This window comes from Alnus glutinosa, chromosome 3 (assembly GCF_958979055.1).
Source record: "Alnus glutinosa chromosome 3, dhAlnGlut1.1, whole genome shotgun sequence".
Taxonomy (NCBI): Eukaryota; Viridiplantae; Streptophyta; class Magnoliopsida; order Fagales; family Betulaceae; genus Alnus; species Alnus glutinosa.
In genome coordinates, this window is record NC_084888.1 from 13,807,892 (window position 1) to 13,879,980 (window position 72,089).

Below are 72,089 nucleotides of genomic sequence, written 5' to 3' on the forward strand. Positions count from 1 at the left end.
GTCACCGACAACGGCGAACAATTTGATTGTGGACCGTTCTGAAAATGGTGCGCAGAGCTCCACATCCAGAATTACTACTTAACTCCCACACATCCTCAGGCAAATGGGCAAGTAGAAGCAACCAACAAGACCTTACTAAGGACTTTGAAGAAAAAGCTCAACAACAAGAAAGGAGCTTGGGTAGACTTCATCTCAAAAGTGTTATGGTCCTACTGAACGAATACCAGAACCCTGACCGGGGAAACTCTTTTCTTCTTAACCTTTGGGACAAAAGCAGTAATCCCAGTAGAGGTGGGATCTCCCAATTTTAGGATATCCTACTACAACCTGGGACTCAACAATGAAGGAATCAGCTTGCACCTAGATTTGCTGCAAGAAAAAAGAGAAGAAGCATAGGTAACAACCGCAACCTATCAACAGAAAGCGACTCAATATTTTAAGAAGGTTAACCTGAGGAGCTTTAAACTTGGAGATTGGGTTCTCAAGAAAGTAAGTTTGGCCACCAGAGACCCAACAAAAGGAAAGCTGGTGCCAAAATGGGAAGGACCTTACTGTGTAGTCAAGTGTCATAGACAAGGAGCATACCATCTTAAAACAGCCAACGACAAGCCATTGCAGAGAGCATGGAATGCTGAGCATCTAAAGAAATACTATACATGATTTCCATGCATTCTAAATATTGAACCTTTTAACTTGTTTACATATAATCATTTTTTGAAGTATTTGTCTCAGTTATAAGGGGTAGCTGAGAACAAATACTCACTGCACGCAAATTGCTATGATAAGCACCTTTCCCTCGGAAATAATTAAGACAAAAATGAATATTTGTCTCAGTTATAGGGGGGTAGCTCGAAACACTCTAAGCATTCCTAAAAGTTAAAGTCTACAACTAGAATGCATGTTCCAAAGAAAAATCTGATTCCCTTGAAAATGAATTGTTCTGGGAAAAGGAAAAAGAGTGGAAATAACCGTGACCAAAACAAATTACGATCCCGGTTAGGAGGGATACATGTACATAAAAATAAAAATAAAAAAAATAAAATAAAAAAAAAGAAAAAAAAAAAGAAAAGAAAAGAAAGAAAGAAAAGAAGAAAGAAGTCCAGAATAAATTCATTCATTAGAAGCTTTACCAAATTGCAAGAAAGACAAAGTTTTACATTAAGCCGTATTATTCTCAGCAAGCCAATCGAAAATGGACTGTAATGCAGAAGGCAATGGAGGAAGGCCGATTTCCCAGGGATAACTAGCTGATGCAGTCCAGTTTGGGACATTCGAGAAATGCTCTACTCCCATTAGGACAATCTCATTGATTGCGGCATTCGAGATGTCCAAAAATGAGAATTAAAGGACTTCTAATTTTAACAAGTATGTGCAAAAGTGTACAACAAAATATCACAATGCGAAAAATAAAGAGACAGATATTTTGTTGACGAAGTGAAAACTCAATTAAGAGAAAAACCACTCTGGGGCAGCCAAACCCAAGATATCCACTATTGAAAAGACAAAGCTAGTTGCAAATCAGTAGCGCTCACATACCCTTATACAGTGGTCATACCTTGAACACTGACGTGTAACCCAACACGAACGCTTCCCAACCAAGTCTCATACTTGAAATGGTCTTCAATAGAATCCTTTACCTTAGGACCAACCCCTAAGATAGACTTTTGTTCAGCACATCAACAGCACTTCGCAACAGCTTGAGAGAGACTAACTCAACACAATAACTCTAAAATATAACTCTCTAAGCACTACAGAATTCAATACTGAATTCTTACAATTCTCAAGCCTAGGGGCCTCTATTTATAGGCTACACGTTCAAATCAGCGTCTGACTTGAAATACCTAGGCGTCGTCTGGACGGTAGACATAAAGCGTCCAAACGAACAACTATGCGATCGGCTTTTCAAATTTCGCTGAAATTCTTTCCTGAATTAAGCCGCGTCTGGACGGTCGTTCTTTAACTGCACGCAATTTCCATATCAAGGCTTGTTGCGTCCAGACCATAACATCTGTCGTCCAGACGATTGATTTGATGCACAAAATTTCCATATATGGAGCTTGAGCGTCCGGACCATGAAGACTAACGTTCAGATATCTGGATTTTGAGTGCACGGCTTGCCTTATGAATGAGTGCGTTGGGATGGGAACACACATTGTCTAGACGATTGCAGCTGTCTTCCCATATCTGTGTTTGGAAAGAAATCCCAGAGCTAAACAAACACTGGACGGCGTCTGAATGTGCTGTTGAGTAGTTCGGGCGGATGCAAGCTGGAGCAGTTCAAAGCTTCTCGACACAGGGGAAGGTCCTAACGAAAATTTCTCGTCGTCCGGACGGATGAAGCTTGGACAGGAGAGTCCAGACGAAATATCATGTCGTTCGGACAAATGCACTAGAATGCTAAAATCTTCTCGAACTCTAAATAGCGGCCGGACGATTTGCCATTACGTCCGGACGGATGCAACCTTGAATAGTTCAAATTTCTAGACACTAATGGGCGTCCTGACGGTATTGCCACCTCGTCCGGATGTAAGTTGCTGACTAATGAACGTCAGGACTCTTAGATTAGGTCGTCCGAAAGGAAACATGGGATCTGACTTCTCTGAGTTGGAATCTGTACAGAATCTTCCTTGAACACAGAAATAGCCTTCTTGAAGCTTGTGACACTTGTAGCTTGTCATAATAAGGCTCTTTCCACTTCAGAGAAATAAACTCTGAATATCTGAAGACTCTGAAATATACGGCATCCCTGTGAAAGCAACAACATTACATAATAGTGATTTTGTCAACAGAATGCAGCCAATCAAAAACTAACAAAAAAGGTAGAGCACACCGTTTTAGGACGAAAATTGAAATGACGAGGATTGAGAACCAAGGTCCTAAAATTATCAAATCCCCAGTTAAACCCACGGGTCCAACCCTGATATTAGATCCAAGGCACGAAAGAAAGCTGCTTCAAATACCTCTGTGCCTTAGTCTTATAGTGACGATACTTACGAAATTTATCACACCTACTCTCGGCACCTTTCAGCAGCTCGGTTATAGTTTTTTGATCCACCACATCTTTTTCCTTCTCAGTGTTGGTGATGTTTAGCTCTACTTCCAGCATGGCCCTAATAGCCTCGAATGAACTAAGTTCTGTGACTAAATTATTCGAGGCCTCCTCTGCTTCAGTTAGTTCTGCAAGCACATCATACAACTGAGTCTCAGTCTCAAAAACTCGAGCTTCCAAATCCTTTCGCTTTCGATGGCCCTCTAAAATGTCTTGGTCCCAAGCTTTCAACATATTTTATAGCCTTTCCACTTCAGGCTCCAACCCTTTCAACCGAGACACTTCATAGTCAAGGCTCCTGAGCTTTGCCCACAATTCACCCACTTCCTGAGGGTAGGTATTCATATGGCTTTGAAAATTCCAATACAAGGCAGCAAGCTTGACTACGACCTGAAACAGAAAAATCAATCATGAGATATATATATATATAATAAAAAAATAATAAAAAAAAAGGGACAAGGAAAAGAAGAAGAAGAAAGAAGAAAGAAAAAGAAAAAGAGAAAAGCACAAAAAAAGCAAGTGGTCATATCTAGGATTGGTGGTGGACTATGAGGTCCGCAAACCTTTCAGGGGAGTAGTCTACCCGGTATCCCGAACGAAGTCTTTGGGAACAAGCACAGTAATAGCCTCAAGAGGACATCCCAACAAGCCATCCTTAAGAAACCTTATATGGACCTTTAGACCATAAGGCTCTGCCCAGGGAATATCATTAGGATTAGAGTTGGAGGGTCCTACTGTTACGACCCAGGAAAAAGCGCTAGCCATATCTGCGCCATCACCCCAAAAGGACTAGTCAATTTGAAGTTTCCCTACAATTCATTATAAAGCCCAGTTTCACCTACTAACTAAGTAATGTGAGACTTAACACTCATGACTATCTCTTATAAACTACTCATTTTATGTAAACTATTTATCTCTTCCCCATATGGGACCAGGGTTTCACAAACACACCCTTTAAACCTTATGACGTCCTCGTTAGGGCAATGTCGTGCGGTGCTCCAGTACTACATGGCCTAGTGTTACTAAGTAGCTCTGATACCATTTGTTCCGACCTAGGGAAAAGCGTTAGCCACATCTATGCAATCACCCCAAAAGGACTAGTCAATTTGAAGCTTCCCTACAATCCCTTTTAAAGCCTAGTTTCACCTAGTAACTATGCAATGTGAGACTTAGCACTCATGACTATCTCATGTAGACCACTCACTCTATGTGAACTATTTATCTCTTCCCAATATGGACCGGGCTGTTACACTTGCCCTAGAGCAAGTGGAAGGGTCAAAAAATAATGCTGCCTGTAATTGGGCTGGAACAGCTGGAGGATGTCTGCCAATTAAATAGGAGCCAAGGAATTCGGAAGTGAGTCCGGCTAGATCATTGGCTCGGAGGGAGATGAAGGGGCCCTCAACCCTTGTTTACGTGAAGGCCGAGAGCCTCTTGACGCATCCTCTCCCGAAGCCACAATATGGTTAGAAGAGGCACGATGCCCATTTGAGTCACCAAGATGCGATACATCGACGCCAAAGCAATCGTGGTCCACCCCCTCACCTTCAGAATCATCCGAAACATCATGGCACTTGGTGGGCAAAGGAGTCCTTACAAATTCCCGAACTGGGGCAATTTTGCTTTATCGGAGGCTTTGCGCTTCTTCCCGGCACACGTCTTAACTCGACAAGGACCAGTGTCCCCGTGACTGACCCTGATGGCGTCCCCATCAATTTTCTAGGAAGGGATGAAGGATTTCCTACCTCTTCCAAGTCGTCATCTTCATCAACTAAGGGCCAACCGGGAATAGGCACCTCCCAATCAGAATTGATAGCTTCTCTTATTGGACTGACTGCCGGAGTAGGGATTCTTGTAGGCTCAAGAACAGATACCCTCTGCTCATAAGGCACCACTTCTCTCAACGACGCAACTGCTTTCTTTTTGTTCGGGCAGGAGCTACCAGTCTCAGCTTAGAGATAAAGGGGGTAGGTTTATTTGTTCCCGTGTGACCTCTCAGCGGAATGCTCCCAACCTTCCTCTGCTTAGACTTTGTGGATTTTCCTCTTTGGTTGAGAAAAACTTTATCCTCGGGTATGGTGCTCCCTCAAGCTGGTGTCGGTGACGATAGCATCAAAATATATCTTTTACACATTCATCGGGAGCCGCGAGAATATGATCATGGCCGCAACCTTGGCTACTTTAGCTTGGGTAATCTCTGGAGGCTCCTTCCCTACACAGTCAAACTAAATAGCTAAGGAGAGAGTTAACCACCCTAACACAAAAGAAGAGAACAAGTAGAATACTTATAGTCATATTCAAGATGCCTCCACTCCTGAAAGATCCTCTGATCGGCAGCAAGAGTCTCGGTAGTAGAAGATTCCCACTCCCCCGAGATATACAAAAATCCTTTACTCCAATACTTGTTATTGGAGTAATTGCCACAAAGCCAAATAAATATGGGGTTTTGGCGAACATGGAAAGCAACCATCCCATGACAATAGGTAGTAGGATGATAGATATTGAAGAGCTCCAGGACAGACATCGGTTGTCCCTCCAGAATGGTCGGCCATAGGATGTATGAAGCAAAAAGATGCCTCCACCCGTTCGGCAATATCTGGCTTGGTGCAACCTTCAAGAAGTTTTACAGTTCCCTAGCGATGTCGGAGAAGGGAAGGTGAAGTCCATCTAGGAACATCCTCTCAAAAAGGCAAACATCTCCACCGCTAAAGTTCCTGGTAACTAGGTCTTGAAAGTGAAGTGTGATGGAAGAGGGAATATCGAAATTGTTTAGAAGTATATGCTTATCCCTCAAGGTTAGCCTCACTTTGAAACATCCCTCGATAGGAACCGACAGGCTAGCCTTGAGAATCTGAGCAGCCCCCCCCCCCCCCCCCCCCAGCATTTTGAATTTCCTTGTCAACTCGAGGTTCAAAAGGACTGCCACTCTAAGGAGTGTTTTGGGATTCGCCAGAATGAGAAGTAGACATTTTCAAATGGCGAAGATTTGAGAAGAAAAAGATTTGAAACGGTTAAGGAAAAATGAGGAGTTCAAACCGTGAGATTAAGAAAATGAAATTTCAAGAAGAGTGTATAAAGGAGTAATCCCGGGAAATGAAGAGTCTTTATTAAGGCGCCAGCCTTGGAAGCGTATACCTGAGAAACGAAGAGTCGTCATCAATGCGCCGAACTTGGAGGTGTGAATCCCAGATACGATAAAAAATCATTATGGCTCCTAAAAAAGCACGTACAAATGCCCCAACACTTAGATATGGCTGCAAAAAATACGTTGGTATGGTAAAGACAGCTATGTCAGAACACGTGGCTCGATGAACCCCAGAAATCCGAAACTTGGCTGGGGTGGCTAAGGAAAATATCATCAAATCATGAGATACGGCCACAATGAATACATTGAAGCAGGTTCCAAGGAAAGAATCTAAAACGACTAAATTTTCTTAGACGAGATACTTCAAATAAGAGAATTGGGAGGTAACTGTTGGGAAAATTGTTCCCAATAGTCAAGCCCACTACTGGGTCCATAGGCATTGGTCGGCCCACTAGGGCCCCTAAAGAAATCATACTCCATCGAAAGCCGATGAAGATAAGATCAATCACAAATACATTTAAATTGGTCCTTAGGAGCCCCGAGCAGATAACATCTTAGGAGCATCGCAATGGGAAAGCATCGGCAATACAATATTCAACTAAGCATTCCTAGAGGTAGATATCTCTCGGTAGATAAGTCTCGGGACGTTGTCATCCCAAGACCACAAAAAGAACAATATGAAATGCCCATACCCAAATGATTCCGAAACCGGATTCCTCAGGATTACCACGAGGTGATTGGAAGAAAGGATGTGTGGAATTCTTGTTTAGATATCATAGGAGGGAGTTATGGGGCGAATCTATCCCATAACTACCGGAAAGGTGTTGCGATGTAACAATCCCAGATTCACCAGAATAGTCTCTTTTCCTACAAGATATGGGATAAGAGATCTGTTTGAAATTAGCCAAGGAGTAATCCTGGCGAAACAGGATTCCCGAAATAAGCTCTAATTCCACATCGTGTAAGATTCAAGTCCTAGTTGAACTCAAACAATACAGCATGTCTATAAATAGATCCACACCCCAGGTATTAAAAGGATCCTAATTTTTTGTGCTTTTTATACTCCCCATATTTTTGTCTACAGGAATTTAACTTAGACATTAGAATGAGACCTCGCCGATACACCCGGCAAGTTTCTTTGTTTAATCTTTGGGGTAGTTACCTTTTTCTCCTTTGAACTACCAACTTTTGCAGAAATCCCTCATGAACTACCAACTCGACTAAAATAGAGCATTCAACTACTAAAGTTACTCATTTTTCTCCCTTCCGTCAGTCAGAGGTGTTAAGTCCAACGGTCAACGAGTCATGTGCAGGTCACGTGCCCTCAGCCTCATTTGTTAAAGGATTCTGGAAAAAAAAAAAAAAACAAAAACAAAAAACAAAAAGAAAAAGAAAAGGAAATAAAAAAAAATAGGAGACAAAGAAGATAAGTCCATGTTTTTACCTCCTCCACCATCGGCTCCGACCCATAGAACACCAGCTAGACGGAGGGATTGTTCACCGGTGACCCACCAGTGCCCGAGTCCACTCACATGATCCCACCCAACCTGATTCTCATTCTTCACACACTCACGATTATCTCTCACTCGCTTGTTCTGTTTGTGAGGCAATGACGGACACCACATATGACATAGTAGAGGACTTCTAGTTCGTCCATTCCCGTCTAGTCTAATCTCATTTGAGGATTTCTAGTTCCTATCCATGTTCAACCTTACAGCGTGAAACGAATCTCCAACACTGGTCACCATAAGGCGCATTGCGAAAAAGTGCAGGAAGGCCAGTTCGAGTTTTGCCGATGAGGCTCAGATGATTCAATAGCCAATGTACAAAGTTGTAAAGGAGCAGATATTGATAGTTTTTGAAACTTCAACTAACGGGAAACAAAGAATTAAAGAAAATATGACATGAAAAATGGCTCTGTTTACGTTTGGTAAAACAGAGGAGAACAGGGCATGCTTTTGATCCCCGTAATATATATAGTTTCGTATTCATACATACAGGACTTGAAGTGATTACCCTTAGGGAATGTAATACATAGGATTTGGAAGCTTGAAAGAGCGAATGTAATGCATAGGATTTCATTACGGCATTTCAGTCCTTGACTTTTTATTCCTATGAGCTTTTTTCACGTAATATTACTGTGTATAATATATCTTTCATATATATACCCAGTGCTCATGTTTTTTTTCGATAACCAAAGCATGTAATTCACATTAAATGGGAATCACTAATAAAATCTTTAAATTCATTTATATCTACATAACTAGTTAATAAAAAAGTTCCACTGCCAGTAACCCGATTCCCACTAACCAATAAGCTGCTCTTAATGGTGAGACTCCAAGTAGATGAAACTCTGACGCCACATATAATGGTGAGACTCCAGCTACTAGCCATTGGAGACAACACAGCTGGCCTCATTCCCTCTTAATCCCATTTTTTTGGCTAATAAAGTTTCCATTCTCATTGGCCAAAGTGAGGTTTAAGTTAGTGCAAAGTGATCATTGTTAGCAATATCCCGTCAACTCTTTATTCAAGTATGATTTGGAAATTCATTTCATCTTGCAGGTGACTTTTCTTGCAGGTTAGAAGTTTAGAGAGCAATACCTTTTCTAAAGAAAGCCTATGGGGACAGCATGCGTAAAGTTTTGCATGTGGGCCCTTATACTTGTTCTGTGGTCTCCAAATTGTTTAAAGAAGAGGAAAGTTAAGCATGGGGTGTGGAACCATATGACATAGAGGACGCTGATGGAAACTGCAAGAATCTTGTGCGCAAAGGCATTGTGCGCGTGGCTAATATCAAGTTTCCTCTACCTTATAGAGCAAAATCTTTTTCTCTAATCATTGTGCCAGATGCTTTGGATTACCTGTCTCCAAAATACCTAAACAAGACTCTTCTAGAATTTGCAAGGGTGTCTGCTGATAGTCTTGTTATTTTTACAGGTATTCTTCTTCTTCTTCTTCTTCTTCTTCTTTTTTTTTTTTTTTTTTTTTTTTTGAGAAATTTATGTAACCTCGTGATATATTAATATTACAAAATATCCATACAATAATCAGCAGAAATAATTCCATTTATAGCATTAAAAGTATACTTACCTGTTGGGCATATGTACACCTTTGAATAATTTTTACATGTATTTTTTTTGGTTCTGTTATTCCTTTAAAATGCTGTCATAAAAATATTCTGTTGGCAGTCATGCTTAATCTCTAATTTTCCACTTTGTTCATCATTGTTATTTAGGTGAAATAGAAGTTGAACTTGATCTCTGTGTTGGTAATAATATCTTGAGTTTTCTTTGCTTTTCAATTTTATGTTTAGGTCACCTTGGTCAACAGAGAGCTAAAGTTGCTAAGTTTTCCAAATTTGGACGGGCGGTAAGTGTATCTAACATTTCTTACATGGTGTCTTTCAGCTCTTGGGTTGTTTTAGGCTCTGTCTTTGTGCTTTGTTTTGGGGGGTTTGAAACTGAGCCTGATTTTTTACAGGTTATTCTTGTTGTGTTTCAGCGCTATGCATATTGTTAAATGATAAAAAATGATAGCACCCGATGCTTTCGAATAGCTCCAATAGTTGCCGGGATGATACCTCTTAGCACCTCTAAGCGCATAGTCTTCTTCACTGAGATGTACAAGCGAGGAACAATTTGCGAGAGCCGAGGGCAGGGTACTGTACAACAGGTTTGAGTCCAGCCAAAGATACTGAAGCTCATGAGCGTCGTCAGGGACTTTCCCGGAGAGGAGGTTGTGAGCGATGTTGAGGACTTGGAGATACGTGAGGTTGAAAATGAAGGGTGGGACATTTTCAAAAATGTAGTAGTTGTAGAGATGAAGAAGATAAACGAGAAAGGGATAGGACTGAGGGACTGAGGGGAAAAAGTGGAAGAAAAATCATTAATATGGCACATGACCCCCACATGACCCGCATATTAACGCCTCTGACTAACGGAAGGGAGAAAATGAGTAACTTTGGTAGTTGAATGCTCTATTTTAATCAAGTTGGTAGTTCATAGAGAATTTCTGCAAAAGTTGGTAGTTCATTGAGGAAAAAGGTAATTACCCCTTAATCTTTTTGTCTTGCAGTTTGTGGAAAGAGTACCTTCAGTGAAGACACGTCATCAAACCGAAAACTATACCAACAACTCAGTTTCCTTTGAAATTTTCTAAAAACAAAACCAAAGTGTGCATTATTATTGTCGTATATATGGATTGTCCTATCATATTATTGATTTTTAATCATGCAGGCAAAGTATTTACACAAATTCAAAATAGGATTACTTGTAGAAATCTTTTGCAACCACGTGCAAAAGTTGTCTCACACACACACATATATAAAAGGTCTTTCAATTCACACCCTGCGCGAAATGTGTATTGGTAGAATGAAAGTGACGTGCGGTTATAATGCCGACAATCGTCACTCTCAAGAGACTATTGTTAATTATGCTCTGTTTGTTTCGGCGTAAAATGATTTCTGAAAAATGATTTTGGTATTTTCCGGTGTTTGGTAGGAGCGAAAATAATGGTCAACCAGAAAATGATTTCCGTTTGACAAAAAATGCTTAATAAATTTCAGAAAATGATTTACGCTTTTTAAAAATGTAAATCATTTTCCGTAGATGGTAGATGCAGTCGACTTTTTTTTAAACAACGCAGTCGACCTTTACATTCAAGCAGTTGAATATTGTTGGATTTCGACAAGCCAGATTCCGACTCCAGTCGGAATCCGACAAATTAGGTCGGAATCAGGAGAAATCTGGTAGACATCGCCGGGTTCTGGAGATACCGTGCCAGATTCCGGCCAGACTGGCTGGAATCTGGCCAAAGCAACTGGGTCTCCGGCAATATGGCCGGATCCCAGCCCGGATCGGGCCAGATAGCCGGATCACCGGCCATCTGGCCAGGATCCTGGACGAATCCAGCCGTCTGCCCGGGATACCGGCTGGATCCGGCCTGGATCTGGCCAGAACGGCCGGACCCCCGGCATCTGGCCGAATCTCCAGCCAGGACGGCCGGTTTCCGGTCAACTGGCCGAGATCTGGCCGTTTTCTGCCGGATTCCGGAAAAGGTCGCCGGAATTCGGCAAAAATGGCCAGATTCTGACAACTTTGCCAGAATTTGTATCTGCCAAATATTAAAAAAATATTTTTATATTAACATTTTTTATTTTGTGAATAAAATTTATTTTTTTTAATTAATATGATTAAATTAAAATATAAAAAATATTTGTAATTTTCTGTACGCGCCAAACACCGAAAAATGATTTCGACGGAAAATATTTTTCTGAAAAATGGCTTCCTTGAAACTATTTTACGACGGAAACCATTTTACATCGAAACAAACGGAGCATTAGTGTTTTTCATTTTCAAAAACGCCATCCATCCATCCCTACATTAATATCAAATGGTACAGATTTGTGACATCCATCCCGGCCGGGCATGATGAGATTGAATAATATTGTAACATGTGAAAGCGAATGGATCGATCACCTGAGTCAATTTGCCGTTTTGGCGTGCATGCCAAAAAGACCGAGCTTAATTGGTTGCTCCATTATGGCTGGGGCTACCATTTTATAACTAGAGAACAATGTTAGGCGACTTCCAATCGAGGAGGTTAATTAAGGTATATATATATATATATTCAAAGCATATGTATGCATGTATGTTTGGTTTGGTTTGAAACCAAAAACCAAGCTTCCTTTGACACGGAAATAATACTATAATGATTCATGAATAAATGTACCAGGACTTTGACTAGCTAGTAGGCTGCGGATGACGACTGATCATCACCTACTTCACCGAATTGATTAGGTGAGGTTAAGGTATATATATTAATTATAATCATGTACGTTAAAGTTCATTCTTCAGAAAGTAACCACTTTTTGAGTTACCTTCAACGGGTTAATTATTTCGTTGAAATAAATAAATAGTAGAAGCATTTTCTTCCACTTTGGCTTAGATATTTGTCCATTTTGCTTGACCATGCCATGCATCACGTCTAGAAGCATGTATGCATTATTTACTGTGAAATTTTATCCGATCCCGCCGCTAACAAAGTCCAACAAGAAAACACAACGACTGCATGTAATGATCTAATTAACAAAAGAAAACACAAATTAAAAAAGAAAAGAAAAAGATCTTACTAAAATTAAGAAATGATATAAAAAAAAAAAAAAAAAAAAAAAAAAAAAAAAAAAAAAAACTATTTTTCTCTTGTCAGTAATTTCGCAAATTAGTATGTTCAGTACCGCATAATCTAACATGCATATATGGAAACAAAATGGACGGATAATATAATTAATACTCAATCATAATCAATATTTGGAATCAATTAGGTCATACTTCCACATCTTCTCCATCATTTTTATTTGATTTAATTTTCACTTCTCGGGTGTCGGTTTGAATTGATTATTTGATTAGTTGTATCGTCATAGACTTTCCGGTTTAATAATATGGAATGTTTTGCATGGGTTTGAAAGAATTTGGACAAATGACTATAAGAGACAATTTATGAAACTCACTTAACCAAATAAGAAATTGAAACAGCCACCGTAAACAAGTGGGGGTGGTGGCCTTACGTGGTTCTGTCGTAACTATATATTGATGACTCTTAATTAATTAATACAGCTGATTGCTCTCACTCCGAGATTCTCCTCCCCCTACTCCATCTCCCGTCTCTCTGTGATGCATCCAAGGCAGTGGCTGCTCTCTCTGTGTCTCTTTGTCTCTGTCTCTGTCTCTATCTCTGTCTGTCTCCATCTCCCTCCCTAAACAAGCACTTTCATTTTTCTGTTGCCGTTGGATGGTACCAGCTTTATTACTTATGGTCAAAATGCTTTTACCATTTGACATTAAAACATATTCATTAGTTTTTATGAGAAGAAAAAAATAGCTTTACCGTTTTGACTGTCGGAGATTATCAAGTTTTTCTGGTATTTTATCATTAATCTTCTAACGTTAAGACCGTATCGTCGTAAGATTTCTTTTCAAAAATTAACCGACCAGCACTCGTGTATATATAATGAAGGGATAACTTTACCCAAGGTTATTGAATTATACGTCATTTTGAGATAATGATACTGAACTAACAAGCGTCTCAAACTGGAATATTCAAGTTTCCAAACGTCTCAGTTAATGGTACTCGTTAGGATTTAACAAAAATATTCCTATTTTTTTTAGAAAAATAAATAAATAAATAAATAAATATGCTAGGATCTAGTTGTTGGTCAGAATTTAACGGAATTTGCAAAAGTATTCATACCTGAATCTTTGAAAAAATTTATAAATTTTTTTTTTTTAAAAAAATAAACACAATGGTATTTTGGAAAATTTTGTAGGATTTAACAGCAAATCTTAACGGAGTACTCTTAAGTGAGATGTTTGGAAACTTGGATATCCTAGTTTGAAACATTTGCTAGTTCAGTACCCTTATCTCAAAACAGTGTATAATTCGATACACTTTTGTACAGTCATCCCTATAATGGATAAGAGAAATATTAAAGCTCATTCTAGTGTCTTTTTGAGGTCATTCTCTGCTGACATGGCATATTGTATTTTGCAATAAAAATAGGAGAGAGAAATTAAGCTGGAGTTTTTCTTTATTAAAAACAAGGTGTTATGTCAGCATAGAAGGACTTCATAGGGACATTATAAGGAATTTTAGCATTTCTCATCAAAAATCTCATTTTCATAATGTTATGAAAGTAGAATTTTACGTGGTGTTGATATATATTAAGGGATTTGATTCTTGTACAACACCAATACAACAACTGCAAAACAACCCCTCACATGAGGGTGGGTCCCAGTATGTGGGACCCACCCTCATGTGAGGGATTGTTGTACAGTTGTATTAGTGTTGTAAATCTAACATTTTCCATATATTAATATTAGAATATTTAATATGGTAGGATATTTTTCCTATGTTAAATATATATTATGATTTGATACTTATCTTGTAGGATAATTACTTTTTAAAAGATAGATTGTAATTGATAGTAACCAAATTAAATAATTTGATTACCATACTTATTTTTATTTCTACCTCTACAGATGTAATATTTTCTATTTAAGTATGATGAAATAATAAGAAGATATGTAGGAAATTAATCTCAAATCGTGTGTTTGAAAAGATTTAGGTTCCTTTAACAAATCTAAAGGATCTAAGTCAATCAAAACCTAACAAATTATCTCATTACGTATTTGTAAAGTCATCCACGTAACATTTTGCCTTCGTATTTGGAAGTGCATCTTTAATAAAGGTAAACACTATAATCTAATAGTGGAAAGTTGCGTTTCAAGAGACCTAATCGTACCGTATTGAATACTATGGGAGGCACGAAATTAATCTTTAAGAACAACTTTCTTGCATAATTTTATAGCATTATAATATCTTTTCATACTCTAATTTTATTCTCTTACATGTTATTTATTTTATTATCAATTCTTGAATTAAATATTATTTAGTATTCAACAAGAACTTTTGCGCCATCAAAATATTATTTCCAACATCTCTCTCTAGAAGCAGCAGCCTTTCATGTATCTCTCCAAGTGGTGGGCAATTTGTCTGCTGGTTTTGAGCCACGTGACTCCAAAATTTAAGGTATCTTTTTTGTTGTTTTTCAACAAACTAAAAAGGTCCAACAACTTTTTAGGGAAACGAGGAAGGCAATGATTCAAACTTAGATCACTAAACAATGGTTTATGTAAATATTTATTTAAAACGGTTAATCGAAATACAATTTTGCTAACTTAGCTAATCACCTTTTAAAGGCCTTACTTCAACAACTTATTTAAATTCCTTCTCTATTTTATTAAAATAATAAATTTTAGAATAATTTATTCATTTTAATTAAAAACCCATCTCTACCAAAAAAACACTAAATAAAACTTTCATCTCTAGCAACATAATCACTGCCTTATTGTCCATCATCACCGACACAATATCATCGAAAAACCATCACAAGAAACCAAATAACGATCATGCATCACAGGACTAAAAAAGCAGGGGTCATTTTTTAGGATTAAAGAAGCTATGAGCCAGATATCACTCTAAATTGAAAAACTATGCAAAAAAAAAGTTGTATTTTGCTTAATGAAATAAACCAGCAATATATTGGCTTTATATACATGAGATGAACCACTCTATTTTCCATTACAGTACATAGTATTTTTTTTACTGTCTTTTTTTTTTACCGTCTTTTTTTTATACAGACATTTTTCTAACGGTCATATTTTACAATGGTCGTTTCATTAAAACGGTCATTTTTCTAACGCAATAATTTATTTAATGGTCAATGAAATTGGAAAAAGCTATAAATGGCAATATGTGTTTTTTTTGTTTGTGAATAAGTAAAAAATAATTATTGATTAATAAAAAGCACAAGCAAACGTAAGGAAAAAAAAAAATGAGAGAATGAGAGAGGCCCTATATATATATATATATATATATATATATATATATATATATATATATATATATATATATATATATATATATATATAATAAAAAAGATGCATTTGTGAGTTACAGTATTCAAAAATTCAAGACAAATTTATTTTACATTTTTAGTAAATAATGGGATGTAAGGCATTTTTATGATTTTTCTTAGCTATTATAGCTAAAAGTGAGAGACCCATAATCTATTGGAAATCCTTACGTGTCTTCGCTCCCAAAACTTAGCATGAAATTGATTTCTTTTGTCTTTTGAGCTTGTAGGGCCAATGGGCCTGAAGTTAACCTGGGATAATAATTTGGACAAATTAATATAAGAAAAGGGTTTTCGGGCCCAATACTAATGTCAGCAATCAAACAAAAATAACTTATAGGTTCAATTGGTCTCCACAATATTCAACAAATAAAATGAAAAATGGAAGAAAAAGGGTTAAGCAAGTAACAATGCACAAATACTTTTTAGCCACAATGCCAAGTTTCCACAGCAACCTCTCCACCCACGTGCCCCTCTTCCATCATTTTCGGCCACCTCTCCTTCTACTGACGTCCTTCATTACAGTGCCTGTATGACACACATCACCATGGCAAGCATGGGCTACACGCGCCACCGTCCTTCTATGTTTCTCTGAGTATATCAAACGAATCTTTATTCCTACTCTTCTTGCTCTTTTCTAGTAGAGCATTTTGCTGCAAAGAAGGCTCAAGATCCAGATTTGGACCTCAAGATACACTTACTTTGTTGTCATTGGTCTTATAGTCTAAGATGGGAACTCATTGTCTACTTATAGACATATCTCTTAGCCTTCACAGCTCGTCTAAAGCTAAAAACCTTTCAGGTGCTATCCATGGTACTCACAAATTTTCACCATAGGCTGCTACAATCAGCACCGCTGACATCTTTCTCACATTCTCCTTAAAGATCCTCTTTGAAGCTTTGGAATAGATTGTTGTATGAATAGTGTTATTTTGTTGGTCTATGAATTTTTTTCTTTTTTCTTTTTGGTTGGTCTTTTATTTGATTTATGTAAGTTTCTTATTTTGTATTGTTTTGTTTTTGCAATTTTGTTACTCATCTAAAAAATAATAATAATTAAAAAAAATTATTTCTTATCCAAAAAACTTAAGCTGATAGGAAAATGTGAGTTTAATTATATAAATAATATTTTAACATGATTTGTTTGACAACAAAATATGATTCTAATTCTACTTTTTTCAAAAATAAATAATATTTTATTCAACTTTTTAAAAAACAAATCATATTTTATTCAACTTTTTTCAAAAACAAATCATATTTTATTCAATTTTTTCTAAACAAATCATATTTTATTCAACTTTTTTTAAAATTTCAAACCTCAAAATTCTCAAACAGAATAAGAATTCAATTCTCATTTCAAAAATTCATTATTTATCTTAAAAACTTAAAATAGAAAAAGAATAAATTTAATTATTTAATTAATATTCTAACAATGTGATTGTTGTCATAATCGACAAAGGGATCGGTAATGCAACTTACTCGTTCATCACTAAAATCTATATAACATCTACAATGATTGCCTTAGTTGGAGTTGCTTTAACAAAAGTAAATTTAGAGTAAATAAGGAGAGCTATTGAGGCAAGATTAGAGGCACTAAAAGCATAGAGTTCTCAATCATTTATTTTTTTTCAAAATATCCTTACTTACGTTTTGTTCGTACAAGCTCATAACCATTAGAGTTATTAACAATCAAGATAAAAGATGAAAGAGGATATGGATGATCTTATTCCTTTTGCTCCATCCAAGCCTTGAATTAAGCAATGATTTTGAACAACACACCCCAATAATTAAATCTTTATTTGCATTCGTCTAACCAAAACCCATTACATAGAATAACTATTTCCTAACCAATTCACATTGCAAGTCCAAAAATCAATCTGGAATTACAAAGGGAGTCCCAATTACCACATATGTATGTGTGTGTGTCTTTTTATTATAAATACTATAAGGCTCTCTTGAGTAACAACCATATATCCGATTACAAATGCTACCATTATTCGACATGACTTTCTTTTTCTTTTTTTTTTTTTTAATTCTAGGCAATATCATTCGAAATGGCCTAAAATTTAGAGGAGTTTACTGGAAGGAAAAAATGTTGTCATATCAAAATCACAACCAGCAGGATGCAGCATTCATATTAGTTAATTAATTAATCGTTCTGAATTCCCCACTCAAATGCAACCAAACGAGATAACGTCCAAGAATCTTAAAAGATTACCCTCGTTCTGAATTTCCCCCACTTAAGTGCTACCAAACGAGATAACGTTCAAGAATCCTAAAACATTACCCTCGTCCAAACGGCTCGTAAATATTTGTTGTACCACCACATTAGTGATTGTTACCAAGCACTTATAACTTAAGACTACAAGCATCACACTAAACCAAACAGCCTTAAAAGAAGAAAAAGGAAAGGTTAAACCACGTTCTCTTTGAGGGAGAAGAAACTAAAAACAGAAAGGAGAAGGTTAAAAGGGCAAGACCAAAATTGACATGAAATTTGGTCCTCTTTTATCTTCGTTGAAGGCAAAAGAAATAGCCAAAGAGGCAGATTTAGACAACCAACCGTCTGGGTATAGATAAATCTACACTTTCAAACTATTTAAACAATTATTATTTTCAATACAAGGCAAACTGCGAAAATAAAATTCAGAAGCAAAATACATCTCAGTTAAAAAAAAAATCGAGTAGAATATAAAGCCCACCCAACCTGCTTCTTATTATGCAGCTGGTAAACGGGCTTTGATGGAGGCACGAGCTCACCTTATGGGCCATGAATTATCACCCCGACTAAAAACGATCAGAAATCTAGAGATAAAACAATATAGAAAACGGTAAACTGCTGAGATCTCTTCCAGCTGACTTTCATGTCTTAGATAGTTGCTAAGTAATTACAGCTACTGCTTTTGGCAATCTGTATTCACATCCATCCTGTGATACAAAGAAGCAATTGAAAGGAGTAGTAGATTTAGCATGCTGGTGAAAAACAAGCAACCATCAAAACACAAATGGTCGTGCATATTAATCCGAATAAGTTTTAAACAGACCAAGTAACCACATTGCCCATATTCTTAAGACTTCTTGACCATGCATCATTTTAACAAATAACATAAAGCACACAAAAGATGGCATGCAACTTCAGGCAATAGGTTCATTACCCGAATGCGGAGAACACTTACCAAACGAGGTCCATTAGTTATACCCAATCAGCTTGAAGTAAACAAGAATCAAGAGTGCATATCCATTAAAACCTTGTCATCTGCTGCAGCATTTGGGGACCAGTTGATTGCGAAACCAACTGCTCTGAACTCAGGGAAGGTCGTGCCAGGTAGTTGGCACCAACTGGATTACTATGTCCCTGTCTTATCATCTCTTTGGAGTTACTAATATTTGTTTCAGAGTGTGGGGATTCCATTAATGTGCGAATCTGAACAAATTGTTAGCGTAAAATGACAAGGTATTAGTGCTAAGTAACAGAAGGATTTAGATGAAACATATGTACAGATACTAGGAACTTACTACATCAAGACGCTTCTTGTGGAGATCACTTGATAACTGCATGATTTTAACTTGAAGAATCAAAATATATTTTTCAATTGTTATTTCATTTGAAAATAGAATTACTAAATTTGCAAAAGCAAGTGTCAAACTTAGAATTTACTTATCAAGGGAAAATGTCAAATTTAGAATTTAAACTAAACACATACTGCAAATTCATCTTAAAATATCTCGTATTTTATCTTCAAATAGTTCTTTAATGCAAATACACCCAAAATGTTAGATCATGTCACGTATTAACAATCTGAAGAAACAAATGGAAGATGCTCACAGGTTTGCTCTGGTACTTCCGCTCTTCAGTCGAATATCCTGGAACGTTCAAATGCCAATTTTTCTCTGCAAAATATTTCCATGCATTAGAGTTATTGAGGTTCCATTTTGCTTCGCTTGAAATATTATAGAGAAAACAAGATCAACACCGTTTTAGTATTAACGCTTATCAACAATACATTTAGTCCTACATCGCAGTAATATTACTCTGTCCAAGCATATAGTTTTTTCCTGGAGTTTGCTCCTGGAAATAATACCAACATACCCCTGAGATCAATCCCACAAGCCTCTTAGATATTCTTGTTTAATCACAGCAGAGACCAAGTGAAAAAGAAACTGAAATAACATTAAATGTAAAAAAATTCTGTGCTGATAGCTACAATAGAGATTCCAGCAACAATGGGAGGACAGAGAAAGCCAGTACTTCAACAACATTTCTTCCAGTGCTAGATACCTTGTCGTGTAAGGTCAGTTTGAGGAAGTGAAGTCAATATCTTTATGTTGGGTCTCACTCTTGATATTTGGATCCCATAAGACAGACCACTCAGAAATTTTTAACAAATTATTGAGGCACCTGAAAAGACAGGGTATGCCATCATATTAAACTGTATGCCAAGAAAGAGTTACAGATCAGTTGAAGGATCTGTCTGGCTGGCAAAGTACCACATTCTAGGCACGGACCATTATTTCATCGCAAAATATGAGGAATAATTGATCCCAAAATGTGAAATGATATTTATATCTATACCAGTGTAACTTGGCATTTAAACTGGTATAGTTAAATGCTAGCCAGCCAGAAGGATCTGTCTGGCTGGCAAGGTACCACATTCTAGGCAAGGGCCATTATTTCATCACAAAATATGAGGAATAATTGATCCTGAACTGTGAAATGATATTTATATCTATACCATTGTAACTTAGTATTTAAACAAGTGGGCACTATAATTGTGTGTGTGGCTCAATAAGAAGCCAAGTCACTTATTATACTTTGTCCAATTCTTAAAGTTGCTGACAATATATTTTTCTCAACAAATACTAGTTTGACCTCTGTCTCTCTTGCCCCATTGTCTCGTGTAAGTCTAAAGCTTCCCCTGGCTTTGGCGCCAGTTTCTGAGTGTGTAGGGGGTTTCGAGACAGCTGCTATGGGGAGTTTGAGAAGGTTTTTTTTATTGAAGCTAAGATGTTCAAGTTTGAACTAGAGGAGGGGGCCTCTGTTGTGCGGATTTACGAAAGATGTAGAGGAGTTTATTTGATCAATTTTCTTGGGTAAAATCCATGCATCCTGGTTGTTGGACACTGGAGAACTTTCGCCTGCGAGCTGCGCAAAATCATTGTTTTCTTTTCTTTTCCACTCAGCCTATGGCGATTTGTACAGTGTTAGGACATCCAGAAAATCCCGAACTGGTGGCCGTTCGTCAGGCATAGGGCCTAGCCCAGATGGTGGCAAGCTTTCATATGCAGAGGCGCTTGTTGGGTCAGTGTTATTTTCGGTATCCAACACTTACCACAGGGGCACATCAGGTAATTTCGCTCCTGCTGGCTCAGAGGTGGAGTTACAGTGCGATGGAATCTTAAAGAATCCCAGTTTTGCCGCATGTTAGTTTGCAAGAGTGGCGCCAGGGACACGTCGAGTGATAACATTAAATGTCGCATGCTGAGAGACCTCTTGATCCAACTAAAGGAAATCGACCATTTATTGAATATGAATGCTATGGGCTTGGGCACTGCTGCTTTGATGCTCAAGCCCAATCCAGCAAGGAGGGCCATGCCCTGTTGGTGATGCGAACAGTTTAGCCCCTGTGAACTGGGAAGCTGTTGGGCCGAAGTCCATCTCGTTAGGGAGGGCAATTGGAGGTGCTCAAGGTCCGGCCAAGGGTAAGGACCCACTGGTTTTATATCGTGAGAGGCTTGCTGCAGGTGGGCTGAAATCCAATCCTATCTCTACAGTTGATGAGTGAGGCCCAGTCCCACATCCTCTGGCCCATAGAAAAGATGCATCCGGAAAAGGCCCCTTTGGCTGTGAGGGAGACTTGGATGCTGCTGTTGGGCAGAAGCCCAGTGTAAAAGGCTTAGCCAGTTTTAATGGAACCCACTCTTTTCGTCCGACCGGCCCAACCCTAAACCCACTTCACACAGGAAAAGACGTGCGAGAGTTGGGTCTTCCTCTGCGGGCCAAGATGCAAGTTCGGGCCCAAGTAGCCATCCTGTTCAAGTCGTGCTTCCTCTGGAAGATCCGTCGCAAGTATCAACCACCTGCAGTGGAGGAGATCAAGGAGGAAGGCAGACTGTTGTGTTGCAGTCAACGACCTCTCCCGATGTCAATTGCGGAAAAGGTGTCTCAAAAGGCAAGGCATCTATCAATAAGTGTGTAGGTTGGTATGTGGATTTGGTGTTGTCTTGTATGGGTGTGGGTACAGGTTCGCCAATCCTGTCCTCCAAGACCATGGAACCACTAGAAGCCATGACGCGTATCTTTGAGCTCTCGGTGAATCGTTCTGAAGTGTTTCGGGAGGGGAATTTGTTTGCTGCTATCTCAGTGAACCCACTGCCCGAAGGTCTTTTGCCAGAGGCACCACGTTCTGTTAGCCAGGAGTCGTTGCTTGAAATTTCAAAGTCAAACTCTATCTCTGGGCTTTCTATTCCCGATATGGGGATTGCTAGGTCCTTGGATATGGGGATTGCTAGGTCCTTGGGCAAGGGTCTGACACTGAGTAATAATGCTTATGTCTCATTAGGTGATGCTCGTGTCAGTGTTGGTGGTGTGGCCAAATCTGAGAAGTGGGCGATTGTTCTGAGGAAGGGGAGGAGGGCTGTAGTCCCTGATATAAACCCACGGACCTCATTTTCATCCCTTGTGTTTCGGAGAGGGGAGGGTTGTGGCGTGGATCAAGAGCAGGTGCGGGAGGGCTTGACCCAGCTGGAGGTTTATGATGCTAGGAAGGGCTCATGCCTTGGTGTATCTCATGCTGTAGCTCCCTCTTTGGCTGATCATGTAGTAGAGGCTAGTTGCTTGGGAAAGGAATTTGCTTCATGTTCCGACTCTGGGGGAGTGGAGGGTTATGGGGTAGAGTGTGAAAATGAGATGCTGGCTTTGGTTAACTCGACATGGAGTGAGCCAATCTTCTTCGAGCCGATTAATGTTTACCCTCCGGTAACATCGAAGGAGACCGGTTTTATGAGCAAGAGACCTCGGGGTGGGTAAAAAAGATCAAATGTTTTAATAAATTATGGGAATGCCTCGCGATGAATTTGAGAAGGAGATTGTGGCGCTTTCTACATCTATTGAAGCCACTCGCAAGAAAGATATTCTGAGCAGTGCTTCTCCTTCTAGCTCAAAGGTAGTAGGGAATTGAAGAGGTTAAATTGCTCCATAAATTATGTCTCAAAAGATTCTGTTTAGAAGTCTGGAGATAGATGAGGGAAGGTGTCTTATGTTCCTTTAAGAAGCCAAAAATTATTTCATGGAATGTGGGAGGGTTGCATGATATGAATAAACGTATGTGTATTAGAAATCTCCTCAAATCGTGGAAAGTTGATATAGTGGCTTTACAGGAGACTAAATTAGAGCAGATTTCTAGGAATATTGTGCAGAACTTTGTGGAGTGGTCAACATTTACATTGGTGTCAGTTTGATTCTAGGGGGCTTCTGGTGGTATTTGATTGATTTGGGATAGGAGAGTTATGGAAAAATTCAAAACCTCTGTGGGTAGCTTCTCGGTTGCATGTAAATTTAGAAGTGTTAATGACCAGTTTTAGTAGGCTTTCGCCAGTTTCTATGGCCCTAACTCAAACGTGGACCATTGGCTGTTATGGGAGGATTTGGCAGGTTTGATCAGCTGGTGTGATAGAACAAATATATTAGGCTGTAAAACCTTACTCTATAGCTGAGCATTCATTGAATATTTATAGGAGAATTACAAGAGTTCATAATAGACAGGACTCCTATACACGCTGATCATAATAGATTAAGACTCCTATACATACTGAAAGTAGGACTCTTTAACTCCCATCTATTTAGCATACAATTAGACTTAGGACTCTAGCTTAGAACCGGGAGTCTAGATGAGACCGGATGAGATAGACTTCTTATCAACCACTTTCGGATAGAATTGTGCCGCACAAGACTCATATTTGGAATGAGAGTCTTGTGTTGTAGTTGCATTAATATCCTCCCTCAAGATCAACGGGAGAGATCGCACGTTGAGCTTGTAACAAAAGTTTTGAAACTTGGCGGAAACAAGGGGCTTAGTAAGAACATCAGCAATCTGATCCGAACTTGGAACAAACTGAACCACTAAGGATTTATCAGCAACTCGGTCACGGACAGTGAAAATCGATATCCACATGTTTCGTACGTGCATGAAAGACTGGATTGACCGACATGTAGGTGGCTCCAATATTGTCACACCAAAGTATTGGTGGAGTAGACTGTCCAATCCTGAGTTCTTGAAGAAGTGCACGTATCCAAAGAAGTTCTGCTGTGGTATTTGCAACTGCTTTGTATTCGGCCTCAGTGGAGGATCTTGAAACTGTCGGTTGTTTACGTGAACTCCAGGAGATTAAATTAGAGCCAAGGTAGACACAATAGGCACCTGTAGAGCGGCGATCATCTGAACATCCGGCCCAATCAGCATCGAAGTATGCTTGTAAGGTATTGTGAGAGTTGCGATGAAGAAGAAGGCCATGAGAAATTGTATGCTTCAAGTACCGAAGGATTCGTTTGACAGCTTGCCAATGTGGCTTGAGTGGACGATGCATGAATTGACATACACGATTTACTGCATAGCTTAGGTCAGGCCGAGTGAGAGAGAGATACTGTAATGAGCCAACCGTACTTCGATAGAGAGATGGTTCGTCCATTGGATCACCTGTGAATGCCGAGAGAGTTGAGGAGGAAGCCATTGGAGAGGTGATTGGTTTTGCTTCATGCATATTAGTTTTCTTCAAAAGGTCCATGATATAACGTTTCTGAGAGAGCAGCAGACCCGAATCCATCTTTACGACTTCAACACAAAGAAAATAATGGAGATCACCTAGGTCTTTGACAGCAAAATCTGCACTTAGAAGTTGTAAAAGTTCGGTAATAGCAGCCGGATCTGAGGCTGTGATGATGATATCATCAACATAAATAAGAAGATACATGGTGATTGTCTCAGTGCGATAGAGAAAAAGAGAAGTATCCGCTTTTGATCCCACAAAGCCAAGTTGAATTAGCTTGTCACTGAGTCTTGAAAACCAGGCTCATGGGGCCTGTTTGAGGCCGTAGATGGCCTTTTTGAGTTTGCACACATGGTTAGGAAAACTAGGATGAACAAAACCTGGTGGTTGCACCATAAAAACATCTTCAGAAAGAAACCCATGGAGAAACGCGTTCTGGATATCAATTTGCTTCATGGGCCAGCCAACTGAGTAGGCTAGAGAGAGGACTGTCCGAACTGTTGCAGGCTTCACAACTGGGCTGTAAGTCTCTCCATAATCCACCCCAGCCTGTTGATGAAACCCTTTTGCTACAAGGCGAGCTTTGTGTCTTTCTATGGAACCATCAGCCTTTCTTTTAAGTTTAAAAACCCACTTGCATCCCACAATGTTATGAGAAGGATGAGGAGGAACAAGTGACCAAGTCTGATTTTGAAGAAGTGCATTGAACTCGGTTTGCATAGCATTTCGCCGTTCTGGAATAAGGGCAGCATTGGAGTAGCATGTGGGTTCACAACTGGCCAGAGAAGCTACTGTCACTAAAGCTTGAGGAGCTGGATATCTAACTCAACCATCTATTAGTTGCCGTGGCTGCACAATGTTGTTCATGGACCGAGTTCTCATAGAGTGTACTCGAGCAGGAGGCTGATCTGCAAAGGAAGTGGAACAAGGCATACTGGAAACTGCTGGAGAATGATTTGAAGAATCAGGGGTGGACAAGGAGTGAGAAGGAGAAGAAGATAAAATTGGAGGAGAGGCCGGAGGACATATAGTGGTAGAAGGAGGAGGAAACAATGAGGGAGGAAGCACAATAAGAAGAGGAACACTGGGAGACTCGGAAATAGGAGAGACCTTGGAAAAGGGAAACCGGTCTTCATGAAAGATGACATCTCTAGAGATGTACATCCGGTCAGATTCTAGATGGAGACATTTATAACCCTTGTGATTTTGGCTATACCCAAGAAAGACACATTCTTTTGAGCGAGGAGAAAATTTGTGAGAGTTATAGGGACGAAGATTTGGATAGCATGCACATCCGAAGATTTTTAGGAAATTGTTGTCGGGTGGTGTATGGAAAAGTTTTTCAAAGGGAGATTGATGATGTAACAAGGGAGTTGGCATGCGATTAATGAGGTAGCAGGATGTAAGACAAGCTTCATCCCAATATTTTTGGGGAAGATGGCTGTCAGTGAGCAATGCCAAAGTGGTGTCAATGAGATGTCTGTGTTTACGTTCTACACATCCTTCTTGTTGATGTGTATGAGGACAAGAGAGACGATGAGTAATACCCATAGATTGAAAGTATTGATGAAGATTACGATACTCACCACCCCAGTCAGATTGAACACTTATAATTTTATGATTAAGTAAACGTTCAACCATGATTTGAAATTGAAGAAAAGTGGGCATGACATCAGATTTTGCTTGAATAGGGAAAACCCATGTATATCGAGTGAAAACATCAATGAACTAAACATAATAACAATTTCCATTAATTGAAATAGTAGGAGATGGTCCCCATACATCAGAATGAATTAATTGTAAAGGTTTACAAACTTTAGAGATAGTTGGCTAAAAAGGCAATTGATGACCCTTTGCTTGAGCACATGCAGAGCAAAAAAGTTGGGCCTTATTGGAAATAACTGGAAGTTTAAACTGAGACAAGACACGCTGAACGGTGCGAAAAGCTGGATGACCTAAGCGCTTGTGCCAGGAGGCTGGAGTGGTGCGTTCACCAACAAGAGCTTGATTTATTGACGACGACGACGACGAACTAAATGGAGAAGGAAGCAATTGATAGAGGCCATCTTTAAGGTGCCCGTGATGAAGAAGCATCCCGGTTTGTTTGTCCTTGATCAAAAAATAAGAAGAATGAAATTCAAAGAAAACTGAATTGTCAAGGGCAAATTTTCTAACGGACAAAAGGTTTTTACAAATAGAGGGGACGTGCAGAAGTTGATTTAAGATGAACTTACGACGAGACAAAGGAAGAAGTGCAGTACCAGTATGAGAAATATTCAAACCTGTTCCATCACCTATGCGGATTTGGTCCTGGCCGTGGTACGCCTCTTGAGCCAAATTGAGATTCTGAAGGTGTCCGGTGAGATGGTGAGTTGCACCGGTGTCAGGACACCAGAGGTCCTCGGCTGGTAGTACAGGGGAGGAGTAATAACCCTGTGGATTGGATGGCTGGTATGACTCGTGCTGTTGGGATGCCTCGAGTTGTTCCTGACGGTAGTAACAACGAACTGCCGTGTGACCGGGCTTGGCACAAATCTGGCAGTAAGGCCGAGAAGAAGCTGCATCCGGGGAGAAGTAGGAACCGCGGCCTCTGTTGCTATTGAACGACCCACGGCTCCGGTTGTTATGACGACCGCCACGACCACGGAAGCCTCGCCCGCGAAAGGTGGAATTGCGGGTGGTGATGTGTGCAGCAGGTTGGGGAACATCAATGATTGGGATTTGTTGTTCGAGGCGCATCTCATAAGCAAGGAGGTGGCCATAAAGTTCATCAAAGGACAGTGGGTCGACTCGGGTTGTGACCGACGTCACAAAAGGATCATATTCGGAGCCGAGTCCTTTAAGGAGAAAGGATACGCTCTCAAAATCATTGAGAGGCTGTCCGGCGGCCGCAAGCGTATCACCGAGTGTCTTGATGGTCTGAAAGTACTCGGTGATCGAGCTACTGCCTTACTTGACCGTTGCGAGCTGAAAATAAATTTGCATGACTCGAGCACGGGCCTGAGAAGCGAACATGGTGAGCAGCGTGTTCCAAAGAGAAGAAGCCGAGGGAGAGCCGACTGCATGGACGACATAGGGCTCGGACAGTGTAGAAATTAAAATACTAAGGATCATCTGATCCTGTTGATTCCAAGCGAGGAAATCTGGGTTGACGACGGTGGCTGGTGCTCCGGCAATAGTGCTGGGATTGGGAATCGTCTGGGCAGGCGGTGGAGAAGAACCATCAAGAAAGCCATAAGCGTCTTGGCCTTTGATATACGCAAGAATCTGAGTTCGCCAGGCCATGAAGTTGCCTTTGGTAAGTTTAATACTGAGATTATGGTTCATATTTGGGACTGAAAAGATAACAGGGGGCTGAACGGGTGGTGGGGGATGCTGTGAAGCATGAGAAGCTGCCGATGTGGCAGAGGATTCGGAGTCGGAAGCCATGGATCACGACATTAGTCGATGATTTGGCTCTGATACCATGATAGAACAAATATATTAGGCTGTAAAACCTTACTCTATAGCTAAGCATTCATTGAATATTTATAGGAGAATTACAAGAGTTCATAATAGACTAGGACTCCTATACACGCTGATCATAATAGATTAAGACTCCTATACATACTGAAAGTAGGACTCTTTAACTCCCATCTATTAAGCATACAATTAGACTTAGGACTCTAGCTTAGAACCAGGAGTCTGGATGAGACCGGATGAGATAGACTTCTTATCAACCACTTTCGGATAGAATTGTGCCGCACAAGACTCATACTTGGAATGAGAGTCTTGTGTTGTAGTTGCATTAATATGGTGGGATTTCCCTTAGTGCATTGGGGCAATTTTAACATCACCCGCTTCCCTAGTGAGATTGGGTGAGGCCAATTTCTCTCTTGCTATGGAGGAGTTCTCAGATTTTATCTTTGAACAAGGTCTTATGGATATCCCTCTCCACGGTGGGAATATCACTTGGTCTATTGATCGGGAGGGTCCCTCTTGGTCTAGAATCGATCGTTTCTCATTTCTCCCGAGTGGGAGGCTCATTTTCTGGACGTTGTTTAGAGTAGACTACCTAGGGTTCTCTCAGATCACTTTCAAATTCTTTTTTATTGTGGTGACTTCCAAAGGGGCAGAAATTATTTAAATCTGAAAACAGATGGCTTCGTGGAGAAGGTGAGGCACTTGTGGAGCTCCTATTGTTTTGTTGGCTGTTCTAGTTATGTTTTGGCTCAGAAACTAAAAGCTCTGAAAGTCGATTTAAGAACGTTGAACGAAACAGAGTTTAGCAACGTGGAGAATAATAAAAGGGCTCTTCTTGATATATAAAAGGCTTGGATGTGCTAGAAGAACACGGACCTCTCTCAGATGAGAAGTTTAGGAAGGATATGGCTACAGTTGAATTGGAGAAGACTATGCTCTTAGAGGAGGTGAGCTGGAGACAAAAGTAAAGAGCGTTGTGGTTAAGAGAAGGTGACAAAAATACCAATTTCTTCCACGCAAATTCTAATAGAAGATGTAATACGAGAGAAGCTAGTTATCAATGATGATATCTCTTCGAAGACCATATTGTCTAATTTTTCTCTCAGGTCTTTACCGAGTATAAGTTGGTGACCAGATTTGAATGGTCACCCTTTTCACTCAATTAGTGAGGAGGACGCCACTTGGGTGAAGCGAGCCTTCGAGGAAAGGGAGGTTTGGGAGGTGGTGTAAGACATGAATGGGGATAAGGCTCCGAAACCAGAGGATTTTTCTATGGGCTTCTTCCAATCTTGTTGGGATGTTATCAAAGAAGATGTCATGAAGGTCTTCCTTGAGTTCCATGAGCGTGGTAAATTTAAAAGAGTTTGAATGCTACTTTCATTACTCTTATACCGAAGAAAGTGGGGGTTGTGGAGATTAAAGACTTCTAACCTATCAGTCTGGTGAGTGGAGGTCTTAGGAAACAAATTGAAAATTGTTTGGGAGAAGATCAACTAGAAGACTCGGAATGCTTTTATTAGAGGTCATCAAATCTTGGACTTGGTTCTAGTCACCAATAAATGCCTGGATAGTCAATTCAAATCTAGTGATCCGGGAGTTTTATGCAAATTGGACCTGGAAAAGGTTTATGACCATGTTAGCTGGGATTTCATATTATAAATACTTAGGAGAAGTGGCTTTGGGGAGAAACGACGCAAATAGATTGAGAATTGCATATCCATTGTGTGCTTCTCTATTCTGATTAACGGTACCCCTAGTGGTTTTTCTAAGAGCTCTCGTAGGCTGAGTGAGGAGGACCCTATGTCCCCCCAACTTTGATGTCAACCACCGTGAATGAGGGTTTTATCTCAGGTTTTCAGTGGGGGCTAGGAATGAAGATTCATTATTTGTCTCTCATCTCTTATTTGTTTATGATACCCTTATACTCTTATGTTCCTTTGTTTTGAAGCAAGGTCAAGGTTGAAAATTAATTTGGCTAAATCGAAATTGGCTCTTCTTGGCAATGTCGAATATGAATGGTCTGGCTCGTATTATGGGTTGTAGGGTATCGTCTTTGCCGATGAAATATTTGAGCTCCCTTTGGGTGCTCCATTCAAGGCTAAACCTATTTGGGAGACAATTATTGAGAAAATGGAGAGAAGATTAGTAGGGTGAAAAAGGCTCTACTTATCTAAGGGTGGGCGAATAACGTTGATTAAGAGCACACTTTTCAAACTTCCTACCTACTTCCTCTCTCTCTCTCTTCCCTATCCCAATTGGTGTTGCTAATTGTAGAGGGATTTCTTGTGAGGTGGTTTGGACAACGATTCTTAGTTACATCTTGTTAATTGGAAGCATGTTTGTACTCCCTTTATCTAGGAGGTTTTGGGATTAGGGCTCTGCTTACTTTCAATCAGGCTCTCCTAGAAAAGTGGTTATGGAGGTATGATGTGGCGACAGAAGGTAGATATAAAATATGGTATTTTAGCGAGTGGTTGGTGCACTAATGTTGTCACTAGGCCAAATGGGGTGAGCCTTTGGAAACATATTATGAGAGGTTAGGATGCTTTCTCTAATTTTGTTAGAGTTGAGGTGGGAAATGGCTCTCGAACTAGTTTTTGGTATGACATTTGGTGTGGAGACCACTCTCTAAAGGATTTTTTTTATGGGGCTGTTTTGCATCACAAGGGATAACTATGCTCTAGTGTCTACGTTGAGGTGCATTGAGACTTAAATTTTATCAAATTAATGCATGATTGGGAGGTGAAATTTGTTACTTCTTTCTTCCATACTCAGTATTCTTGTAGGATGGGTCGGGAAGGTGAAGATAAGTTATGTTGGATTCTTTTTTTTCTTTTTCTTTTTCTTTTTTTTTTTTATGACGAGGAACCCCTCCAAGGTAGGGCCACTTCGTATACCCACCATTGTCAAGCAAACTTCGGACCCATGTAAAGTGCCCCCTCCACATAAATCAGATAATACTCCGGCTTCGCCGGCGGGCTGGCCCCAAGAAAAAAGACGATTCTTTGAGGTTAAAACTTTTTATAAAATTCTAACTCGCCGTTCCCTTGGAAGAGCATATGGAGGTCTAAGACTCCTTTGAAAGTGACCTTCACTTGGACAACAGTTATAGGAAGAATCCTCACTCGGGATAATTTTCGCAAATGTCACATTATAGTGATGGTGTGGTATTGTATGTACAAAACAAGTGGTGAAAATCTCGATCATCTCTTTCTTCACCGTACTATCGCGAGAGACTTGGGGAACTTGGTTTTTCAGATGTTTGGACTAGAATGGGTTATGCCTAAACGGGTTGTGGATCTCTTGGCCAATTGGAAAGGAAGGGTCAGCCTGAGAGATCTTAAAATTATTTGGAATTTAATCCCTTCATGATTAATGTGGTGCTTTTTTAGAGAAGGGAATGCTCGAAGTTTCAAGGATTGCGAGAAAAAGAGTTCAGACCTACAACTTTGTTCTCTTAAATCCTTGTGTTAATCGATCTCTGCAAATGTCTTTCTCAATACCTCCAACTCTGTAGACTTTTATGCTTTCTTTTCTCGTTCTTGTCTTTGTTGGGTGTTTTTTCTTGTATACTCTTTCTGTACTTGGGTTCCGCCCCTTGCGTTCTTTTAATGAAGTGCTTTACTTTAAAAAATAAATAGAAAAAATTGTGTGTGCGTGTGTGTGAGAGAGAGAGAGAAGCACAAGGGAAAAGAAGGCACGAGTTGGTCAAAAAGAACAATGGTAGACACCAGACAAACAGCAAAGACCGACTACTAACCCAAGTAACCAGCCACAACTAAGGTTGCCTTTGTTTCAACATAAATCATTTTCTCATCAGAAACATTTACGGGAAAAATACTAATTTTCCATTGTTTAGCTGGCATCCTGAAATTGATTTTAGAGACTTTTTATTATTGAACTTCACTACAAATAGACACCGCCAACGAACAGACTCCCATTGCCCCCAAAATCATGGTCAAATACCGAATATCGATATAAGCCACACATCAAACCCATCACCAAGCACGAGCAACCATCATCACCTTACCCACCGCCCAAGTACTCAAAGTACCCTATGGCCCAAGGCCCCAAGATTACCAAAAATCAACAATCATACCCACACTTTACCATTCAATGCCGATCGTATAAAATCACCACAAAGTCCCCAACACAGCTGATCCAAAACCTGAAGCCCTTTCTTTTTTTCTTTTTCTTTTTTGATAAGTAAAACCTTAAGCCCTTAAACCAGCATAATCCACTTCAAGACAACACCAAAAACCTACATCTGCCAAGAAGCCGCTAATTAGCACAACCACATCTAAACACCTTAATGCCACTGCCTCACACCCTCTAACAAGTGTACTTACACTAAACACCCACCATCACCGAGGGCGACAACATCGACGACGCCATCTTTGGCCAGCTCTAGCTGCCACTACAACCCCTCTACCCCGAGCCAATCTCCCAATCCTAGTCCCAATCCCTCTACAGCACCACCAACTCCCAATACCAATCCCACTTCTTTTGGAAAACCATAACCCTAAATGTCGACGCCTAGAAAGCCACCCTTTACTCTTAACCCCCAATCAAGAAAGAGGATGAACAACAGTACTTCAATGACAGTGGAGGGGAGGTCAAGGGACATGCAGACCACCAAGGCCCTCAACAATGCAACCGAGAAAGTCAAGCTGCGGTCGAGGCTGGCCACACGGAAAATGGTTTGTGCTTTAAAAGTGAAAATAATTTTCTTCCTGCTATGCTTAGTTTTCCGTTGACTAGGGAAAATTGTTTTCAGTTGACCAAGGTTCTTTGCTACACCAAACACTGAAGAATGTCAAAAATAACTTTCAAAAAACATTCTACATCGAAACAAACACACGCCAAGTCCCTATGGCCCCTCTTCTATGTTGCACTCTCTGTCCACCCACCAAATATTGAAAGACAAGCAGCTAACCTTAAAAGCATAACTGAAACAGGTAAACTGACATTGCAAATGCACCCATGGCTGGAAACAGGTGGAGACAATCGTTGACCATCCATTTTTCTTTTCACTACATACAAGTGTTTCTAATAACAAGGTTCTGAAAACTTAGCAATTGTTCTCTGCTGTGCATTCAAGAAGGTATTTCTATATATCTTTTTTATAAAGAAAAGTACTGTATTCAGCGCAATAAAAATTTAAATCAGAACAACCCCGAATCAGAGTCAGTAGATGAAAAATGAAATTTAACGACAAACAGATATTTATGTGAAAGAACTAATACTTGTCATAGCACTTGAATTCACCCCAACAAATCAGCATGCAGAATCAGAAACTTATTCAAAAGCTACTCTTTTTCAAATCATATGAGATTTTATCACTTCTTAAACTTCAGCCAGTCAGGGTAACCAGAGAAATCAGTGATGAAGTTCTTGTGTTACATATAACCATTTTCTTACACATATCATGAGAAATTTGTTGATGAAATATGTTGTAATTTAGCACAAACCTAGGTGTAGCAACACATCCTTGGACTCTAAAGTTGAAGATTTCCGATGTTTTGCCAAACTGCATGCAAATGTGGTAACCTGCAAATAGATACAAATCCTTATCTGTAAGACCATCATGATCTCAGCTAAAACACAAAATTGTTAACCACAAATGTCATTGCAAAGTATAGGGGACAACAAGGTAGACAGACTATAGTGGCAAACTCCAGTTGTTATTGCAAACTAGAAACAATGTTCTAAAGCTGTAATACCAGCTCCAGATTATTTCCTTAAAGAAGAAAAGAAAATATACTCAAGTATCTTACAGGGACACTAGATAAAATTATATCTACCCAACATGATAAATTTCAAACTTTGAGATGCCAATGATGGAGCTATTGAAGTGCAGGGCTGCAATTCTTTCTGAAATTTTAGCTCATTACGCTATGTTGGACAAGTTTTTTAGTAATCATAATTTAATGCTAACTACATCCATGTTAACCCTGCATACAGAAACATGATGAATAACACTCAGGTTTATATAAGTTTGTAAGTACCAAAATTTTTAGTTTTCAGAAAATTAATATAAGATATTATAGTATTATTAATAAAACTAATGAAACTTACAGAGCAATCTAGCAGAAATTACAGACATGAATGTGCATCCTAAAATATAATAAAAGAAAAAAGTTTGCCACAGTAAAGAGCCGCACAGAATCGATGAAGTCATCGGCAATCTCTAATAGAAGATCCTCAACTTCTGGATCCAGCTTTCCCTGTGAATCTACCTGAGCACAATCACAGTGAAAAATATATCATCAGAGCAATGAAAAGCAATATAAAATCAACATCAAAAGGAAAAGAACAGAATTAACAGACTGGAAACAGCGGAAAGACCTGTGAAACCAAATCCTGTATCTTTCTCTTCCCAAGAAGTTGATTAGTCGCTTCTGTTCCTTGGCTCGAACTCCCCCCTGGTGTAGTTGTACCAGATGCAGTAGCATCTGGCTGTGATCCTGTCAAACTCATGGACTTCTGGCCTGTGGGTCCAGGCATCCTTGGAGAATACTGCTGCTGCTGATGCAAAGGTAATTGTTGTTGCAATTGTTGTTGTGCAGGTTGCTGTTGCTGCTGCTGCTGCTGCTGTTGCTGTTGCTGTTGCTGATGTAGCTGTGGATGCCCCATTGGTTGCTGCTGCTGTACCAGCTGGGATAGATGCTGTTGGTTCAGGGCCAAAGAATTCTGGTGCAACTGAGTAGATGAAGAAAGTTGCTGCTGCAAGAGGGCTTGCTGCCTCTGCTGTTGAAGACGGAATGAAGCTGAACCAGTACCAGAGATTGGTGGCATTGGTTTCAACCACTGTTGCTGTGATAAAGAGCTCTGCAACATAGCAGGCTGTCCATTCTGAGTCAACCCAGATAACTGAGAGTTCATATATGCCAGTGGTGACGTCCTTGGTAAGCTTTGAACCTGTAAGTTTGTAAATATAAGGGTGTAGGTCATAATCATGCATAAAAGTTTAAAATCTAAAAACATGCACAGTGAAGTCAGCAAAACAGCATTGCAAAAGATTGCGAAAGCTAATAAATCTTCTAATAGGTCTGTATCAATCAAGAATATCAAAAACATTAACGAGCTATTAATTCACAAAATCACCCATTAAAGCGCATCCATCACATAAAAAATTTGATTCATCTTCAGAAAGTAGACTCGTGAGATAGTATTAACAAATTTGATTTAAAAAATTAAAAAAAAAAAAAAAAAAAATGGTTGAAGAAAGTGGTTAAATTGTGGAAATGATCCTGCACATAGTATGGGATAGCAAATAGAGCTGATTTCAAAAGTTACATAGAACACAATGGAATGACTCGTATTCAAAGGACTTCAAGTATCCCCAAGGTATTATAACATGATTATGTAAAAGGGATTTTGTTAGTAAATGAGTTCCCAGTCCCACTTTTGGAAAAATCTCCAAATGTTGTTGAATTTGGGGAATCCAAGGAGAAAGTCAATCACAACATGACCACTTACGCCTACCATTGCAGAAAGCAGCTACTTACCAATTTTAAAAATTAGGTCAAAAGCATAAATTAAATCAAAGTTCTTCCAAAAAGAGTTCATGTATTTAATCTATTAGATATTTGGGGTTATAGGTAATGCAAACTTCAGAAGCAAGACTGACATATCTTAGTTTGAAAAGTCAACTGAAGTACACAAGCAAAGGAAAAAACAACTAAAGTATGTACCCTTCCTAATAGAACAAATAATGACGTCCATATACCCATAAGAAACTTAATTTTGTTCAATGAAGAAAAAATGTGAAACTACATATAACTACATAGAGATGACTGAGTAAAATGGCAAAAGCACAACCATCAGCATTTATGCAAATCCAGCAACAGGATACAGATAAGGCAACATTATACCTGTTGAGAGCCAAGAGGACTTTGCTGTTGCAATTGTTGCCTCAATTGGCCCTGGTTAATTCGCTGGGCATAAGTGAGGCCTCCATTTGCTCTTAGTTGCGAGCTCAAATTGAGTGACCCCATCATCCCCATTGCTTGCATTCCTTGTAAAGCTTGACCAGGCGAATTACCCGGATGGAATTGAGAGCCTTGGACCAACCCAGCTTTCTGCCTCGGCTACACCCACAATTTCACTTGTTTTACTAGACATAGATGATATTCAATTCAAAGACAAAAACAAATTGTAATGGGTTTCCGAATCAATTACCAAGTACTGCATAATTAAAATGAAGAAACTGGATATTTATCAAACCAATCATAAACAGGGAAAATGGCATAGTGATATGTATTTGGTCAATTTTGTTCATAATGTGATCGAGTTTACTTAAATATACGATTATATATTCTAGGATGTGATTGGTGTCAAAGGAATTCCAATTCATGGTCGATAATCATAAAACACTTCCAATAGTTCGTTGTTAAGCAAAAGAATGACATGGTTGTGCAGGAAGGCTTCCCCCCAAGAAGTGGCCATATCTTATAGAACAATCACAAAGGTACCATCTTTAAACAATTCCAAATCCCGTCCTTTTCCTGCTTCTAAAAACTAAAACCAACTCAAAATTTCACGTTCCAAAACAAGGAAAGGACACTATAAACGCTGATTAGACGAAATTAGAGTTCAATGATAATTCAATTTCTTACCGAGGCCAATAACTGGGACTGCAAATTGAACTGTGCGGCCGCCGCCGCGGCGGCTGCTCCTGACAACATGGGCAGCTGGCCGCTCTGCCCTATGAGCGCTGACCGCGACAAGTTCCCACCAGTACCCAATTGCTGCTGCTGCTGCTGCTGTTGGGCCTGCTGCTGAATCCCACCAGACCCACCAAAATTCACATTCGCATGCATCCCCTGCTGCTGTTGCTGCTGTTGCCTCAAGACCCCGAACTGCTGCTGCTGCTGCTGTTGCTGAATTTGGTTCAGCCGAGTCATGGACTGGGAGCGATGCATTTGCTGGATTTGGTAAGTCGAGATGGCGTTGACATTCGGGGCCAGAGTTTGTGGCTGCTGCTGGGATTGTTGTTGTTGGGGTTGTTGCTTTTGTTGCTGGTAATCTAATCCAATGGCTGCGGTGAGCTGCTGGGGTTGTTGTTGTTGTTGTTGTTGTTGTTGGGATGGGGGGAGAGGGATTTGGGGAGGGGAGGAGATGTGGTCAATGGAAGGTGAGTGGGAGTGGGAGAGGGGAGAAGGGGAGCGCATGGGCTGTGGGTTCGACGTAGAATTCGATGGGTTTTGAGAAATTGTGGTGTTTGAGGGTGTGGTTGTTGTTGTTGCCGTTGCCGTTGTTGGGTCGATGGGGTTCGAGGGTTGGAGGTGTTTTGGGGATGATACTGCACTTTCTGCCATTCCTTTGGAGAAATTGGGTTAACGGGTTACTGGGTTTTCTTCCTTGTGCTCAGCCTAATTCATCTTCCAATTTGACACAGAGAGAGAGAGGGGAAGAAGAGATCGCGAAGGGGGAAGAAGGCTGAGAGGGAAAGGACGGTGCAGGAGGAGGAGGTTCAATCTGGGCCGTACAAGTCGTCAAATGGGGGTGGCCAGATGGTGGGTCCACTCGAAATTGTGGAAAGTCAACAGTTTGTGCCAGGACTTTCGATGAGCAATGGTACGGTGAGATCGGCTTCATTGTGCATACCTTCACTTCTCCACGTTTATTTTTACATTTTTTTAAGGTGATTTTTAAAATTATTACTAACTTTGGTATAGATTTTTATTAAATTTTAATTTAATAGTAATTTTAAAAGTCACACAAAAAAAATATAAAAAAATAAAAGTATATGTAACATTACTCTTTTACTTCTCACGGTGTTTTCCATGAATAAAAATAAGATGAAAGTTTAGGGCTCGTTTGGATGTGTGATGTTTTTTGTATTGTATTCTATTATTTTTTTATTATATTTAAAATTACGAATACTGAAAAAATTTATTTTCTAAAATTATGTTTTGATGATTTAGAGAACTTAAAACAAAATTAGAAAAAGTTTGATAAAACTTGAATAGAATTTAAATTTCAAAAATTAACCCAAACATATTTTCCAAAAATAATAAAATATAATCAAAGAGTTTGTCAAACATGCCCGCTTCCAAAATTGTTATCTCATTTTCAAACACACCGTCAAATTTTAAATCTTTATAATTCATCTCCTAATTCAAACTCTCTGTTTTTTTTTTTTTTTGGAACCAAAAATAATTAATCTCCTATTGATGAGGATTTTGCACTTTGCATAATTCGAATGCAGCAACAAATAATCCAAAACACCATTTCTAAAATAAAATAATAATAATAATAATAATAATAATAATAATAAAAACTTGTTTTCCTTTCTCTTAGCAGTGCTTTTCCAATTATCCATTCATCAAGTAGTATTTTTTACTCTCAATTTTGCAATTTCACACAATCTTCAATAACAAGGCCGCTTTACTACAATAATTTTTCTGTTTCTCAAAAATTTTCAAATGTGTAATTAAATTTTTATGTGTATTTATTTTTAAATTTACTATCAGGTAATCAAATTGTATATATAAACTTTTAAACTTAGATTGCTCTTTTGAATCAATCGTTGATGAATTTGATTTATAACATATATAATTGTAGTTACTCAAGATTAAGAAAAACAGCATATATCAATTCTATTTTTTTAAAGGGGATGTGAGTCTTATATATAGAGCATTACTCTACTTGCATGACATTGTGCTCAAAATTGGAGTTTCGAAATTATACTCCCAAATCCCTCCAATCAACAATGAGATTTGGTCATACTAATTTTACAAAATACCACACGCCATTTTGATTATGATTAATGTTGTTTATAAGACTCTTATACAGCTGTCATACAACTGGAATGACGTGACAGTAAAAATCAAGCTTTAATTTTTTATTTTTTTTACAAGCATTCATCAAAGGACTAAATTTCACTACCACATTATCAAATTATATAGCAGTCGTTCAACAGTTTACAAAATTGTATTAATTTTTTTCTTTTTCTTTCTCTTTTTCTTTTTGTCAAAACTTGGTTTCAAATTCCCTAAAACTACTCCTAAGATGCCATCCACCCTAGAGAGAGTTCCTTAAAGTTCTTGCAAAGATTTTAAGAGGACAACAACCTTCATGGAAAACAATCTACTTAAATAATTTTTTTTATAGTATGAACGGGTAAATATGTTTTATTTTTATTTTTTTTCATATTTATTATTCACACTACAAAAAGCCTTTTGTCTAATACAGCAATGTTTAGAGCCCAACAACAGGGCTTCAAGGCCCTAAACACCATAGAATGATGCTACCCAGATCAGTTTGTTTCATGGACTACACAACACAAAGAAACAACTGGACCGATAAAGGTAGGGCATGTGCTTTTAGACCCAATTATTAATGGATTGGATCGAATATTTAGGAGTGGTTCTTAGATGGTGTCTAAAGAAGGAAAAACCAGATCTGGTCAACGAGTGAAAGTTTAGTACACGGTTAGATAATGGCAAGCTATTGAAGGCGTAATTTGAAACTTTGGGCTTGTTTGGATGTCCGTTTATTTTCAACTTTTTTTTTTTTTTTGGAATCTATGTTTGGCAACTTCTTACACCTTACTCAACTTTTTTCAACCCAACTCAAAAAAAAAATAAAAAAATAAAAATAAATAAAAATAAAAAAGACCAAGGGGTGGTCGAACCACCCCAACACCTGGGGTGGTGGTCGGACCACCCCAAGTGGCCACACCCAGCTATTGGCGGTGGCTCGGCCACCTCCTATAAGTTTCAGGAGTAGCTGGACTCGAAAACCACCCTGTCCTTTTTTCTTTTTTAAGTTTTTAGTTTTTAGTTTTACTTTTATTTTTTTTCCAATTTAGTTTTCCCAAACATGTATTTCCAATTTTATTTTTCATTCTTTAAATCATCCAAACATAATTTCAAATCTTTTTTCTTTGGTATTCACAATTTTTTTTTTTAAAAAAAAAAAAAAACTATACAAAAGAAAATCGCACACTTAAACAAGCCTTCGGGGCCAATAGGCAGAAACCTTTTGGCATATTCAACATAATTTTAAGGCAATTAAAGGACTGAAATGATTAATGTCAATGAGCCTTAATATTTTATGAGCTTGTTTGAAACCACGTTGGAAAATAGAGCTTTTGTCGATGAAAAGTTTCATTTTCAAGCTTTCCCAAAAACTCATGCATTTTTTAGAAGAAAAAAGTCAAAGAAGCCTTTTTTAAATTTTTTACCAAACGAGCTCATTTTTGTCCTGCAGAGTTTTTTATGTACTAAAAGTCTCCAAATTAATTCATTAAAATAATTAACTCGAAGTGTTACTCGTAGTGCCTCTATACTAATTAACTTGTAATTAACTGGATTTACTACCTTAAACACTAACTATTAGAGTAAAATATAGCAAAAAACAAAAAAGAAGATCTGAGCTACATCTAAATTATCGTCAATCAATATCATTCCCTATCATCAATGCAAACATAGAGCTTTCAAAGAAAAATAACTACAATAATCAACATCATCTCACTATGCTATGCAAACCTGAACCTACAAGTCATTCACATAGCAGAATGCTCTAACCGGACTGTCCAACAAACCTGTTAATCTGTAAAACTTCGATGTGTTTAACAAGTAAAAAAGTAGTTGTGTAAGTCCATGAATTTTAGTAATTGAGAATGTCATGGGCTTTGCAAAATTGACAAGTGTTATCAAGGAACTTGTTATATGATAAGCCTTAAGTATCAAAATGTATTCCTTAAATTTTGGTAATTGAAAATCTCATGGGTTTTGCAAAATTGACAAGTGTTACATCCATTATTATGCCAATAAGGAAAATGAGTTTATTTTGAAATAAAGTATGGGTGCGTTTGGGATTACGATTTCGTAGAGAAAAAAGTGCAATTTTAAATCAAATTGCAGAAAATGAACCGTTTGAAAACTGCGTTTTTAAAAAATTGCAATTTGAAAACGCAAAAAAGTGCTTATTCAAATTGCAGGCAATGTGGTGATTTTTTGAAAACGCAGTATTTTAAAAGGCTAACCTGCAATTTTAAAGGTCAAACTGCGATTTTGCCAAACGCTTAATTGCGCTTTTAAAAATCATTTTTTTAAATCACACATTTTAAAATCTTTATTTTTAAATCGCACTTTTTGAAATCGCAAACCCAAACGGACCCTAAGTATAATTCTAGGAACAATTCACATATTATTTAATGCAGAAATGATGTTAGCGGAAATACTATACATAATCTATAATTTTCAACCATTTGGTCTATTCGAGCCCTTGATTCCTTCTCAATAGGGTTTGTGCTATCCCGAAAGACCTGTAATACGGCACGGGTGCCTCGGTGAACCACGCATACTGTCATCGCTAGTGGTCTAACCGGATTTAAGCCTTAGGCGATACACAGCATTAACAATGTCGTCATTGTGACTGCCACTCAAGTGCGGTTGCGCTAATCACATATAAAATCATTGGATCCAAGGATAAATATCAAACATAAATCTCTCAACCATAAGATCAAGCCCTTATAACCGTATGCCCGTTATATGTACATGACAATCCATACTGTATTTGCAATTATCACGATTAAATAACGAGTAAGGGAAAAATATTAAAAAACCTCCTGAACAAACAATTGATTTTAAACTAACCCCTAAATTTTCAAGTGTGCTAAAGTGATCCACCAAACTACCAAAATGAGCTAGAAATGCCATTTTTTTAGTATATTCCTATAATACATTTGCCACATGTCATATATTTCATTAAAAAAATTTTTTAAAAAATATAATAATTTAAAAATCAAGGAAAGATTAAAAATTTTAATTTTTTTTTTTTAAAAGAAAAAAACTGAAGGGGTGGCTTAGATGCCCCCATTGGCCCAAATGGGGTGGCAACTCGAGCCACCAGTTCAAATTTTGTATGTTTTTTCCACGATTTTTTAATTTAATGTTTTATTATTTTTTAATGAGATATATGGCACGTGGCAATGGTAATATAGGGAATATTATAAAAAAAATAGCATTTTTTACACACTTTGGTAATTTGATGGGTCACTTTAGCACACTTTGAAATTCAAATGGCTATTTAAAATCGGTTGTTAGATCAGAAGGCTTTTTTACATTTTTTTTTTTTCCAATGAGTGATTATTCTTTCCAGTGCACTTATAAACATCTATTGGAAACCTTAGGCTCATAACATATTTATTTAAGAAGCATGTATTTAAAGAATATATTGTTTAAATTACATATGGCATAATAAAACATCCAATTGTGTCGTAAGCATTTACTTATCTCGAACACTCATCCTCGATTCCAGACATCTTTACTTCACATCACTGCAAATTATACTCTAATATTAAATGTAATCCACAAGGTGGACCCTTATCTTACACGTGAAACCCTAATCATGCTTAAAACCTTAATCATACGATTAAAAAACCCTAATTAACATCTTCTGCCGGCATCGATCATTTGATCCTCGAGGATCGATCGTTCGACGCTCTGTTATTTTGTTAAATGCTAAACATCTACCGCTAAAACCTTAATTTCATGCATAAGCAAGGCTCCTATTCATCTTAGAAGCCCTAATATACCACATCTACCATACACACGCGTTTTAATCAAGCATAACTCCATACACTGCTTTAAAAAAGATAGCTTCTGTTTTCAAAATCAAAACTCATTATTAGTTAGTCATGTAAGAGTGTTTGAAATAATGCAATATGGGTATCTAGCTACTATTTGACTATTTTTTTAAAAAATAAATAAATAAATAAATTTTTTTAAAATAAATAAATAAAAAAATCCATGTTAAAGCTCATGTTTCTCATGCAATAATCAAACTTTCTTGATATAAAATATCTTAACCCATAATATTGAAAAAATAGCTAACCACGTTTAGGTACGAGATTCAACGGTAAAAGAATGTACGAAAACATAAGGATGAGAAATTTGGTAAAGCTTATTACCCCAAGGTAGAAGCGCTCCAAGCTATGAAGAGCAAAACGTTCAAGAAAACCTTCTCTCTCTCTCTCTCTCTCTCTCTCTCTCTCTCTCTCTCTCTCTCTCTCTCTCTCTCTCTCTCTCTCTCTCTCTCTCTCTCTCTCTCTCTCTCTCAGGTTTGAGTATCTGAAGGGCAGAAAATAGGACATAGGTATTATCCTTGGTTCCTAAATAAGGTTTTTCGCTTCACGATCCTAGATTTATTTTTATTTTTTTAAAAAAAAAAAAAAAATTGCACGAAAGCATTGATCATTCGATCCTTAAATCGATCATTTGATGGTCACTGAACCCTAAATTTTTTTTTAAACAAAATTAACATCTTTTTGTGGCACACTTGTACATGGGTGTTTTAATATATATATATATATATATATATATATATTAAGAGGAAACCCTCCTACATGTCACCCTAAAGATATCAAGAGATGAAAAAATTTCTAAGATGAAGTGACGACCTTTTTTTTTTTTTTTTTTTTTTTTTTTTTTTTTTGTTTTTTGTACAAAACATTTATAAAATATAAAACGAGTCATCACAGTGGCACCACTATATGTCGATCAGCCAAAATAACGTACACGCTCCACATCATGTACCTGATATTTAGAGTAATATTGATACGTGTCTCAACGACACGATACGTGGATTTTAAATTTATAAGTTTGAACTACTCGCAATAGTACGTATCGATTGTACTATAGTAAAGGTGATCGGTCCACATAGATTATGGGTTGTTTTGCGTAATAGGATATCTAAAGGAACGTATCTAACTTAACTTAAGAGTAAAATAAAAGCAAAGGTTGTAGAATTGAAGCTACAACAATAAAGTGAAGAAATGAAAGCGGAAATTGAAAGCAAACTTAGAAGAAACTTAGGGTGTTGATCTTGTCCAATCCTCAGCCAATGAAATGCTTAAAGTCTATATGGATCTTCCTAACATGCATGATATGAGTGCGTAATGGGCGTCAATCATTACGAAGACCTCGACACGAAAACACTTTTGTTAAGATGAAATCCTAGAGCACCTAGTTTCACATTAAATAACTCCACGTAAAGATTAGTTTATAATTGAAAAACATTTACTCTACCAAAGGTATGGAGTGACTAATGCTCCCTAGCTTACTACTCTAGAACACATCCTAATAAGCATACATAATATATGAAAACCCTAATTAGGCCACAATGATAAGATATCTAGTTTTGCACTGGTCTATTCCATGTAAAGATTAAACTACAATGGAAAGACATTCTACACTATCAAAGGTATGAAATGACCGGTGCTCCCTAGCATACCCTATAAGGTAACTCTAATAAGTAAACACATATCATGTCAAAAAGAACCATTGCAAAAGACATCGTTCTCTTTCAAGAACGTTGATTTTACTCAAGAAATCTAAGAAAACTCATAGATAAGTTTGACTCTTTTTCATGAATAAATAGATTGGAATCTTGAAAACAAAACCTTTTAGCATAGGTTTTCAGATCCTCTAGCCCTTCACAATCATCAAACACATCTAGAAAATCCTAAGAACCTTAAGAACACTTCATGGTTTTTGGAGAGGATTTTGATCAAACCCTAAGAACTAATTTAGTTAGACATAATTGAATCTAATCTAAGCATTAAAATTAATCAAAAACAGTAAAGGAAACAAGATTAGAATGAACTAAAAACAACTATATTAAAATCATAAAATTCGGATTACAAAAAGGAAATAAAACCTAAGCTAGAACATGAAGAACAAAGAAAAAAAAGAAAGGAGACAAGCTCTCTGGAACTAAGCCCAGAAAACATACATTAAAGGAAATGAAAAACACTAGAATTTAAGTGATACACCTGAGCAAATCCGAAATCCCCAAAAGATGCATGTCTAAACCTAAATCCCTCATCTCATATATATAGAGAATTGGATTTATAAAAGACCATCAAGAATTAATTCTAGCCAAGTATTCAGAGCTGGTCGGCGTCCATTTATGTCCACAAAATTCAACTTATGATTTGAATTGCATAAAGAATTCAAAAGATCTTGAAATATCTAATTTTCTAGAAGAAGGAGAAATCGATCGATTATAAAGTCGATCGATCGCATTTCGCTCGATCACAATCTGGCTTGTTCTGGTTCGATCGATCGAGTTTCGCTCGATCAACTTTTCTTCGACTGATGAACTTCGATCGATCGATTACAAAGTCGATCGATCGAATTTCCTTGGTCAATTCTTCAACTAACAGGAACAATCTCGAACTCTGGAAATGACTAAAATACCCTTGATGTATTTTCAGGTTTAATTCAAGTGTTTTGAATTAGATTTCAACTAAGACCTGAAAATAAGATATAAAACAAAACTACAACAAAACTTTATATATACAATAAGAACTAGGTCTAACAAATGTAAATTAAGGGGTCTTGAATCGAATAATTCAGGACTTATCAAATATCTAGCAGTGGAATAATTATAATGCTAAAAATCATAATGGAAAGCACATCTAAAAATAACATGTGGTCCATATAAAAGAGCTATATATCTGTCTAACTGCTTATGGCTTACAATTACCCATTAATACAAAAGAATGGCTACACAAAAGAATATGTGACACCCACGTCACTAGCCATATACAAAATACCCCAAAAGAGTGAACTTCATAGTCCAACTCAATACAACTGTCGCAGAGTGCTTCAATTGTAGTATCCCAAATACACAACTACGAGGTCCTCCTCTAAGTCAGGTGTACCTGCAGTCAAAGGGACATCATCTACTTTGACTAACATAAGTGCTATTTCTTCCTTGTGATCCTGAACTACTGCTTGTAGCTTGCTTCTTGATCAGTGGTGTAGAGGAAGTCCCAGTAGGCATTGACCGCTTCCGGCTAAAATATTTTGCAGCTGCTGTCTTGATCCATTTTTCTGTCATGGTGGCAACATGCATCATCTCTAAATAATCAGCCACTTTTACAAAGATGATTCGCTCAAGAAGTCATGGCACTAAGCCACCCCGGAACTTCTCAACCTTGGTCTTTTCATCTGGAATGAGATATGGAGCATACCTTGATAGCCTCATAAATTCTGCCAAATATTGCTCCACGGACATGGATCCCTGTTTGAGCTCTAGGAAGTCCCTTACACACTGTTGCTTTTAAGCAAGTGAGAAGAAACGATCATTAAACTCTTGCTTGAAATGCCCCCACAGAATGGGAACTCACTGTCCAAATTCTATCACAAGGTGCAGTCTCTTGGATTTCCACCACTGTTGTGCTTCACTACGGAATACAAGACTTGCGTACTCAACTTTTTGCTTGTCGGTACACTTAGCCGTTTCAGCTAATCCCTCATCAGAAGTAAGCCAATCATCTGTAGCAATGGCTCCCTTGTTTCCTTGAAACTGAGGAGGATGAAGCCTAAGAAATTGGGTTAGTGTACAACCCTCAACTGGAGCTCGCTCAGCTGCCCTAGGAGCAGCAGCCATAAGAGCTTCCTGAAATAGCCTAAAGTTAGGCATCTTGAGTGGAGGAGGCGAAGGAGGAGGTAGGGGTGGAGGTGGAGGTGTTTAACCGCCACTCCCATGTGTAGATCCCTCTTCCTTAACTCGCTGTACAATTCTACGTCGTCTTGGCGGCATTCTCTTGATTGCACCAAGAAACGCCACGTAAACAATATTGCACACAAGTTAAATGCATCACCATATACATGCAATGCACACAAAGATTTCAATAAAGTTTCCTCTTATCTGTATTAAAGCTTTAGAATCCTAAGGCTCTTTCGTATTCTTAGACTCTAAGGCAAACCCTAAGTTTCAGCCTTCCGCTTTTTCCTAACCAACCTTAGAGCTAACTGTTCTGATACCATTAGCTGTGACGACCCTTTTTTTTTTTGTACAAAACATTTATAAAATATAAAACGAGTCATCACAGTGGCATGACTACATGTCGTTCAGCCAACATAACGTAGATGCTCCATATCATGTACCTGATATTCAAAGTAATATCTAGCAGCGGAATAATTATAATACTAAATATCATAACGGAAAGCACATCTAAAAATAACATGCGGTCCATACAAAAGAGCCATATATCTGTCTAACTGCTTATGGCTTACAATTACCCATTAATACAGAAAAATGACTACACAAAAGAATATGTGACACCCACATCACTAGCCATATACAAAATACCCCAAACGAGTGAACTTCAAAGTCCAACTCAATACGACTGTCGCGGAGTGCTTCAATCGTAGTATCCCAAATACGCAGCTACGGAGTCCTCCTCTAAGTCAGGTGTACATGCAGTCAAAGGTATATCATCTATACAGCTGTGAGGGTTTGCCACATCCGTATAGGTGAAATGATGAGTTCACTGTTTCAGTACATAATACTGAAACCTCAGTGATATTAAACTAACTAAGTTTTCGCAATGAACCAACTTTTCCTTTTTAGTCTCGTGTACACTATAACAGCTACCAATTTATAAACTTTTGTTTGAAAACCCCATAGCTGATATAGAGAACACCGACTATTAGAAAACATTTAAAACATACTATGTAGTTGGACCCATACGTAGAAGTTCCAATGGCTTGGAAGCAACTACGTACACACACATCTACAATAATACTTTTATGTTGGTAGCTCAAATGCACAAAGATCTAACGTTACCAACTGTGATATCACTGTGCTTCAGGGCATTACAACTTCATGTCTATGGCACATAGTTGTCTATGCGGTTACTAGAGTGAAACTCTGATATCCAAGCACTTCTTACTGATGTACCAACGACAATCCATTTACCTACTCCCAAAACACACTGATATCCTAACCAATAACGTCACATCCAAGTATACTAAGCTTAAAACATGCCATTTCGCTCTTTAGTACGAGCATACTATCATCCTCCGAATATGGTTAACACCGAATCCTAGGGCATTACAACTTCATGTCTATGACAATCTATCTTCCTACTCCCAGGACACGGTATTACTCATTCCCGAGCAATGAAAATACCTTCGTACATCCAAGTACAATGTTCTTAAATCATGCAACCAGACGATAGAAGTATACAAAAACTCTTTGCCATTAAAACTCTTAGGCATACTAATACATCTAGCATAAAAACTACAATATTCTATCTCATGAAAACATCACACAATTTAAACAGTGATATGCATGCTCATGATTGTCTTTTCATTCATTGTGAGGCTTACCCTCTCTTTCATTATTATGAGATTTACTCTCTCTTTCATTATTATGAGGCTTACCATCTCTTTCATTATTATGAGGCTTACCCATTCTTTCATTATTATGATGCTTACCCTCTCTTTCATTATAATGTTCACGCTTTATGCTTTACAATTCAAACTATATACTCATATTCTTTACAAATCATGCTTTCTTCAAATACAATAAACCAATCAACATATAATTTTCTCATTCTACTTTACATAATTTAAATCACAACTGTAGCACACATTCAAACACTTTAAATCAATTAAACACCTTTCATTCATGCATCATTTCATAACATCATTGATATTATTTGAACACAATTGAAACTACTCAAATTAATCAAAACAGATATATTCAACATACAATTAGTTCGAATTTATAAAACATATATATTTTGCAATTCTATAATATATAAAAATAGTAATTTCTCAGTGAGTAGAATACTCACCTTGACTACTTGCACACCAACACTAACAAGACCTAGGCTCAATCCACAAAGTGCCGCTTAACACAACATATTGATCCATTTAATTTCTATACAATAATTACACTAATTATCACTTTGAATCGCTCAAGGACTATTTTACCCATCAATTGCCTAAACTCATACTTAACAATATTCCTAGGCTTATAAATAAAACCCTCAATTTTATACAAATTACTAACATTAAAACCTAACCCCATAAATATTTATTTTTACAAAACCCATAATTAATTTGGGATTAATCATCACTATAACCACAATTAACCTACAAATTAACAATCTAGGTTTTAAACATTTAAAAACCCCAAATTAATATAACCCATCAAATTAGGGTTTCCCAAAACTTAACCATAATCACAATATTACTAACCCAATAACATTTACTAAGGGTTAATCTCAAAAAATACCACAAAAATCAAATACCCAAAAGTTAAGGCTCGAGGAAAAGCTTACCCAAATTCACCAAACTTCAACACAAAGTTTGGATAGCCTCAAATAACCTCCAATAAGTCCAAATACCTAAAAAATGTAGATGATTAAACTCATATTTAGGATTTTACCCAAAAATCACAAAGTCATGAGTTTAGAGTTTTACCTTAAACAATCGGTAAAAACGTATATCCGAGTGCAAGGATCACGTTTTCGAAGACGGATTGAAGATCCAACCATTGGATCTTCGTAGAGCAAAGTTTTTCTTCTTGAAAACTATGAGGAGCCCTTACTTTTTCTTTTTTTCTTCCCTCTTCTCTTTTTTTGGGTCTGGACCGAAAATAGGCAATTCTTCCTCTTTTCTTTCTCCTGAGGGGCACACAGACGTGCGCCACCTCATTTTTTTTTTTTTTTTTTTGAACTGAAGGGCCAGATGGCCCTTCATTTTGAAATGGCCATTCGGCCATTTGTTTCGACAAAGGCCGTTCGGCCTTCGTGTTTTATTGGCCGTACGACCTTTCATTTGAAAGGCCGTGTGCCCCCCCCCCCCGGCCCCGCCCACCTTTTTTTTTAATTTTATTCCATTTCTTTTCTTTTCTTTTTTAATTTATTTTCAAATTCTTTTCTTTTTCTATTATTCCATTTTGGACCTAAAAATATTTCCTAGCATTTTTAAGGGCACTAAATTAATTTTAATAATTTATTTACTCAGATTTTATGCTTTAATAATTAAATAATGTCTCAGATATTACAGATGAGGGCACATGCGGAGGAGATATTTTTTGCCCAAAAGAATTAAAAGAAAACGCGGCTCGGTATTAATGCTGGAATGGATGTGCAACCACTGAAGGAGGCTTTGCTAGAAGGCGGTATTCTATCACTTTTTGTCATACTTAATGCACCAAGTAAGTTAAATCGGCTAGCCAAAGGGCACGTCTGTGGCCACTTGCGTTGCCATGGTCGCAAGGACCGCACAACCCTAGCACACAGGGGTAATAGTGTACATGACACTATTATGAGAATGTTAGTTATAAATAAATATGTTTATGTGTTCCGAGGAAGATGAATGGTTTTATCGTAGCTTTATTGGAAATTGTTCATTTTGAAATTAATTTGTGTATTCATTTAAATATAGATATGTGTTAAATATGCTTTGAAGTGGTTTTCAAAGAAGAAAATGGTTTTTAACGAATACAGTTTTATCTTCGCCTAAATAGAGTTAGGTGATAAATATGCTTTGAAGTGTTACATGAAATATAAATCGTTTTAAGTGAAAGGTTTTAAGGAAAATGAATTTATCCCAACTATTTTATGGTTGGGGATTTACTTACTAGCCTTTCAGCTTATTCAATTTACTTTTTATTTTTAGGTGATCAGCAGTTTGAGCTAGGAGGCCGAAATGGGGGAGGGGTTACTTATTGAGTCCATCCAAGTTGCATATTATTTTGTTTTAAATAAGTGCATTGGCATAATTTCAAGGTTATGACATTTAATAAAGAATGTTATTTATATATCTTTGAACAAACGTTTTTGCATTTGATGAAGTTTTAAATTTTATGTCTGTATTCTATCATGCATTTAGTATCGTATGTAGTTGGTGTTTTGAGAAAGTAAATTGACAATCCTATCCCTAGTGGGTTGGGGGAGTTACAGACAAGGTTAGGTTTCAAATGGAGTTAGTGTTTTGGCTTGATGTTGTGTGGATTGAAGAGGATGAAGAATGAGTCATGGACGACGTGTGTCTAAAGGGCCCTGGTACAATATAAAGTGAAATGAACACAAGGTGTTTGAAATAATGTTTCTCTCGTGTGTTTTCCGACAGCTTGCCTTTTCATTTATAATATTTTGATATTTGTTACAACTGAATTACAAATCCAAGATATCATTTTATGACGTCACACATTGCCTAGGTATAAGAATGGGTATATGCTTCCCACATCGCTTGGGTATGGGAATGGGTATGTGCTTATATGTATATTCGCAACATTCTTGACACAACTCGTTTTAAAGCTGTGATGGCCATGAACCTATCAGAACTCCACAGTTTAGCATGCTTCTGCGAGAGTAGTACTAGGATGGGTGACCTCTTGGGAAGTCTTATTTGGGGGAGCCAAAAATGGACAATATTGTATCATTGGGGCTGGGTCGTTACAAATGGTATTAGAGCTACTTAGTAACACTAGGTCATGTGGTATTGTGATAAGTCTTGAATTATTCGATTCAATACTCCTTAATTTGCATTTGTTAGATCTAGTTCTTGTTGTATATATAACGTGTTGTTATAGTTTTTGTGTTTTGTCTTATTTTCAGGTCTTAGTTGAAATCTAGTTCAAAACACTTAAATTAGACCTGAAAATACATCAAGGGTATTTTAGTCATTTCCAGAGTTCGAGATTGTTCCTGCGAGTTGAAGAATTGGCTAAGGCAATTAGATTGATCGACTTTAAATGAGATCGACCGAAATAAAATTAGATCAATCGAAAGTTAGATCGATCAAAATAAAATTCGATTGATCGAAGTTCATTAGTCGAAGAAAAATTGATCCTGCGAAATGCGATCGATCGAACCAAGACAAGCCCGACTGCGATCGAGCGAAATGCGATCGATCTACTTTATAATCGATCGATCGAATTTTTCGTCTTTCAGAAGATCAGATATTTCAAGATCTTTTGAATTCTTTATGCAATTCAAATCATAAGTTGGATTTTGTGGACAGAAATGGACGTCGACCAGCTTTGAATACTTGGCTAGAATTAATTCTTGATGGTCTTTTGTAAATCCAATTCTCTATATATATGAGATGAGAGATTTAGGTTTAGACATGCATCTTTTGGGAATTTCGGATTTGCTCAGGTGTATCAACTTAATTTTCTTGCTTTTAAGTTTCTTTGATGCAACTCTCTGGACCTAAATCCAGAGAGCTTGTTCCCTTTTTATTTTCTTCCTTGTTCTTCAATTTTCTAGCTTAGTTTGCTTTTCTTTTTCTTTATTTTCTTGTAATCCGAATTGTAGAAGTTAAATATAGTTGTTGTTCTTCATTTCTTTCTTATTTCTTTACTGTTTTCCTTTAATTTTATGCTTAGATTAACTTAATTCATGTCTAGCTAAATTCTATCTTAGGGTTTGATCAAAATCCCTAAAAAACCATGTAGTGTTCTTGAAGTTCTTAGGATTTTCTAGATATGTTTGATGATTGTTAAAGGCTAGAGGATCTCAAAACCCATGCTAAAAGGTTTTGTTTTCAAGATTCCAATCTAATTATTCATGAAAAAGAGTTAAACTTGTCGATGAGTTTTCTTAGATTTCTTGAGTAAAACCAACGTTCTTGGAAACAAGAACGATGTCTTTTGCAATGGTTCTATTTGACATGATGTGTGCTTACCTATTAGAGTCACCTTATAGGGTATGCTAGGGAGCACCGGTCATTTCATACCTTTAGTAGTGTAAAATGTCTTTCCATTGAAGTTTAATCTTTACATTGAATAGACCGGTGCAAAACTAGATACCTTATCATTGTGGCCTAATTAGGGTTTTCATGTATTGTGTATGCTTATTAGGATGTTTTATAGAGTAGTAAGCTAGGGAGCATTAATCACTTCACACCTTTGGTAGAGTAAACGTTTTTCAATTGTAGTTTAAATCTTTATGTGGAGTTGTTTAATGTAAAACTAGGTGCTTTATGATTACGTCTTAACGAAAGTGTTTTCGTGTCGAGGTCGTCGTAATGATTGACGCCCATTACGCGCTCATATCATGCATGTTAGGAAGATCCATATAGACTTTAAGCATTTCATTGGTTGAGGATTGGACAAGATCAATACCCTAAGTTTCTTTTAAGTTTGTTTTAAGTTTGTTTTCATTTTTCGCTTTCATTTCTTCACCTTATCGTTGTAGCTTCAATTCTACAACATTTACTCTTAAGTTAAATTAGATACGTTCCTTTAGATATCCTATTACGCAAAACAACCAATAATCTTTGTGGTTCAATCATCCTTACTATAGTACAATTGATTTGTACTATTGCGAAGTGGTAAAACATATAAATTTAAAATCCATGTAGTCGATTAGCGCACTACCATATTGGAGCATCGCTTGACGTAGCTCTGACGAGGACCTCAAGGGTTTAAGGGGGGAGCTTATAACACTCTTGTCCCACATTGGGAATGTGATGAGTAGCCCACATAGAGTGTGTGGTTTGTAAAGATAATAATGAGTGCTAAGTCTCACATTGCTACATTAGTAGATGAAACTGGGCTTTATAAAGGATTCTAAAGAATTTCAAAATTGACTAGTCATTTTGGGGTGATAGCGTAGATGTGGCTAGCGCTTTTCCCTGGGTCATTAGAAAATTTGTAACAACCCACCCTAATGACACAATATTGTCCGCTTTTTGGCTCCCTCGAACCAGACTTCCTATGAGGTCACCCATCCCGATACTACTCTCGCAAAAGCACGCTCAATTGTGAAACTCTAATAGGTTCATGGCCATCACAGTTTTAAAAAGCGTTGTGTCAAGAAGGGTACAAATATACATATAAGCACATACCTGTTCTTATACCCAAGCGATGTGGGACATCACAATCACCCCCTCTTGGGACCCAGTGTCTCTGCTGGCGACCCTCATGGGATCAACTTATTCTTGGCGTCCCAGCAAGTGCCCGCAAGCCACTCTCATGAGATTGTGCATGCTCCCCCCATCTTAGACTTGGCAACGGCTCTTTTACCATTTTTAACAACCCAGGGAAAAGCGCTAGCCACATCTGCGTTCTCACCTGAAAATGGCTAGTCAATTTTGAGATTCCCTAAAATTCCTTATAAAACCCAGTTTCACCTAGTAATGAAGTAATGTGAGACTTAACACTCATGGCTATCATTAGAAACCACACACTCTATGTGGGCTACTTATCATCTTCCCAATGTGGGACATGGGTGTTACAAGCTCCCCCCCTTAAACCATTAAGGTCTTCATCAGAGCTATGTCATGCAGTGCTCCAGTACCACATGACCTAGCATTACTAGGTGGCTCTGATGCTATTTATAACGACCCACCTCTAATGACACAATATTATCCGCCTTCGGCTCCCCTAAATAAGGCTTCTCAGGAGGTCACTCATCCTGGTACTACTCTTGTAAAAGCACGCTTAACTGCAGAGTTTTGACAGGTTAATGGCCATCAAGTTGTTACAAATGGTATCAGAGTCATTACCCAGCCTGAGATGGGGGGAGCGTACACAAGCCCATGAGGGTCGCCAGTGGGCACTCGCTGGGATGCCAAGAATAGGGTGATCCCATGAGGGTTGCTAGCGGAGATGCTGGGTCCCAATAGGGGGTGATTATGACATCTCAAATCTCCTAGGTATGAAAATGAGTATGTGCTTATATGTATATTCGCACCCTTCTTGACACAACGCGTTTTAAAGTTGTGATGGCCATGAACCTATCAGAACTGCGCAGTTAAGCATGCTTCTGCGAGAGTAGTACCAAAATGAGTGAGCTCCTGTAATTCTTGTTTGGAGGAGCCAAATATAACACCCTAGAAAAAGTTTAGAATCTTTTTACAATATTAAGTATAGTTAAAAGAGATTTAAAAAAAAATAAAACAAACGTGGTGGAAGAAGGAGGCTCTAGAAGTCTTCCCTAAGTCCTCTTCCTCCTCAACGTTTAACCTTTCCCTGTTGATTGCTACACGTTGCAGCTCACCCTCCTCCCTTTGCCACTTCGCTACTTCTCTTCTACACGATGAAGGCATGCACAATGTTTCAAAAGAATTCAGACACACACAGCCTTTGTTGTCTCCCTAATGTTTGCGTTCATTCTTTTAAATCAAGCTTCCTTCTTCCTCACCAAAGCTAACTTGTACGGAATCAAAAAACTTAGCAGAGTTAACCCTCTACACAACAAAATCCATTAGGTAATTTCCCTCTTTCTCTTTTAAAGTTTAGGTGCTTTGCTTTTAATTGTTGTTATGCTTGAGGCTTTTTTTTTAAAAAAAAAAAAAATCACGCATGCCCTTCCTTTTTCTTTTCTTCTTTCTCTTTTCTTTTTCTTTTCTTCCTTCTCCCCTGTCCTCTTTCTTTTTGTTCTTTTCTTTTCTTCCACCGAGAGACCGAGAGAGGGAGATCAGAGAGGGAGACCGAGAGAACCTGAGAGAGACATGCGGTGGGCTAGCCACCATTGGGGTTAGACGAGGGTGTTGGAGGCCGGAGGGTCACAGCCCGATGCCGGTAAAGCCAAGGGACGTCTTTTTTCGGCTTTTTCTCAGTACCCAAACATGGGGAAGTTCATTTTTGGGTAAGCAGGGCTTTGATTTCCATTTTCTTGTTTGTTTTGGGAAGATTTTCAGTAGAAAAACCATGGGTATTGTGAATTGAAGGGAAATTTTTGGGTTATTTTGGTGAAAAACCGAATGGGCATTGGGAAAGAATTTCTAGATTTTGTGATTGTTGGGTTGATTTGTTTTTTGTTTTTTGTTTTTTTTTTTTTTTTTGTGAAATTTTGGGTTTGTTTGAAGATAAAACCCGAATGAGTAGATGATTTTTGTTTTGAGTTTTCTTCTCTCTGTTATGGCCGAATAGGTATGAAATATGTTGTGATTTTTGGAGTCTAATTCTTCCCCTGTTTTCGGCTGGCACTGGCTAAGTATAATTGAATAATTAATTTTTGTTTTTCACTTAGTTATTAAGTTGTTGGTTCAATTTTCTAATTATGATATCTTGTTGGATTGTTTTTAGAATATTGAGTTTCTGCTTAAAAGCTTGAAGATTTACCTTGTTTTAGACAAATTTGATGAGAACTGAGTTCTCTATTAATGGTCGGTTGGTGTTTATGTTTGGGGTAGGATTTTGTTTGAGAGAGGTTGTACTCTAAAGTATTGTTTTGGAAATTTTCGGTTGGGTATCAGTGTTCGGGATTTTTTATTTCTTTTGGTTGAGTTGGGAACAAATTATGGGTTGAGGAGAGCTTTCTGTAGATAGGCCGAATGAGTTTTATTTCCACTTGGTGTTAAAGTTCTGAGTGTTGATGATTTAGTCTATTAAAGTAGTGGTGTTGATTTTATGAATACAAATATTGAATATATATGCAGTAATTTTAAATAATTATGGTTACATGTTATATATTTAGGGTACCTTAGTTTAAAATTTTAAATCTGAAAATTTCAAAATACTCCTCTAAGTTTATTCTTGCAATTTATTTAATAAGTAGAAGGTCAACCAACGTTTTTGCCAAATCCAGGTAAGAGGACACAATACCAAAAACCCTAACAAATTTTATTATAAATCTTTTGAAAAAGTGTTGGGAAACTTTATAAATCGTTTATTTATATGATTTTTAAATTGTTTTTAATACCAAGTTTTAATTATTCATATATAATTATTTAAGAACTTTACATGTTATAATTATCTCACTTTTATGATTTATGCATGATTACAATTATGAATGAAACGAGCTCTCAAAGTTTCATAGTATATTATGCAAGTATAGAAGAGCTTACAAGATTAAATAAAATGTATATGTGCATTAAATGTTTGACCTCGAGGCACTATTATAGTCACGAATAGTACCGGATCGTATGTGTAGTATGGCAAACACAACGAAGGACGGTTACGAGAAGGTGTGTACTACCGGCTGGGTAGCATTCATCTAGGGAAGTTCCCAAACCGGTAGCTCTTTCCTGTGACGACATGATGAGCTTATAGGTCCTTCGGGACAAGCCAACGTGCGCCGCTCATGGTAAAATTGAGGAGTCGAGTTAAAGGGTGAAACTATTATTATTTGTTTTTTTTTTTAAAAAAAAAAAAGAATTAGAAGAAATTTATTCATTTTATATTTATTTATTATTTTTAACTTAATGGTTAATTATGTTACCTTGCATAAATTATCATTGTGAATGACTAGGATTATGGTATGAAAATTGTATAGCATGTTTTATTACCTCTGGTGTTGAGGTTCCTTACTGAGTTGTTGAACTCTTCACTTCTCCTTACAATCTTTTCAGATGGCGTTATTTATAATAGTCTTGAGGACGGGAGTACCGGTGGACCTTTTGGTCACTAAGGACCCGTACATTTGGCCTTATGAATGGGACACTTGGACCCATTGTTTTGTGGATTAGCAGAGGCCGTATCAGTAGATATAGTAGTAGCAGTAATAATACTTGGGACACCATCATAGACAGGATCGCTTGAAAAGAAAGTCCAACTTGTTCAGCTTTTGTTTTTGAAAACTTTACATCTTTTGTTATTTTGTATACTATACTGTCCTATGTATAGGAAGACTATGACAACTATAGTATCAAGGACATGCATAACTTCCCTATAATTGTTTTCTTTTGTTTATACCTCCTCGAAGGAAATGTAATGAATTATGGATTCCCAATTTATATGCTATGGATGATTTTCTAAGTTGCCTTTTTCACCTTCCCTTAGGCTTCCTTGTGTTTGTTTAATTATCATAAATAGTAATAAAATTTATTACCAAATAATTAAGTTCGTGCTTCCCCTATTCACCTTAAAATGGGAGCGTGACACCAAAAGCAATAATATTGCGTCATTGGGGATGAATCGTTACAAATAGGAAAGCTCCAAATTGACTAGTCCTTTTAGAATGATAGTGCAAATGTGGCTAGCGTTTTTCCCTAAGTCATTACACAATTAAAGTCTGTTTGGGTTTGCGATTTAAAAATGTGCGAATTGAAAACGTGATTTTTGAAAACGTAGTTGAGTGTTTGGGAAAATCGCAGTTTGACCTTTAAAATTGCAGTTTAGCCTTTAAAATTTTTAAGTTTCCAAAAAGCACACAATCACACGTTCTTCATCAGCAGCTTCTGTATAAGGAAAGTAGGCTGAGCAAAGCAAAAGCGAAGGGCTTTGAACAAAGCAAAAGGAAAGGACTTTGAGCTGAGTTGAAATGAAGAAGCTGCGTGAAGATAAGATACGTGGCATTAGGAGAATAAAGCTTATCAAACGGTGCGAAATAGCTGGAGGCAACTGGAGCTGATTTTGCGTACAACTAAAGGCAATTTAAGAGGAAGAAAATGTGCGTTTGAAGGAAGGAAACGATGCATTTGAAGGAAGACTACGAGAATAAAATAGAGAGGTTATTGTGTCGTTTAACGTTTAGTAGGGTACATTTTGTTTACTTCGGGTCCAAGTCTTGTGCATGGCTAATTGTATGAGCAACTATATAATGCCCAGCCTATAGAATACGGTAGCTTTTGAATTGTATATGAAAATAAGTATTGACTTCTAAAAGAACCAAGTGTGTGTTTTTGTGCAACAAAATATCTTAAATGCAAAATTACAAGAAGACAAAATATTTGTTGACGAAGTGGAAACTCTGTGAAGAGAAAAACCACTCCGGGGTAGCCAAATTCAAGAACTCCACTATCCAAAAACAAAGCAATTTACAAAGCACTCGTACTCACAAAACCTATTGCAGTAGTCATACATTTAACTATAACACGAAGCCCATCGTGAATGCTTCCCAACCAAGTCTCCTACTTGAAGGGGACTTTAATGGATTCATTTACCTTAGGGCCGACCCCTAAGATAGACTTCACACGAACAAGGAGCACACATCGGCAACAGCTAGAGAGCTAGCGGATCTTCGATTCTCCCTAAACACCCTCTCTAAGCACTATGAAATTCGTTACAGAATTCATACAATTTACAAGCCTAGAGCCCTCTATTTATAGGCTTACAGAAAACCTAAATCTGCTTAAATTCAAACTCTGGCTATCGAGCGTCCGGATGGAAGTTAGCCTCGTCCGGACGGTCTTCTGCGACCGCCTTCTAGAATAGCGCAAATCTTTCCATAACAGGTATACGTCCGAATGGCTTGTGATGAGTGCCAAATATTGTGTATTTGGACCCCTTGATTTGCGTTAGTTAGACCTTTGGCCTTGTTGTTTTCTGATGTTTTGGTTAGTTTTTTGCGTTTTTGTGTTTTGTAGGTCAATAAGAGAGGAATGGCAAATTTCATGAGGAAATGCTTGGAAATTCGGAAGTCCTGGAAAGTCAATCGATCGAATTTTGCCCGATGTCAATCGATCAAATTAAATTCGATCGATCGATTTTTCCCAGAACTGACTGTTGCAGAAGCGCGCCAGAACGCCTAATCAAGAGCTTCTCCATGACAAAAAGCAGTTCTCCCTTTGATTTTCGCAGCAGAACACGCTGGTTTCGTAACCTTGGTTGTCTCTAGCAAGAGAGGAACCCTAGAAGGGGTTAGAAGAGTCATTTTACATAGGTTTCTAACCCTAACTTCCTTCTATAAAGCCATAGCCATGCCTTCTTGTTGGGAGTGATCTCAAAACAGTAGCTAGGTTTAATTTCGTGCATTTTGTAGTTTATTTCAGTAGCTCTTTTCTTTAGATACTTCTCTTTGTAAAGTTTTTCTTCTATTTTCATGTTTGTTCATCAAGTTCTTATGGTGTTCTTAGTCATGGGAGGCTAGAACTCTCAACTAAGGTTGAGGATGAAACCTCTCCATTGATGACACTCACACTTTTGTTATATTACTTGCACATTTAATGATCTATCCATATGTTGTTCAAGTTCCATTCACTTTAATTCTTTATCTTTTGGAATGAATGTGATTGGTGGTAGAAATAGGACATTTAATGTGTTTCAACTGATGGATACATTGATTTATCGGTTTGAAAGAGGATATCCATTATGATTTATTCTTTGAATGGATACAATGGATGATTTGATTTCAAACGGGTACTCGTTGTGGTTTATCTTTGAGTTGGATTCATTCAATAGTTCTAAGATTTGCGGTTAAGAAACTTGAATGACACCTTAAGCTTAATGTTCTTTGGGTGTTCAAGAAGAAACCAAGAGTGAGAGTTGTTGGATTTGGTTTGGTGGATTCCTTAGCCTTAGTTCCTTTTTAACATATTTCATTTCATCATCTTTAACTTAGTGTCATTTTGCATGTTTAAACCTCAAACATTTGGAACTAGGTTAAAATGAGGTTAATTAAACAAGACACTGATTTTTGACAATTTCCCTGTGGATTCGACCTCGCACTTGCACACACTATACTGCAAACGATTTGTGCGCTTGCGAGTACTCTTTTAAACTCACAACAGCTTGGCCGAGCGTCCGGAAAGTCTTCGCTATATCTCTTTTCAGAGTTCGAACGGAAGTCTGAAATATTCTGAACAGCTTGACAGCGTCTGGACGTGTTGCCACGTCGTCCGGACGTCTTGCAGAAACTTCCCAAACAGTGTCGACTACTGAAATCCAACTATGTGAAAAAATTGGAGAAGCTTGACTTAGCGTTCGGACGGTGTTGCTCTGACGTCCGAACGTCTTCAACGCTGAAGTTTCTAGACACTGTAGGGCATCCGGACGCCTTCAAAAGCTCGTCCGGACGGTTGCCCATGAACCAGTTTTTCTATCTTAGAATTTGCAAGGAATCTTCATGGACATCTTCTAGAAACTGTGACCATACACATGGCATGAAATGAGACACTATCCATATTACTTGAAGACTTTGAATAGAACCGATGATCCTGTTAAAAAGCAACCGTTACATAAAGTACTTTTGTCAACCATAATGTTGCCAATATAAAATACTAACAGTATTGTTCTATAGAACTTGGAAGGAAGGCATCTTCGAATTCGCCAAACAATTTCCAATTCCATTTCGTTCTTCAATTCATCCGATCTTACTTGTTCATTCCATTTTCCATTCCATAATCCAAATACAGTTTATTAAATTGTTACAAGTGGTACCAGAGCCCACGATCCAGTGCCTATGAAAACTTGGTCAACAGCAATGGCAGATGAATCATAGCACTAGAGAGAACTGAAGGAAAGTGTGAGCACATGCAAGTGGAAATGGTGACCAGAGCAGATTTGCAGACTGCAGTGTAAGCAGCCATGAAGCAGAGCCAATCCGAAATGCAAACCGCCTTAAAGCAAACTCAATCCAAACTATATACAGCCATGCAACGAAATCAAACGGAAATGATGAAACAGTTTCAGGAAATCTTGGTTGGAACTACCAAGCCAACAAATGGACATCAGAAGCACGCGACTAATCCTGATAACAATGCCCATAGTTTCTGTGGAGGTGGTTATTCTTATCAAGAAGGTAACAGTTCGGGCGATGGATTTCAAACCAGGACAATCCGTTTGGAAGTTTCTAGGTTTGATGGAGAGGATCCAAAGATGTGGTGCTACTGGGCGGCACAGTTCTTTGATTTTATGGAACTCTGGATGCACAGAGACTTTCAATCTCTTCCTTTCATATGAAAGGTAAGGCCTTTGTGTGGTTTCAAGAATTGAAAACTAACAAATGTATGTCAAATTGGGAGGAGTTTGTTAGGGCTATGCATATTAGGTTTGGAAAAGGATCCTATGATGATCCTGTGGAAACCCAAACTAAATTGAATCAAGTAGGCTTGCTTGAGAATTATAATACTCAATTTGATAATTTAGCACTTAAAGTTCAAGGGATGCCAAAATCTTACAAACTGAGTTATTTTTTGGGAGGGCTTAAAAATGAGATGAGATTACCAGTTAGAATGTTTAATCCTAGGAGCTTGATTGATGCTTATTCCTTAGCTAGAATTCAAGAAGAATGCCTGGAATTCTAACCAATTCCATCATCCAAATCATGGAATGAGTGTTGAAATACCAGTTGGCTTTTCTAAGGGAAATGGCTTTACTGAAAATCGAGAAAGTATGCAGAGTCAGTTTAGGCAAAAACCACTGCCTTAATTTGGGGTTGGACAAACCGGGAAGGGCAGTAACAACCCTAACCAAGCCCTGGTTTCAGTTCAGAAAATTTCCTAGGCTCAAATGGAAAAGAGAATGAAAGAATGACTATGCTACTCGTGTGATTCTAAATGGAGTAGGGGACATGTTTGCAGTGTCCTGAAGTTATTTCTCATTGAAGCTTTGGGAGAAGGTGAGGAAGATAAAATGAGAGACATACCTCCTAAGAGGATCCGGGTGAGTTTTTCTTAGAAGAATTTCCTGAAATTTCTTTAAATGGTATCACTGGCACTTCGAGCCCTAAACCATGAGGATTGTGGAAATTTTAAGGTATCACCAAGTGATAATCCCTATAGATTCTGGAAGTACACACAATTTTGTAGACACCAAAATGGCAGCCACACTTGGCATTCAACCAACAGTTCAAGATAGAATTACAGTAAGAATAGCTAATGGATAGAAGATTGCTAGTCCAGGCCAAAGCAAAGAAGTGGAGATTAAAATGCAGGGTTATGTTTTTATAACTAACCTCTTCATCTTGCCATTGGTTGGTTGTGACGTAGTGTTGGAAATTCAATGGCTTCAAACCTTATGACCCATTTTATGGGACTTTACAATGGGACTTTGTGAAGTTAAAAATGGAATTTCATCAGGGAGGAGTGGGTTGTATATTGCAGGGTCTCAAGAAAGGCCCTAATGTGAGTTTGGAAGAAGGCGAATCCTTTAAACTTTCCAAATAGGAAATAAAGGGAGTGCTACTCCAATTGATTGGAGATTCAGCGAAGTACAAGAAGTTCAGAAGCAGGGAAGTACCAAGAAGGACCAGCAAGAGCTGCCAGGACCTTTGGCAGAGATCCTAAAGGTCTATGAAGATGTTTTCAAAGAACCTAAAGGGCTACCTCTAATTAAGGCTCATGACCACTCCATTCCTCTCCAATATGGGGTGAAACCAATTTTAGTTAGGCCTTATAGGTATCATTTTTATCAAAAGGAAAAAAATTGAGAAGATAGCTCAAGAGTTGCTGGAATCTGGAGTAATTCAGCATAGCCATAGCCCATTTTCCTTTCTCGTGTTGCTAGTCAGGAAGGCTGATGGTACGTGGAGTAGGGGTGTTCAAACGGGGCGGTTATAACCGCTTTAAAACCGCTAACCGCTTAAAACCGCTAACCGCTAACCGCTTTTAAAAGCGGTTATAAATAACCGCTAACCGCCTAGCGGAGGCGGTTATAAATAACCGCTAACCGCCTAGCGGTTATAGGGTTTTAAAAGCGGTTATAAATAACCGCTAACCGCTTATATATATATATATTAAAAAAAAAAAAAAAAAAAAAAACTGACCTGAGTAGAGGGGCGTCGTTTTGGGCATTGCTGAATGCCCAAAACGACGCCGTTTTGGTAATATATATAAACCATATTTTCTGAGGTTTAGGTTTCCATTTTCCATTCCCATTTCATTCTTGTTGTCGCCGACGCCGTCTCTCTCGTCTCTGCCCTCTCGTCTCTCTCGTCTCTGCCCTCTCGTCTCTCTCGGACGTTCGGTCCTTCACTCACGGCTTTCACGGTTCCCGCGGCCTTCATTTCACAGTTCAGCCGTCGTCGCCCGTCGACTCCACACCGTTCGTCCGTCCGTCGACTCCTTCCGTCCAACCGAGCGACACCAGGGTATATCCCTCTCTCTAGTCTCTGATTATCTACGCAGCTATGCTCTCTCTTTTGTGTATATTTTAGAGGAAATAAGAGTTGTTATCTTGATGGGTTTTCGGCTTATGTTAGTGTTTAGAAATGGTGTTTCAGAAATGTCAACTCCAATTGTAAAAGAGGCTCAGCATTTTCAAATTTTAGTTTGAACTTGATATAAATAAGTTTCAGCCTTGTCTGAATATGGTCGTTGAAAACTAGTCTTCAGTTCTGACTTATGAGGGAGCATACTTATTTTGTGTTTCTGTTGTTATATTAGTCATTTGTGTGTGTGTGGTGGTGGTGGGGGTGGAGTGGGGGAGGGATTAACTGAGTTGATTCAGTCGTCCTTGTGTGTGTGTGGACTTTTTGTTGGTTGCCAGATTGTTGCTCCCGATGATTGAACTTGATATAAATAAGTTTCAGCCTTGTCTGAATGTGATTGTTGAAAACTAGTCTTCTGTACAAAAAATGGCCTAAAACAGGTGTAAATCTGGCCCAAAATTGGTGTAAAAATAGCCCAAAACCGATTTTAACCCGGCCTAAAACCGGTCTAAACCCGGCCCAAAACAGGTTTTCAAAAGCGGTTTCAAACCGCCGGTTATAACCGCTAACCGGCGGTTATAAAAATAACCGCCTCCGCCCAGGCGGTTAGCGGTTGCGGTTGGTAAAATAAAAATAACCGCTAGGCGGTTAGCGGTTAGCGGTTTTAGCCAATAACCGCCGGTTATAACCGCTTGTACACCCCTAACGTGGAGGATGTGCATGGACTATAGAGCCCTCAACAAGGTAACCATCAAAGATAAATTCTCTATACCTATTGTGGATGAACTTTTAGATGAGCTTTGGGGGGCCAAAATTTTTTCTAAACTGGATTTAAGATCTGATTATCATCAAATTCAGGTGGTTGATGTAGATATTCCCAAAACAGCTTTTAGAACTCATGAAGGCCACTATGAGTTTCTAGTTATGCCCTTTGGGCTAACTAATGCCCCATCCACCTTTCAAAGCTTCATGAATCACATCTTTAACCCCTACTTGTGAAAGTTCATTATAATGTTTTTTGATGATATATTGGTATATAGTTGGGATATGGAGACACACATCACCCATTTGCAAATGGCAATTGACATTTGAAGGCAAAATCACTTATTTTCTAAGTTGTCTAAGTGTAGATTTGGCTGTGGCAATGTGGATTATTTGGGCCACACTGTCTCTACACAAGGGGTTTGTGTTGACCCGAAAAAGATTCAGGCTATGGTGGATTGGCATTTTCCTAAGAATATAAAGAGCTCGTTTGGCAAACTGGTTTCTGTTTTTGTGTTTGAGAATTGGTTTCGAGAACAAAAACAAAAAACTATTTTCTGTTGTTTTTTCGTTAAAAAAGTGTTTGGTAAAATATTTTCGAAAATAGTTTTTGAAAACAAAAAACAGTACCTAAGGTGTTTGGACAATTGTTTTCAAAACAGTTTTCACTTAAGAAGAAAATAGAAAACTATTTGGCATTTCTATAAATTTTTTGTTTTTTTTTTGTTTTTTGTTTTGTTTTGTTTTTTTTTTTTTTTTTTCCATTTATTGGGTTATTTTCAAACAAAATTTTGTCAAATTTATATGTCATTAGACTTGATAGCCTGAATAAGAATAGTATATTGTGATTATTGAGGTTTCAAAGCAAAACTCTTTTACACACTTTTTGTTAAAAACTATTCATGATGTATGCTCTATTCGGGTGGCCAACAAGAGGTCATTTTTAGTAACCAAACTTGTCACTTTCCTACATGAAGAATATGGATAAACTGTTATGAGTGAATGGAGATAGTAAAGAACTAAGAACTTAACATTTAAAATATGATCCACAGGCCACAACCATTTCTAATATCGTGTGTCCCATATTTTTGGATAAACTTGCCTAATAAAATTAAATTGATCAACCATGACCCATTGTCCCACCTGCTTCTAATAATAATATTAGTAATTCCTCATACAGTCATGAGAGATACAAGATTGTAGAAGAATTAGAACAGAAATCCCCAATCAAACATATTTCTCAAACCAGGTTTGATATGGAGACTTATATGTCTTTCAATAATAACAATAATCCATTTATCTAAATACTAAAGAAGTTGAGGGAATAAAGATTACAAATAACACAAAATATTAACCCTTCCATAGCCTCAATACTTAGTACTAATAATGTCAAGTAGTGTCGTTCCCATTACATAAGCTGCATAAACATGATAGATAATAAACTAGTTAAACATAACCGACTCCAAAGGTCAAACACATCTAATCATTTCAATGTTGCCACATCTGTTGTGCAATGCTCTCCCCCAAGACGGTCATCTCATGCCCGGCTGAATCTGATAAGTTCTACAGGTTTCTTCCGTGCCTCGAAGTTGGCGCTATAGATAAGCCTTCTACATAATCTAATGAAGTTGGTGCCTCTATTGCAATATTTGAACCAAGCTAATGTGGTACAAATGTTGCTGTTGAAGATATCTCTTATGAATTTGCTAATGTGGCTGCTGACTATGCTTTCTCCTTAACATATGCCAAAGCAGCAAACAACAATATCACAGACAGATATGTCCCCATATAAATGAGCAGAACCTAAGAAAACTATTGGGGCAAATACAAAAGGAAGAATCAATTTATTGATGTTTTTAAGTATCTCATAAGATGCAAAAGACAAGTATATCTTTGAGAACAATGTCTTAACAAATTATCCAAAAATTTAAAAGTTGTGAAGCACCATCAAGCCAAGCATCACACACATTTTCGGAACGAATTATATTAAAATGAAGCACCATTGCTTTTTATGCTACCACTTATTGCTACTTGAAAATTCCATCAATCAAAGCTCATAATCTATGTCCTTTACAAGACTAGCTTATATGGATGCATCCAGAAAAGGACATAGAGAAAAAACATGGATTGAAGTAAACAAGGGTATCTAATAACTCATTAAAGCATGAAGAAAAAGAGACCTTATTTAGAAAAGGACACAACTATCTAATAACTAATCAAGACTCAAACCTTGCCTCCATTACGGCTCCCAAGTTCAATACAGAATGCTTGCTCAGTTTTTTCATAAGGAAAAAAAAAAAAAAAAACACCACAGATGAAGCATGCAGGAAAATATAGCACAAAGCTGGGCAAAACCAAGAACCAAGAATCAACAAACCCATCTACAATTAATTGTACATGCTTTAGCAGACTACGCCACAATATGCTTTTGAAGTAAACAACCATGAAGATTTGTTGATTGAGTTGAATTTACATCAGTTGTTATCCATGCATAATTCCAAGGAGCACTACAGGCCTTCATTCACATGATGACTTGGGAAAACTCAAATTTACCATGAGCAACTATTTTCTAGTTTCGAATCTCAACCTCCAAAGAAAGAAAAATGCTCAATCAAATTTTTCTTTCTTTCTTTTTTTCTCCCCATATCTGAAATAAATTATGATATACTTCCCCATTAAAAGGGTAAGAAGATCATGAAAACTGCAAAGATAAAAGCATTTCACTACAAATAAATATTCACATTTAACAGTTTAAGTTGAAGTCATTTAAGATGACTTCAATGATTCCATGGTTCAATAAATTCATTCGTATGAAACAAAATATTGAGCTCTTCCCTGCAATAAAAAAAACGAAGCTGAATTACTACATGAGCTACTTCCTCACACCCAAGTCTAGAATAGAGCTATGCTTCCAATCAATGAAATTTCAATCTCCGAAATTTCCAAATATATGAAAGCAAAAATTTATTTTATCAAGAGCAAAAGTTATAAGCAATGACATATGCCTGATAAATGAGCATATAATTAGACATCGCTTAGTTAGAATTCTCAAAGCACTTTACTTGCTTTGGGAAGCAAAAAATTAAACTATGTTTAGCCCTTGAAACCAAGAGTAGTAATTCCAATCAGTTAACAAATAGTAACTAAACAAACTAACTTAGATCATCCCCTCTTATATTCCCAGAAAACAATCATCAATAAATCAAATACAGCCAAAATAGAAACGAATTTTTTTTAGCTAATTCTCAACAACCCAATTGAAATCAGAAAATTCAAAACACAGTTACATGAAAGCCGAAGCATAGCAACAGTTTGAGAAGAATACCCAAGTGACCGTGCTTAGTGGCAACGTGAAAAGCATCCATATCAGACTTGGACCTGATCATTAGAGTCTGAATATCAACGAACCGGAGCAAGAATATAAAAAGGTCCTGCAAATTATTCTCGACGGCCACGTAGGGGGTGGTCTCGCCTGCGTCGTTCTGCGAAACCATAAGATCGGAGACCGTGGATCCATCTGAGGGGTCGTCTCCGGTCAGCTCATCCAAGAGGCGTTTGACGGAGTCAAGGTTGCCAGATCGAAGGGAAGAGAAGGAGTGGTGGGTGATGAAGCGCAGAGAGTGAGAGTCCATGGGTGATGGGTGGAGTGGTGGGTGATGAAGTGCAGAGAGTGGAACACGAGCTGCTAACCAATGGGTTCCTTAAAAATAGAACCAAAACTTGCAATCAATTCTCGACTCATAGGGTAGATGAAGGCAAATAGAAGGAGAGTAATGGCACTGAGATACACTTGGGGGAGTGATTTTTGTATGAGTTTATAGGTGGGGATTCTAGGGAATGAATGCGAGCACACCGAGCAAGATGAAGAAGGGTGAGAAAAACGGATTTGTGAAGATTATAACCACGGATCACGGGTACCGTGCGACACTGTGCACTTAAGTTGGAAATAGGTTCCACGAGTGTTTTGGGCGTATTTGGATGAAAACATAAACCTGTTTTTTGGAAACAAGTTTAAATTGTTTCCATATTTCATATTTTATGCGTTTTTGTTTACTAACGTTCTTGTTTATAAAACTGGTTGCCAAATGGACGGTTTCTGTTTTCAAACACGGTTTCCTATTTTGGAAATAGAAAACTGTTTCCAAAACAGGTCACCAAACAGGCTGAAAGTCTTTGAGAGGCTTTTTGGCTTTAACAGGCTATTACCACAAATTTATCAAGTGGTATGGCTCTATTGCTGCTTCTTTGACAGCTATGTTAATGAAAAACTCTATACTTAATTTTTCCCAACACTTCATTATTGAGTGTAATGCTAGTGGTTTGGGCATAGAGGCAGTCCTCATGTAAGATAAATGTCATATTGCTTATCTTAGTAAGGCTCTAAAAGGGAAAGCTTTGCACATGTCGACCTATGAAAATGAGTTGTTTGCCTTAGTCACGGCTATCCAGAAATGGCACCCTTGTCTTTTGGGACAATCCTTTGTGGTTTGGACTGACCAATAGAGTCCCAAGTTCTTGTTGGAGCAGAAGGTGGGCACACCCTTTCAACAGAAGTGGAACACTAAGCTACTTGGTTATGAACTTATGACTTCACTGTGGAATACAAGAAGGGGGTGGACAATCAGCTTGCTAGGTGACATAAGCATGAATTAAAATCCCACAAGTACTCCCTCCAGGATGGTTTTCTCCTCTATAAGAACAAGATCCTTATAGGGACGTCTCCACAGCTTAAGGCCCAAGTATTGCTCTTTGTGCATAGTGACCCTATGGCAGGTCATTCCGGATATGAACGTGCCTTACATAGGGCCAAGAGGGATTTTTATTGGAAAGGTATGCGGAAGGACATTAAGAAGTTCAACGGGGAGTGTGAGGTTTGCCAATAGAATAAGCATGAAAACATTTCTCTTGCGGGGTTACTTTAGCCCCTTCCAATTCCTACACGAGTTTGAGCAGACATCTCTATAGATTTTGTGCAAGGCTTATCCCTGTCTCAAGGTCACTCAGTAATTCTAGTGGTGGTTGATCGTTTATCAAAGTGCAACCATTTTACTTCACTCTCACATCCTTATACGGCAGCTAAAGTGGCTCAGTTGTTCATCTCTAACATTTTCAAACTACATGGAATGCCTACATCAATTATATCAGATAGGGACCCTACTTTCACTAATGTATTATGGAGAGAACTTTTCAATTTACAAGGCACCTCTCTTAAGATGAGCACCATTTATCACCCGCAGACTTACGGGCAAACCGAAATTGTTAACAAGTGCCTAGATTATTATTTAAGGTGTTTCACTCAGGATAGCCCTCAACATTGGACTTACTGGCTACCTTGGGCCGAGTACTGGTATAATACCACCTGGCATGCCTCTATTCAGATAACTCCATTTGACGCAGTCTATGGTTTACCCCCACCTAGATTGCTAACCTACGTTCCAGGGACTACCCTTGTTGAGGTAGTGGATGAGGTACTCCGCAATCACAAGCAAATCCTCGCCATTCTCCAACAAAATATGCAGCATGCCCAACAACGCATGGAGAAATATGCAGACTTAAAGCATAGTGAGAGAAAATTGAATTGGGTCAGCAAGTATACCTTCACTTGCAGCCTTATCGGCAGTCCTATGTGGCTTCTCACCCCACCCTCAAGCTTTCGCCCCATTTTTAGGGGCCCTTTTCTGTCATCCGCAAGGTGGGTGAGGTTGCTTATGAGTTGGATTTGCCACCAGAGGCTTGGATCCATCTGGTCTTCCACGTCTCCCAACTTAAGCCAAAGTTGGGATTTGCTTCTTCTACCTTGCCAAAGCTTCCTCTGGTGGATTCCAATTGAGTTCTTCGACCACAACCCACGGAAATGCTAGACTGACATTCTCACCCAAAGAACAATCACCCTTTCATCGAACTACTTATTCGTTGGGAGGGGCAATCGGCCAATGATGCTACTTGGGAGGAATTTTACAGTCTGAAACACGTCTACCCACACCTTGTGGGCAAGGTGTTTTAAAAAGGGGGCATAATGTCACAAGTTCTTCATCGATAGCTCTGTAGAAGAAAAGTAAGCTGAGCAAAGCAAAAGGGAAGGACTTTGAACATTGAAGTGAAGAAACTGCATGAAGATAAGATACATGGCATCAGGTGAATGAAGCTTATTAAACGATGTGAAATAGCTAGAGGCAACTAGAGTTGATCGTGCGTACAACTGGAGGCAATTTAAGAGGAAGAAACGATGCATTTGAAGAAAGGAAATGGTGCGTTTGAAGGAAGGCTGGGAGAATAAAGTAGAGAGGTTGTTGTATCGTTTTACGTTTAGTAGGACCCGTTTTGTTTACTTTTGGTCCAAGTCTTATGCATGGCTGATTGTATGGGCAACTATATAATGCCACAACCTGTAGAATAAGGTAGCTTTGAATTGTTTTGTTATGTAGAACTTGGAGGGAAGGCATCATCGAATTTGCCAAATTTCGTTCTTCAATTCATCAGATCTTACTTGTTCATTCAATTTTCCATTCCATAATCATTCCTTAATCCAAATATAGTTTATTAAACTGTTACACACACCATTACTTGTGATTTAAAAACCCTCTATTTTTTGCGATTTGGTTTAAAATTGCACTTTTTGTTTATGAAATCGCAATGCTAAACACACACTTACAATATAATGGCCTAGGGATAAAATACAATCTAATCCTCAACTGTTGGGTTGAGTTTATTTGATCCTTGTCACAATGAATCTTATCCCTTGAAATTTGGTTTGCAACATCATCCCTTGAGTTTTGAATTTCAATATCAGCATCTCATCCAATAGCTTCCACTACTTAGCCCAAAGGACCCATTTGGTAATTAAATTGAGCCCATTTCTATATGCTCTCTACTTGCTGAAGAGGAGCATTCACATTGGGCTAGCTGAAAATGTATTTTGGCTAGTTCTGTAGCAAAAGCTAGAAAAAAGAGAGCCTTATTCAACTAGTCATTTTGGCTAAAGAAACAAGTAGCTGCTAAAATAGAAAGAAAAGAAATATGATTTTGTATTTAAATATTTGATGAGCCAGATGTGAATACTCAACTTAATGCCTCTCTTTTTTATCGATCAATGTAATTTGCTCAATGAAGCTGCATTATTTAAACCACTTTAATTTGACCTTAAATAATTTGATCACTCCGAAAAGAAAATAAAGAAAGAAAGAAATATTTTCTAGGGAGTTTTATTTCATATTCCCCTCACTAAAATTCTAAAATAGCCAAATGTAGTAAGTATAGTTTTCTTTTATACAGTGGCGAGTAGTAACTTAGACCAGCAAGGAATAATGCTACATATATACATTTTTACTTCTCCATATTTTTTTATGTGAATATTTATAACTACAATTGAATTAAAATCTAATAAAAATCTACCCTACCAGCTTTAAAAAGTACTTAAAAAAAAAGTGTGAAAATGAACGTAGATAAGTGTAAGTGTGTGCAGCAATAATCGAGTAACGAGTACAACTTGCCTTGGCATGGCAGAGTAAAAGTGGAGCAATCGGTAGCAAAGCTGTAACATGTCCTCCATGCCATCCTAGTCTTCATTCCTGTTCAATCCCTGCCATTCATGGACTTTATAAAATCAAAACTCCCATTGGTTTTTTGTGGGCCATGGAGTGGTATAAAGGCAGAGGGTCATACTTTCGAGTTGTACCAAATGAGAGCCCAATTCAATTAGGCCTCACAATTCCCTTTTTCTCGTCTACATGTCATGGCTACCTGTCATAATCTGAGAAAGAAATGAAACACAGGCACAAACCCCAAGACTTTGAATAGAAACCAGAATCAGAGATTCAGAGCTGAGAGTATAAGACGAGAGGAGCTTTGTAATTTTTCAAAAATCTTCTCTGTTTACATATCAGACACTCACCCCGACAAATCATGCTTCCATGACGACCAAGTAAAAAGATTTTTAACTCCACCCCACCACCATCACCAG

The 72,089-nt window shown here is 38.0% G+C and overlaps 2 protein-coding genes and 1 non-coding gene across 3 annotated transcripts in view; 1 reads left to right on the top strand and 2 right to left on the bottom strand.

Moving 5' to 3' along the window:
- Nucleotides 1-18,071: 18,071 nt before the first annotated feature.
- Nucleotides 18,072-37,316, bottom strand: LOC133862686 (transcription initiation factor TFIID subunit 12b). Its single transcript, XM_062298533.1, has 9 exons — nt 36,456-37,316; nt 35,712-35,927; nt 34,183-34,755; nt 33,999-34,073; nt 33,306-33,384; nt 19,436-19,500; nt 19,126-19,161; nt 18,786-19,033; nt 18,072-18,537 (listed from the first exon to the last, which is right to left on the bottom strand). Exons 1-8 carry the CDS (start codon nt 37,155-37,157, stop codon nt 18,851-18,853), a joined length of 1,929 nt encoding a protein of 642 aa, XP_062154517.1. The 5' UTR covers nt 37,158-37,316; the 3' UTR covers nt 18,072-18,537; nt 18,786-18,850.
- LOC133865113 (small nucleolar RNA Z247) lies at nt 27,111-27,249 on the bottom strand. The gene has a single exon (XR_009899644.1). It is a non-coding gene; the product is annotated as a small nucleolar RNA Z247 (small nucleolar RNA).
- A 34,699-nt stretch (nt 37,317-72,015) lies between the features above and the next one.
- The window catches only part of LOC133864570 (AP2-like ethylene-responsive transcription factor AIL1), a 3,451-nt gene continuing 3,377 nt past the window's right edge, over nt 72,016-72,089 (top strand). The window contains exon 1 of the mRNA XM_062300949.1: nt 72,016-72,089. This exon is cut by the window's right edge and continues 262 nt beyond it. The gene's annotated coding sequence lies outside the window, so the exon portion shown is untranslated.

Coding starts and splice junctions, on each gene's coding strand:
- LOC133862686 (XM_062298533.1), bottom strand. CDS start 37,157: ATGGCAGAAAGTGCAGTATCATCCCCAAAACACCTCCAACCCTCGAAC. Junction 19,501..33,305: donor GGATGTGTTGCTACACCTAG/GTTTGTGCTAAA, acceptor AATATTTTGCAG/AGAAAAATTGGCATTTGAAC. Junction 19,162..19,435: donor GGAAGTACCAGAGCAAACCT/GTGAGCATCTTC, acceptor AAAATCATGCAG/TTATCAAGTGATCTCCACAA.